Source organism: Neoarius graeffei, chromosome 23 (genome assembly GCF_027579695.1).
Source record: "Neoarius graeffei isolate fNeoGra1 chromosome 23, fNeoGra1.pri, whole genome shotgun sequence".
Classification (NCBI taxonomy): domain Eukaryota; kingdom Metazoa; phylum Chordata; class Actinopteri; order Siluriformes; family Ariidae; genus Neoarius; species Neoarius graeffei.
In genome coordinates, this window is record NC_083591.1 from 55,272,369 (window position 1) to 55,333,316 (window position 60,948).

The 60,948-nt window shown below is 41.6% G+C and overlaps 1 protein-coding gene across 1 annotated transcript; it reads right to left on the reverse strand.

Annotated features, from left to right (window-relative positions):
• Nucleotides 1–15,935: 15,935 nt before the first annotated feature.
• On the reverse strand, nt 15,936–46,695 carry phb2a (prohibitin 2a). Its single transcript, XM_060906455.1, has 10 exons — nt 46,617–46,695; nt 35,621–35,753; nt 35,396–35,480; nt 35,048–35,127; nt 26,460–26,644; nt 26,205–26,334; nt 21,979–22,082; nt 17,347–17,424; nt 17,130–17,206; nt 15,936–16,516 (listed from the first exon to the last, which is right to left on the reverse strand). The coding sequence occupies exons 1-10, from the start codon at nt 46,635–46,637 to the stop codon at nt 16,498–16,500; spliced, it is 912 nt and encodes a 303-aa protein (XP_060762438.1). The 5' UTR covers nt 46,638–46,695; the 3' UTR covers nt 15,936–16,497.
• Nucleotides 46,696–60,948: the final 14,253 nt, after the last annotated feature.

The window sequence follows — 60,948 nt, forward strand, 5'->3', positions numbered from 1 at the left end:
CCAAAGGCTTGTACGAATGACATAGTAAGGACATGTACAATAGATACATTTATACCAATGTACTCACGTTTAGTGACTATATAAAAGGACACTCATGCCTTAATGATGCCTATACACAGTCTGGTTGTTGTAACCTTTATGATATGTAATAAATTTAAATACAACAAAGACAAGAATTCCACCAAAACTTCCACTTCAGCACAGTTGTTATGGTTTTATACTTCATTTAATGTAGCCACCAGAAGCATATAGGCCTTCGCTCAGCTTCATAAAAGTTGCGGGGGACTATTTTGTTGGGCATATGGAAGACATTGTCTTAAGACATAAACGTCGACACATGCTAGGCGTCTGTGGGGTTGCCAGATTGTTTACCTTTCACTGAATTTGCTGTAAACATGCCCCAGGATTGTCACACTACAAACCTGCAGCACCTAAAAACATTTTGTTCAGTGTGGATACTGTGTTAAGAATAAGGAGACATACAGTATGTAATGCAATTCAGCTTCTGTAAATTAATTTAAGAATACTAAATCCTACATATAAACAAAATTTTAGGAGTTTGTTGGTATGTAAGCTGTTTACGAGCAAGCTTGCGAACTCACTGGCCTTAAACAATTGTACCATCTAATCCAGCTGACCGCCTTTTTAAATTAAATAGCTTTCAGCCAGATTAGGTAATATAGTCAGTAGTCCATGGGCTCGAAAAAACCTGTTGGTGCTTCATTTTCTGACATTTACCACTGCCCTCCACTGTTCTCAATCTTGTGCGGTCTCTGTCATCTGGTCAAGGGTCATGTCTATCCATTCTGTGATGTCATCAATCCACGCCCATCTAGGCTACCCCTTTCAGGCCCCTTTCAGGAAGTACAGTATTATTTAAAATCTTATGCTAGCACATGCTAAGAAGTATTTGTGTTTCATCCATTTTGGAACTTCTGTGGTGGATTAGAAAGAAGCATCCCTTCACAGGTCAATGCAGCCAAACAACAGGTGTGCTACTGGCCAATAATACAAATTTCCCATCAACGTTTCTGTGAAAAGTCTACAAAATGAAAACAGTAGCTATTAACAGCAGATTTCATTGAATTCGCTGTTCAATTTCACTGCTGCCATTAAAACTACCAATGAAACATATTACTATTGTAATTTCCCAATATTTTTGGAGTTTCATTATCATCACAGTAATCCGTTAAATTGGATTTAAAAAAAAAAATTTAATATTAAATGTCTCATCTCATCTCATTATCTCTAGCCGCTTTATCCTGTTCTACAGGGTCGCAGGCAAGCTGGAGCCTATCCCAGCTGACTACGGGCGAAAGGCGGGGTACACCCTGGACAAGTCGCCAGGTCATCACAGGGCAATATTAAATGTGTCCCCACATATTTTTCCCACCAATATTCATTGAACTCTAGTTTACTGGGTTTCCCTTCTATGCAATGTGCCACCAAACTGGTCCATTTCCGGAGACATAAGTCATCTGTTTTTATGCTGCTTTCCAATTGGGACAAACTGATACACAGTTAGGAAGAATCCAAATCTTTTTCACAAGCCACCCATCATTAAAGTAGGATTGTCATATGGGACAACATCCAACATCTGGCAACATGGCAGCAGAGACATTTCAGTTAATCGAGCAGCTTCTATCGGTCGCCCACAGAGGCCACGTGCACAGAGGCCTATGTGCAGATGCAGTATTGGCTGGGACACGCCGTCTGTTTCCTCACACACAATGAAAACAGGAAGCACTCACTGCCTCTCTGCATGAACATGATAACCTGAAAAGCTGGGTTCCTTACAGTAAGAGGACATTTGAAATTGAGCCTAGAGGTGGACTGGGGAGAAATCGTACACAGAAATAAATTTCAATAGTGTGACCTAAACTATTATTTCACTAGACAACAGAAATAGGCTAAAATAGGATTTGTTGTTGTGTTAACTTGAGCTTTCTTCATTTTTTAATTACAATGAGGCCTGTTTTGTGTGTCCTTGAACGTATGTTAAAAATAATTTATGGTGAATAATAATTAAACGTCCTTAATGCCCAAGAAAAATGACATATAAACCATGGATATGTTTTTTTGGCAACATCCCAATGTTCTCCTGCAATACCAAATAGCTAGCTGGCTAGTTACATGCTAGTAAACTAGCTTCCCCCCCACAGGCCCTCATGAGTGAGTCCAGCTTTGCATTGCCATATTTTTAGTGAGTTCTTGAACAGCAGACAAAATATAATGTTTCCATGATGACTACGATATTGTTAATAAATAAATTTATCTCTGTTAGCTAGCTAGGAAGCTTAGCATTACTACTGCTACCAGTGCTTAATTTGTGAAGTGGGAGGTCCTGGAACGCAGGAGGTGGGTGGGTCCGGCGACTCAAAAAAAAAAAGGCGGGGGACGGTTTACTATAACTTTACGCACACACGCCTATTGCATGACATGTATTGCAACAGCACCAGTTATCAAATCCTGGACAACAATGGACAACGTTCAGAATGTTCTGCAAACAGGCACTCAAGTTCACTCTCGCTCGCCACACATAAGTTAAGGCAGGGGTCGGGAACCTTTTTGGCTGAGAGAGCCATGAAAGCCACATATTTTCAAATACATTTTCATGAGAGCCATATATAAAAAGTGACGCTGAATACAACTAAAATGCATTTTTACGTATGACCAACAATTTGAGTGTAATATATTCTTTTTCATAATGAAGAGGCTCTTGACATGCCATCTTCCTCCTATCCCACGCTGAATATTTTGACGCAAACGTAGCTTGGCGTGTTCCGAAGTGCCGCTTTATTTCATTGTTTCATCGATGCAATCTTGTCATTGTATAGGCCTACTGGACACAAAGCAGGACCCTCTCACCCCACAAAGGCGAATTCCTCTGTCCATTCCTGTTGAAATATACGGTAGCCTACCAGTCACCTTTTTTCCCTTTCCGCCGTGTTCTTTGTCAAAAGGCTTTGCTTTGCGGACAGCTAACTGACTTTTTCATTAAATGGAGGTGAACTTCTTGATCTCAATGTGAGCTGATTAATCTGCGAGCCAGATGCAGTCACCAAAAGAGCCACATCTGGCTCCCGAGCCATTGCAGACCCCTGCGTTAAGGCAACAACTGGATCAAATCAAACACAGGTTACAATATATTGATGGCCATAATAAAACACAGCAGAGTAAAGACTTAATCTTGCTTGTGTATCTGACTGAGATTATCTCATCTCATCTCATTATCTCTAGCCGCTTTATCCTGTTCTACAGGGTCGCAGGCAAGCTGGAGCCTATCCCAGCTGACTACGGGCGAAAGGCGGGGTTCACCCTGGACAAGTCGCCAGGTCATCACAGGGCTGACACATAGACACAGACAACCATTCACACTTACGGTCAATTTAGAGTCACCAGTTAACCTAACCTGCGTGTCTTTGGACTGTGGGGGAAACCGGAGCACCCGGAGGAAACCCACGCGGACACCATGCAGAATCCACACAGAAAGGCCCTCACCGGCCACGGGGCTCGAACCCGGACCTTCTTGCTGTGAGGCGACAGCGCTAACCACTACACCACCGTGCCGCCCTGACTGAGATTATAAAGAAAGTAAATAAATAAAATGGTCCTGGCACTTGCACCCACAACGCAGCCCCATAGACCGTAGAACGCATTTGAACAATAGACCTACTACGTGTCGACCGACCCGGCAGTGGCCCCGCTTGGCAAAAAAAAATATATATATCAGACATTATGATCTTAGAAAACGCTTTAGTGACGAACAGTTACAGACAGTAATATGTCGTGATATTATCTTATAAAATATTATTTTTTATTAGGCTATATATTAAATTATATATTACATTTATCTTCTAAAATAACAGACTGTACTCATATCACAACCGGTTTATTTCACCATTGGAGATCAGATCACACAAGACATGAGTTAAATGACTCATTTTAAGGATTTAAGTAGGGTATTTAAAAGCATAGCCTAGGAATTCAAGCATATTTCAAGTTTAAAAGCAGTGCCAGCAAACATAAGTGCCAGCAAACATAAGCGCAATCAATTCAAGTAATAGTTAAGAAATAAAGGGTTTACAAAACAAGTTGGAGAACTCATTTTAAGGATTCAAGTAGCAGCCATAAGTGCAATCGATTCAAGTAATGGGTAAGTAATAACGGGTTTTTAAAAAGTGACGTGAACCATTTTTTCTTTTTCAAGTAACACGGTTAATTCTTTTCTTAAGTAATAACGAGTTGACATGTAACTTTTTTTTTTTCAGGGCAGCGATCCGCCTACACCCTTCACATAGTCAAGGATTTGTTATGTAACTGGGATTATTCGCAGGTGCTCGGCAGGTTCAGGATGCACCGGCGCTTTGCCAGCCCATTGTAGCTCTCTCGGGTTGCTCCATCACGGGTGGGATCCTGCGCTGCCTGTGTAAAATGTCTGTAGAGGGCAGGGTAACGTTTAGGATCTGGCTGTCCTGGGACTTTGAAAATTTTTAGTAAGCTTTCTTGTTTTTTTTACCATTTTTTCCACAGCGCAAGCTAACGGCTACAAAAAACCCGGTGTTCTATTGAGCGGAAGTATACACCCCATGTCCCCCCCCCTTCCCCTTTCGCATAGATTTTGTGGATGTCATAGGAGAGAAATCAACAACAGATATCAAAATCAAAACCGAACACTAAACAAATTTTTATTTACTTATTTATTTAATTTATTGTTTGATTTTTTTTCCCTTTGTGATGGTCACGGAGGTGATCTGATCCATTTAAATAGCTGCCGGAACACCGAATGAAATGAAAATAGCTGCCGGATCCGACGACGGAGGTTCCGGATCTTGTTCCGTCATGTTCCGGCTCAAATTAAGCCCTGACTCCTACTAATTATCTCTTACCTTTGAGCACTTTTTTAGTGTTCTAATTCCAAAGACTTTTTGTTTAGGTGTGTAGTGCAACTAAAACGTGATAAATTATGTTACTGTAGATACAGGAGCTTATCACATGGAGCCAGAACTAAGAGTCAGGTTTCAAATTTCCTTGCGAGGTGTGAAGCACTGGCTAAAGTTTACACACACACCACATTCCAGTTAGCATTCCTGTTCTTCCAGATGCAGACAAAGGCGCGAGTGTGCCCCGAGGTAGCTGGAAACAGTGAGAGAAAGCAGAACGCCTGGACAGAAAAAAAAAAGTCAGAGTACTTTCCCATGAATTCAGCCCTGAGCCAGTGTTTCTGTGCAGAGACCCAATTATAGCACACATCTCCAAGGATTTTCTGAAATGCATGACTTTAAACTTTTAGTGTGCACTAAAAGACAGCTAAAAAGCATTCCCCTGGAGGTACATGACCCCCAGTTTGTCTTCTACAGACAAACAGAGATGATTTGAATAACATGGAAAGAAGGAAGGAAAGAAAGAAAAAGGAGCATGGCTAAGCAAACTAGGGCAGGCTATCACAATCCCCATTTGACTATATAATGAGAGTGCCATAAAAAAGAAGCAGGTTAATTAAATCCATTCTGACTGTGTGTTGCACCAGTTTATCAATTCATCTCTAGGGGAGGAACCTCAACCTGGAAAAGCTGGCAGGATGTGCTGCAGGCACTAACTGATCGAGGAGTGGCACTGAAACAATGCAAAATGACAAATCATAACCAACATTTAAAGACACAATGACATGTTGTATGCTTCATGGAGAAATCATATCAAACCTAGTATTCTTACTAAAAAATCAGCCCATGCTTTGTTTATATACAGATCTGGCTTGGTGGTCACAAGTTTCTGAGATCAATTTGTATGGCAAGTACAGAAGCAGATCTGAAGCTGCATTCAATACTCAAAACACATGAAACGACCGTGTAATCAGGGATATATACACTGTCAATTCAATCAAAGTCTCATCTCATCTCATTATCTCTAGCCGCTTTATCCTTCTACAGGGTCGCAGGCAAGCTGGAGCCTATCCCAGCTGACTACGGGCGAAAGGCGGGGTACACCCTGGACAAGTCGCCAGGTCATCACAAGGCTGACACATAGACACAGACAACCATTCACACTCACATTCACACCTACGGTCAATTTAGAGTCACCAGTTAACCTAACATGCATGTCTTTGGACTGTGGGGGAAACCGGAGCACCCGGAGGAAACCCACGCGGACACGGGGAGAACATGCAAACTCCACACAGAAAGGCCCTCGCCGGCCACGGGGCTCGAACCCGGACCTTCTTGCTGTGAGGCGACAGCGCTAACCACTACACCACCGTGCCACCTCGATCAAAGTCACTTTATAAAAAAAGATTTTTGTTTTGAATGGCCTAAAGGCTAAAGAAGCAGCTTTGGGACCAAAAGGTCACTGGTTCGATTCCCTGGACCAACAGGAATGGCTGAAGTGCCTTGATCAAGGCATCTAACCCCTGACTGCTCCCCGGGCTGCTCTGGGTATGTTGGCTGTCGCTCTGGATGAAAGTGTCTGCTAAATGCATGCAATGTAAGTGTCAGTCAAAAAGATTTAAAAGCAGATTACAATCTCTTAAACCACTTCAGGAGCTCTGAGGTGCATTTAAGCCAAATTATTCTCATGTAAATGCATCCGTAACTCCAAGCCACATTCGGCAAACAAAACCCCTCCCAGGAAGTGAAGAAGAAGCAGCCTTTATTTATCACGTGCACACACAAGCACAGTGAAATCCCTCTAACCTATCTGAAGCAGTGAACACACAAGTGAGCAATGAGCGCACACACACACAGCAGTGGGAAGCTATGCTACAGTGTCCAGGGAGCAGTTGGGGGTTAGGTGTCTTGCTCAAGAGCATTTCAGCCATGATATAGAGGAAGGGGAAAGTGCTGTTCATTCACTCAACTCCCCTCACATTTTTCCTGCCAGTCCTGGGAATTGAACCAGCGACCCTTTGGACCTAAGGCTGCTTCTCTAACCTTCAATGATGCATATGCTCCATGAATGCCGCCTTTATGATGACACCATTAAGAACACGCAAGATTAAAAACATCATGTAAAATCAACCATGGTGGCACAGTGGTGTAGTGGTTAGCGCTGTCGCCTCACAGCAAGAAGGTCCGGGTTCGAGCCCCGTGGCCGGCGAGGGCTTTTCTGTGTGGAGTTTGCATGTTCTCCCCGTGTCCACGTGGGTTTCCTCCAGGTGCTCCGGTTTCCCCCACAGTCCAAAGACATGCAGGTTAGGTTAACTGGTGACTCTAAATTGAGCGTAGGTGTGAATGTGAGTGTGAATGGTTGTCTGTGTCTATGTGTCAGCCCTGTGATGACCTGGCGACTTGTCCAGGGTGTACCCCGCCTTTCGCCCGTAGTCAGCTGGGATAGGCTCCAGCTTGCCTGCGACCCTGTAGAACAGGATAAAGCAGCTAGAGATAATGAGATGAGATGAAAATCAACCACTTTGGTGGAGCAGCCATCTTATTCATAAAACTAAAAATATGGAACATCATCAGTGTGCGAATGTAACGAGCCAAATTGTATATTAACATGCAATACAGCCATTGGATTTCATGTAAATGCATATTACATACGTTGGTTAAAATCTTCTCAGAATAAACTCCAGATACAAGATGCATGAAATGTCTGAGTGTAAATAGAGTCGTAGTTCTCTGTAACATACAGATAGAGCTTACTCTTTTCTCATAATTGTTTCTCCAGGGTGGTTTTAGCTGCTGATCACTTGATTCGCTCTCAGTCTACAAGACGGCTGGCTCCTGCATGGTGTCTGAAACATGATTCAAATATCAACTTACTAATCAGGAACTTGGATCTATTTACACACCCTGAAATAACAGGTTCTTTTAATAGCTTGTGAGTGTAACTTGTTGGAATTAACTCTTCGACATTTAGGACACACCCAGTGCAGTTATAGTGTGGCCTACAAAAGTCACCTGAAACAAACCTGTTATGTTGCATAGACATGTTTCTTATTCGTTTCATTTGGAAACAGTTTGACAAAAGAAAGAAAAGTTAAAAAAAAAAAAAACCAGCTCTGAATATTTTATGGTTATGGTTTGGTTTGGTGGCATTCATGTACAGCCTCTTGCTGTTATTTTTTTTTTCCCCCTACACCAGTGGTTCTCAATTTTTTTTTCTAAACTACACTACACCCTTTCAATCATCTTTCAAGCCAAGCCACGGCTGTTAGAGAAAAAAAAACTATAAAACATATAATTTGATGGCATAAACAGAATATTCAAGGCAGCGATTATCCATATCTTGCAGCATTCAGTATAGATCAGCTAGAAAATGTGCATGGTATTCAACACTGAGAGACTGAAATACTTTAATTTAATTCCTATCAAACATATTGTCTTTGTGTTGAAAGTGGTGGCTTTTTTTTAGTAAGCCACTAAAATCTTTCTTTGCTGACATTCTGTATTTTGCTCTTGAATGAGGTGAAAGTAACAGGGTTGAGGATTTTAAGTTTTTCGCAATATAATTACCAAATACACAAATGTAGTTCACTAGAATCCATGCTAATGCTATGAACACATTATGCTAATGATTGACTTTAAATTCTCATTTTTAAAAATAATTACATTCACATACATTACAGGCATTGAGCAGACGCTCTTATCCAGAGCAACGTACGACATACCCAGAGCAGCCCAGGGAGCAGTCAGGGTTAGATGCCTTGCTCAAGGGCACTTCAGCCATTCCTGCCCTTACAGTGAACTGAACCAACAACCTTTTGGTCCCAAAGCTGCTTCTCAAACCATTAGGCCATGGCTTCCCCAAATAATAGTACTCTTTCATTCTATAATTTAATTAACAGCATTTTACCCGTCAGTATCATCTCATCATCTCTAGCTGCTTTATCCTGTTCTACAGGGTCGCAGGCAAGCTGGAGCCTATCCCAGCTGACTACGGGCGAAAGGCGGGGTACACCCTGGACAAGTCGCCAGGTCATCACAGGGCTGACACATAGACACAGACAACCATTCACACTCACATTCACACCTACGGTCAATTTAGAGTCGCCAGTTAACCTAACCTGCATGTCTTTGGACTGTGAGGGAAACCGGAGCACCCGGAGGAAACCCACGCGGACACGGGGAGAACATGCAAACTCCGCACAGAAAGGCCCTCGCCGGCCACGGGGCTCGAACCCGGACCTTCTTGCTGTGAGGCGACAGCGCTAACCACTACACCACCGTGCCGCCCCGTCAGTATCATATTACTGATAATGAAGTAAAATATACATGAAAACGATTTTGTTTTTTCTGTCTGTGTTCATCCAGACATTTAGATGATGCAACTTCTGATCGAACATGTGACTTGTGGAATATTCCAAATGCTTCGTATGGATGAATGTGTCCGGGTAACAAGGTTGAGTGAGTGTGAAATAAAATTTCATTTCATTTTTTTTTTTTAAATGAGAATGGACGACTTGTGGAAAAGGCTGTTTCAGTCATGTGACCTTGTGTTCACAAATTAGTGCAAAAAAAATAGTTTTTAATAAGTATTTTAATGATTATATTTTGAAGTAAAGTGTAGTTAGAGTAAGCATGGAAGCATTGGCAAAATGCTGCTTTGTAAATGCTGTAGATTGTGTAGGTTTTATTCATCTGAAGCATCCATGCAGGTCATTATGAAGGACATATTTCCTGTTTGTTTATTTTACTGAGACACATTTATAATTGTGATTTCAGTGAGACATAAATGGCGTCCTAATTATGGAATCACCGTTTGAAGCCAGGTGACTGCAGTCATGTACGTCCTGCTGAGAGAGCATCATGACTTTGAAGTAGGTCACACACACACACACACTTTTCACTCACACCAGCACAGTTAGCAAATTTTTTTTTTTTTGGAAAACGTTCAACAACCAGAAGCTACTGCTGTCCAAAAATAGAAGCATAAATAACTCCTTTGTGCTACTGTAACCTAACATTGAGTGCTAATCTCTGGGCAAATCTCCATGATCTCCCATCCCACTGTGAGGTCAGCGTATCCATGGCAACGCTGCAGCGGAGAGAGAATTTGGACTGTGCTCCAGTACACATACACATGCCCTGACTGGAACATGGAACAGAACGACGACCTGCAGTGGGCTGTGTTTCAAATGGTACGCTTTACAAAGTATGAAATGTTCTAGAGCATTACAAGGTGTGCTGTTATAGGAAAATAATCAACAGTGGGGTGGTGAGATTTTATTTTGAATCAGTTTGTACTTACTTTGAATGTTGTGAAATGTCCATGAAACAATTGCGTTCCTGTTATCACTAAATGTTAGGCTATAGCAGATATAAGCTGCCATTGGCTCACTTTTTCTCGAGGTTAAGAAGAAAAAACGCTGCAAAATCAACACATTTTGACTGATCAAGGATTCAACATCACTGTGGTACAATGTTAACATCAAAACTAGAATTTTATAGCCTTAAAAAACCACACACACAATGAAATGTATAAAAGGAAAACAAACCTTAATAGTAGACTTTAAGTTAAAAAAAATGGGATGGGGGATTCCTCCCCTGACAAAAATGTCTTACAGACAAACAGATCTAAATAATAATTATTAATAACAGTCAAATATTAAGACTTTTTTGGTGGTGTATGATTATCACACCGTTATTTTGGACATGTTATTCAAGTACTACAGCTAAAATTACTATTATCTGATCATTCTGTTCAACTCTCAGGAAGCCACAGCCTAAAGGTTAGAGAAGCAGCTTTGGGACCAAAAGGTTGCTGGTTTGATTCCCTGGAACCAACAGGAATGGCTGAAGTGCCCTTGAGCAAGACACCTAACCCTCAACTGCTCCCCAGGCTGCTCTGGGTATGTTATTGGATAAGAGCGTCTGCTAAATACCATTTATGTAATATAACTCAATTAAATGTTTAATAAGCTGAATTTCATTGAATTCAAATTGCTTATTACTTTAGATATTCTGAACAAACAAGAATGATAAAAAGGGGTTTTAAGAGGTTTAAGTGCTTTTTTCATATTTGTACTATAATATTTATAGTATATTCACAAACATACATATATTAGAGTGGTGCAAGACATGTATGAGAACAGTGAAACAGCAGTGAGGCGTGCAGTTGGAACGACTGAATAGTTCAAGGTGAAGGTGGGACTTCATCAAGGAGTCCTTTCTTGTTTGCCATAGTGATGGATAGCTTGACGGACAAAGTGAAGCAAGAGTCACCATGGAACATGATGTTTGTGGATGATATTGTGATGTGGTTGAGTTGGGTTTGGAGAGATGAAGGGATGCATTGGAACGAAGAGGAATGAAGGTGAGCAGTAGCAAAACAATACATGTGCATCAGTGAGAATGGGGACGAGAGTGTAGTGAAGATGCAAGGAGCAAACGTAAAGAAAGTTGGTGAATTCAAGTACCTGGGGTCAACTGTGCAGGAAAATGGGGGCTGCGATAGTGAGGTGAGAGAGAGAGTGCAGGCAGGGTGGAGCAGTTGGAGAAGGATTTCGGGAGTCATTTGTGATCAGAAAGTCCCAGCAAAAGTGAAAGGTAAGATGTATAAGACGTGAGCCCAGCTGTGATGTGCGGATTGGAGACCGTACCCTTAACGAAGAGACAGGAGGCAAAGTTGGAGGTGGCGGAGTTGAGGATGTTAAGGTTTGCGATGGGAGGTTGGACAGGATAAGGAACGAGCACATCAGAGGGACAGCACATGTGGAGAGCTTGGGAATTAAGCTCAAAGAGATGAGACTGAGATGGTCTGGGCACATCCTGAGAAGAGGTGCAGAGATTGTTGAGGATGGAGCTGCTTGGCACACAAAAACGAGGAAGGCCAAAGAGGAGATGCATGGATGTGGTGAGAGAGGACATGAAAGTAGCAGGTGTGGTAGAGAAGGATGCGGAAGACAGGGAGCAATGGAGACGAAAGATCCGCTGTGGCGACCCCTAATCGGGAGCAGCCAAAAGAAGAAGAATTATTCACAAACGTACACAATTACTTTTAAGCCAGTATCTCACTGGGCTGCGACAGCTTGCGACAAATTGCGAACGTCATTCGCGAGAGAGTTTCAAAAGTGTCTTGAAACATTGGCGGGGCTTCTCAATTTCCTCGTGTGAGTCGCAAAGTGTCGCTCCTTCGTTGCTGAAATTTTTAACATGTTCAAAAAATTTGTGCGACAAAACTTCTCTCAAAATAGCCGCAAATGCGTCGCTAGTGTCGCAAAGCCGTCATGAACCCTTCTCGAGTCAGTTTCCGTGAGACAGGAAGTGCGAGTGTACCTCACTGGGCTGCGATAGTCTGCGACTAGTTGGAGACACAACAATTGCGATAAAATATACAAATATCAATTCAGTGCGATTCCAAGTGAAAATTGTCGATAATTCGCATATTTTATCACAATTGTTGTGTCTCCAACTAGTCGCAGCCCAGTGGGATACTACCCTTACATTATGCATGTGATTTTTCACTTGCTTATCGATAGAAAAATTTCAAAAATAGTAAAAAAAAAAAAGCTTTTCGGTAATAACTACTTTGTAATTATACCACCATAGTAAAATTACATGAAAATATTAATGTTCTTTTAGGGCCCGTTTACACGAGGACGCTGTCGGGTAAAAACAACTAAATATTTTATCGGAAGTGCCTTTCGTCTACACGGGGACGGCGTTTCCGAGGCTGAAAAACGGAAAAAATTGAAAACGCCTTCCAGAGTGGATAAGTTAAAAACAGCCCCTGTTGCATATCCGTCTAAACTACCCAATACGCGAAACTCTGCTCGGATCTGCTCATGTCGGGTACGCGTTTACGTCATACATGTGTCATATACTGTACATGCCAGCTCGGGAAGTAAGAAAGTAAGTAAAAAAGTAAGAGCATGCTTGATTACATCGATCCAACGGACCTTCAAGCTGCTCTGGCAGCTTTAATAAACGTCCAGGAGTCCTTCGAACATCTATACCGAATCTGCACATATACCGTTAATGAACGGAGGCGGGTATAGTATGCTCTTACTTTTTTACTTACCATAGCCAGAGTAGTCAAAGTTTTCGCGGCGCAGATGTGCAGATCAGACAAGACGGAAGACGTTGCGCATGCGTACAGACATAGCGGAGGTCTTTCACAGCACCACCTAGCCGCCTGGCATGCACATCCAATTGAATTCCACACATTTATGCGTCACCGTATAGACGCAGATTTCCTCCTTGAAAACGGTCGTGTAGACGCGGAAAAAAGCGAGAACGAAAACGGACTTTTGCGTTTTTGTTTCAGACCGTCCCCGTGTAAAGTGGGCCTTAGTGATGTTCCTGCAAAAACATTCACTGAGGAAATTTCCTGCCAGAGATTTGAATACATTCGGGTGAAACAAGTTTACATTCTGGACAAGAAATATAGGAGTTCATATATTTTTTAATCTATATTAGTATGTAATTTAAGAATTTTTTTATAAATATCATTTGAAACAGTACTGAATAACCATGAGCTAAATGTTCATTAATTTATTTTATTTTGAAATTTATAAATCTAAATCAATCCCTGCCAGTCTCCTGTTTCTTTCTCCAGATGGACTTTTGGCCTGCATTCAAAAAATGCAGCAGGATTCCATAGGCTGAACCTAACGGAAGGGGCGTGGCTTATACGACATGCCGCCCCCTCCAGCTACATGAATATTAATGAGCTGAGAAAAGCGCCCAACCCCCTCTGCAGATCTCCCAGTGCAGAGCAAAGCTTTTTATAGAGGTGAGAGTTTTTTTAATAGAACTGAGAGAACCCATTTCTCACAGGATCGTGCTGAGACACGTGCTTAATCAGAGCACACACACACACACACACACACACACACCTCATTCTATTTACAGTATTAAAAAAAAGAAAAAAACATAGCTCTGTAGGATACATTTAACCACATAGCATGGGGATGGACTATTTTAACATACTACTGAAGTACCCTAGTACAGTCCACCCTTTTGGACAATGTCCCTGTTCAGCATGTTCTGATTTTCTGAAGTCCTCTCTTTCCCTCTTGGACAGCTGATTCCTTGAATTAATGTCTGTATTTGGCGCCATCTATCGGACAAAAAGAACTCAACACCTTTACACAATCCAGTCCTGGCTGTAAGAGATTTCTTTTTATTTTGTAATAAATATTTACTACAGTCGAGAAGCACCTCTGTGGTCTAATACGGTTGGAAGGCAGCATAGATAGAATACACCTAGTAGATATTTTACATTTAATAATTTGCTACTGATGATACAGTATCCATATCTGGCTGATACCAGCAAAAAATAGCTGGTGGATCAGATACCAGACCATGTGGCAGCATGTGGTGCAGTGGTTAGCACTGTCACCTCAGAACAAGAAGGTTCTGTGTTCGGACCTCACGGCCGATCAGGGCCTTTCTGTGTGGAGTTTGCATGGGTTTCCTCTGGGTCATCTGGTTTCCTCCTACAGGTCAAAAAGACATGCAGATTAGGTAAAAATACCCAGCCAGTGGGATTATACAAGCCAGTGCATAGTTGGTGTTGGTTTCGAGCCCAGATAAATTGGGGAGGGTTGTGTCAGGAAGGGCATCCGGTGTATTTAAAACAAACAATAAAAAGCCTATGCCGAATTAAATCCGTAGATCATGATAATCCGCTGTGGTGACCCCCAACAGGAGCAGCCCAAAGAAGCAGATATCAGATCATGTAACAAATTGCAAAGATTGGAATATGTAAAACATTCACATATAGACTTTTCCCCCCTTTGTGCTGAACACTTCCACTGTGAAGAAAATATCGAAAGCTTATTTTTAAAGAAAAGAATATCGAACATGTATCAGTACAGACTGATACTCAAAGCTAAACTGGTATCTCATCTCATCTCATTATCTGTAGCCGCTTTATCCTTCTACAGGGTCGCAGGCAAGCTGGAGCCTATCCCAGCTGACTACGGGCGAAAGGCGGGGTACACCCTGGACAAGTCGCCAGGTCATCACAGGGCTGACACATAGACACAGACAACCATTCACACTCACATTCACACCTACGCTCAATTTAGAGTCACCAGTTAACCTAACCTGCATGTCTTTGGACTGTGGGGGAAACCGGAGCACCCGGAGGAAACCCACGCGGACACGGGGAGAACATGCAAACTCCACACAGAAAGGCCCTCGCCGGCCCCGGGGCTCGAACCCAGGACCTTCTTGCTGTGAGGCGACAGCGCTAACCACTACACCACCGTGCCACCCTTAAACTGGTATCGATATCGGAAAAGAAAAGTGGTATCGTGCCATGTCTTGCTCAGGGCTTTGCTTTACAAGTGCTAGGATTTGAACCCAACCTTCCAGTCACGAGCACAGAACCACTAAGCAACTCTGATGTAAACCAGTTGAGCACAACTTGCAAAAACACCCGAGATTTAAAGACAAACATTTCTGAACACTGCAGTAACATTTTGAAATGGGTTCAGAAATGTAAATCCACTAGAATTTGAAAATCTAAGAAATGGATATAAATGAACTGAGACATGTGAACTGAATCAGTAGGTCTTTAAATGCAAAGATTTAGGGATTTAATTAATCTTTTGTTTAGCTTTTAAACTTAATAGCTCGTAGTGAGGAAACAAAGTATGTACAAAAGCATAACATCTTCATAGATAGATAGATAGATAGATGCACCTACACTTTCCCCACTCATTAACTTGTAGTTTTTTCATTCACTGAAACTCAATTTGTTACGACAGTATTAGTATGCAAATTAAAACATCCCTAACGCTATAAACACTGCTGTTACATGACTTACATTTGCATACTGGAACATGATTGGCTTTATATTTTATTATGTAATGTAATAACACTTGCCTGTAAGCACTGCCCTGGCAAATCATCACTCTTGAACCCGTCTACGTATTCAAGTACCTGAACCTTTCCCATACGATGACTCAAAATCCAGTCTAGCATCTGTCTTTGTTCCTGTAGCATTTTGAATGATTTTAGGTCCATCAAAGGAACACAAATATCAAATTAGTCAGAAAAATCAAAAGATTTAATGAAATGTCCTTTAAGTGTTTTGTCAGATTACACATTGCAGAGGAACCTGCTGGTCCATGAGCACAGGAAAAACAGCAGGGACAAACGCAAACTAAAGATCAAATGTGTAAACAGTAACTAACAACTGAGTGTCTCTTATAAACAGTGTCAGATTAAAGAATACGTAGGCGTGTATTCATAATACTACGTCTCAAACATTACTTATCTCAATGCTTTGATTTGGTACAGAAACTATACGAATTCTTCATTAGAGAATATAAATCCACAAATTATGATGAGACTCTTCTGTAACCTTCGACTCTTTTAATAGACAGGTTGTGTCTAAACCATGTGTATTAAGTCTTCCTATATATATATATATATATATATATATATATATATATATATATATATAAAATGTGTGTGTGTGTTTTATAGGGGATCCAAGCCCTTGCTGCACTCAGACGCAGGCACTGCTGAGAGGTCGGTTTGGAGAAGACGTAAAATACAGCAGACACTCAACACATGGAATGCACACCCTCTGGGACGGGGCTTCTCATTTCCCCAGCGACAATCTGCAAAACAGGAAACACACCATCACTACATCAGTTATTACTTATTACAATCTAAATCACAAAGAAATTAATTCATTTTTTTTGCAAAAATAATCAACATTGATCATTATCGTGATAAGCGTCTGCGATTAGCAGAAACATCTCAAGCATCATCTGATCTGTTTTTCTTTCCTTTGCAAAACGTACATCACTACTTTTTTTTTTTTTTTTCAGGGCAGAGTAACCCAGACTAAAGGTGCATCATGCTTTTGTGGCGTAACGGAGTATTGCTAATCATTCTGTTCGTGATGCCAAGCTGAAGCTGAGTGTGTATTAAAAGAAAGGGCTCGAAGGTGTCAGATTCACCCATCAGGCCAAGCTAATCTTCTGAACCAATTAGAGCACGACACGCACACGATGCAGTGCTCTTCACGCTTACATAACTACTAAACCCTGAGAGAGAGAGAGAGAGAGAGAGAGAAAGAGAAGTCAGCTTTGACTTGAGTTTATATCCTTTAAAAAAAGCTACAGTTCCACTGAAAATCAAACGCTCTTTCACCGGGGGCAAGTTTGCCATCATGGGGTTTTCTTTGTGGTGTTCAGAAGTGTGTGAGCAGGAAGAAGAGGGCCTTACTTGTCGAAGGAGTCGTCCTGCAGGTTCAGCACTAGACTGTCTGCATTCAGGTAGACTCTATTCTGCGAGGCCGCCACCTGCAAAACACACGCAAAATTGTTTCACCTGAATACATCCAGATTTATCTCCAAGTCACGCTCACACTATACAATCCTCAATCTGGCATGGCGATACATTAAATCATAAACGTCAACGATGTCATGAGTTTGAATCTCACCGTTTTGGCGATGTTCTGGGCGGCTCGGATGCGTCTCAGTTTAAGGTAGCCAGGATTCTTCGTTACGGCTTCACCCAGCTGGAATATACAAAACACACACAACACAATAAAGACCTCATCCTCCATTTCTGTCCCCGTCAGCAGAGAACAAACTGCTCTGTGGCATGCAGCGTTGTGTCACATCAGGGGGGAAAAAAAAAAAAACCCACAAAGGAGGAGGACAAAAGCTGCAATATAAACGACTGCTTAACTCCTGCAAACAACAACCTTGAAAAAAATGCTGACTGTGTATTCACAACCTGTACAATACTGCTGAGCGCTTTTATATATGCACCTGCAGGAGGGCATTAAAAAAAAAAATCATATATACAGAACAAAGGAATAATTTCAATAGTGTCCGCATCAACACTCTACGACGTGTTCACATCTCTAATGCACTGGACTGCTACGCATAGTGTACATTAAATTTATTCTTAAATATAAACAAATCAGGTTATCAGACCAGAACGTCATCTGGCCGGCCATCAAAACAACCCTGACGACCAAAACATCAAACAGAACTGAGAGAGGAGATACAATTCTAGTCAGAAGAAAACGTGTGTTAAGTTGACCTAATTACTAATTTGTTAGCAAAAAATTGACTGAGTTTTGTACAGAAGGTCGAGTTCTTTCAAATAAAACAAACAATCAGAACTGAAATCCATTAAGAAATGAGGGAGGAGATATGATTTAACTGAAAATAAAGTTGTAAACAAATTGTTTACAAGAGGAAAAACCAACAAACAAACGACCAAGTTTTGTTCCTCGAGGAAAGATCGACCCAAAATATCGATCAGAAATGAAATTGGATGAGAAATCAGAGAGGAGATACAATTCTAAGGCCAAGTTTACATTAGACCGTATCTGTCTCGTTTTCTTCGCGGATGCACTGTCCGTTTACATTAAACCGCCTGGAAACGCCGGGAAACGGGAATCCGCCAGGGTCCACGTATTCAATCCAGATCGTGTCTGATCCGGTGCTGTGTAAACATTGAGAATACGCGGATACGCTGTGTTGAGCTCTAGCTGGCGTCGTCATTGGACAACGTCACTGTGACATCCACCTTCCTGATTCGCTGGCGTTGGTCATGTGACGCGACTGCTGAAAAACGGCGCAGACTTCCGCCTTGTATCACCTTTCATTAAAGAGTATAAAAGTATGAAAATACTGCAAATACTGATGCAAATACTGCCCATTGTGTACTTATGATTGTCTTTAAGCTTGCCATCCTTCCACTTGCAAGTGGTAAGTGATATGCGCTGGGATCACACACACAGCGGCTCAGTCCCGAATCACTGCTTGTGCACTACACTCGCGCGCTCTGTGAGCTGCGCAGGGCCGGAGTGCGCACCCTCCAGAGGGCACTCGCTGTTCAGGGCGGAGTGATTTGGAGCGCAGGATGCCTGCGGAGCCGAGCGTATCCGTGTATTGGTGTTGCTGTGTGCACGCGAATCGTGTATTGGTGTTGCTGTGTGCACACTAATCGTTTTAAAACCGTTAATCTGATGATCTGCTGATACGGTCTAATGTAAACATGGGCTAATGAGAAGCCTGAAAAATTTGGACTAATTAGTAACTCGTTAGCAAAAAATTTGACAAAACAACGACCAAGTTTCATGCGGAGTGATGAGTTCTTTCAAACAAACAAACAAAACAATCGGAACGGGAATCCATGGAGAACTGATGGAGGAGATACGATTTAACTGAATTGTGGATGACGGATGCCACGCGATGACAACAGCCCATCGACCATATGAGCGAAAGAAGACATCTGTTATCTAGAGTGACCTTTAAGCACAGTGACAGTGAACCAGCCATTCTGTCTACCAATTACAGTGGTGGGCAAAAGTTTACATACCCCAACAGAATGTTTTGTTTCTTGGCTATTTCTAAGAGAAATTGAATGATAATACACAAAAACCTTTATTTCACTTGTGGTTAATGGTTGGCTGAAGCCATTTATTGTCAAGAAAATGTCAACTCTTTTTAAACCATTATGAAAACAAAAAAAAAAAACTACACAAATGACCCTGATCAAAAAAGTTTACATACCCCAATTCTTAATACTGTGTATTTCCCCCTTTAACATCAATAACAGCTTGAAGTCTTTTGTGATAGTTGTCAAGGAGTCTCTTTATCTTTTCAGACAGTAAAGCTGCCCATTCTTCTTGGCAAAAAGCCTCCAGTTCCTGTAAAGTCTGGGGCTGTCTTGCATGGACTGCACGTTTGAGATATCCCCAGAGTGGCTCAATAATGTTGAGGTCAGGAGACTGAGATGGCCACTCTAAGACCTTCACTTTATGCTGTTGTAGCCACTGACAAGTTGATTTGGCCTTGTGTTTTGGATCATTCAGTGCGTTTACATGCACATAGAGAGAATCGAATTTCTGCCGTTGCTCGACTGAAATCGAAGTTCAAAATGCCATGTATACATCTTAATTCGGCTGAAATTGAACCGAACTTGATTTCTCGGAATCGAGCTACACGACCTAGATTATGCGATTTCTGCCGAGCTACTTAGTGCATGTAAACCCTATTGAGCTACGTATTCGAGCTACTTACTTCAGCACTGCCCCTTCCAGAAGTGACGAGTGACGAGACCACAAGGGAAACACAACAGCCTCGGTCGGCATGACAACGGCATGAATCTTTTCTTTTTGTGGCATTGTTTGCACTGTTAAAATTTAGCTCACTTACTGTATCACCAAATACATCTGTACAGCTGTTGCATAGCTGTGAATTGTGTACATAAACAAGTCATTGTATGTGTATATATGTCCAACATCTGAAGAATGTCAATAAAAACAAAACAATTGAACTTTGTGTGTGTTTATTAAGACATAAGTTAAATTGTAAGCAAAAAAAAAAATTTTTTTTGTAAGCAAAAGATGGACTTTAGAAAAATATTATTGTGCAAAATAAGTTGTCTTACAAAACAGTGGTCTGCGCCGGACAGTTTGTAGCCATACAGTCTGTTAGAGCAAGCCTAACAGCTTGAACACGGAACTGCCAGTGTTGCCAGATTGGGGGTTTTAAGTGCATTTTAATGGATTTGAACATGTTTTGGGCTGGAATACATCAGCAGTATCTGGCAACACTATAGCTCTTCTTCATGACGACAACCGGAAGTGTACCAACACGATGGGGCGTGTAGCGCCACGTATGGCTCGGGTGCACAATGCACCTTGCACAATAGCCGGATTTCACTTGTGCATGTAGGATTGGATTTCTCTGGCACCCCTGCTGGGACCCTTTGCTCGATTACCGACAGCAGCTCGATTTGGACGTGCATGTAAACGTACTGACTGTCGTGCTGGAATGTCCAAGTTCGTCCTATGCACAGCTTCCGGGCTGAGGCGTGTAGATTTTCCTCCAGTATTTTTTGATAAGTGACTGCATTCATCCTGCCATCAACTCTTACCAAATATCCAGTGCCTTTGTAGTTCACACATCCCCAAAACATCAGAGATCCACCACCATGTTTCACTGTGGGAATGGTGTACTTTTCATCATAGGCCTTGTTGATTCCTCGCCAGATGTAGCGTTTAGTGTTGTGCCCAAAAAGTTCAATTTTGGTCTCATCACTCCACACAACTTTTTGCCAGAAGGTTTGGGGTGTGTCTCTGTGCAGTCTGGCATATCGTAGACGGGCTTCTTTGTGGCATTTGCGTAGAAGGGGCTTTCTTCTGGCAACTCTCCCATGCAGCCCATTTCTTCTCAAGAGTCTCCTAATTGTACTCTTTGAAACATCCACATCAACTTGTTTCAGAGAATCTCGAAGTTCACCAGATGTTATTTGGGGCTTCTTCTTTACATCACGCACAATTCTTCTAGCAGTGGTGGGTGAAATTTTTCTTGGTCTACCTGAACGGGCTTCGGTGTCTACAGAGCCCCTGACTTTCCACTTCTTGATGATTGTTTGAACAGTGCTAACTGACATTTTTAATTGCTTTGATATTTTCTTATATCCCTTCCCTGATTTACAAAAGTTCAACTACCTTTTCACGCAGGTCCTTTGACAATTCCTTTGATTTTCCCATGGCTCAATCTCAAAGATGACGCGCAGCACTGGATGAGGGATAAAAGGGTCTCTCAAAAGTCCAGCAATTTACTGACTTTTATTTTCACCCACTAATTAGAAGAAAACAGATCACAGGTGAAGGTAGTTGCCTTTAATTGGCATTCAGTCCTGTTCATGTTAAATTGTGTACAGGTTTTCAGGCCAATTCACAGGGGTATGTAAACTTTTGATCAGGGTCATTTAGGTAGTTTTTGTTGTTTTCATGGTTTTCAAAGAGTAAACGCAGTAATGAATGCAATAAATAGCTTCAGCCAACCATTAACCACAAGTGAAATAAAGGTTTTTGTGTATTATCATTCAATTTCTCTTAGAAATAGGCAAGAAACGAAACATTCTGTTGGGGTATGCAAACTTTTGCCCACCACTGTAAGACCTCTAAACACTGACCGAACATATTGCACGACCAGAGTGGTTATAAAATATATTACGCATAATCATGTGATATTTCAAGGCTACTTGTATCTAAGTAAATTTAAAAAAAAAAAAAAAAAAGGTGAAAAGTAGACTGTACCATTTTAGCAGCCTCAGCCTCTCCTTCAGCCTGGATGATCTTCTGCTTCTGGTCCTGCTTGGCCTTCTCCACGTAGAACTGAGCTCTCTGGGCTTCCTGCTGAGCTGAAAATTAGCAAAGGACAAATCGTCTGCGAGATTATTCATGAAATCTGAAGATAAATAACAGACTGGACAGTCTGAAAGTGTTCTAGCAGTCTTCACTGGTCTGTGCTACATGGAAATGTGACAATGGTGCCCTCGAGTGGGTGACTGGTGCCAGAACACAGGACTACACACTTCTGCATAAAATACTTCGTAAAAGCAGTAAAGTGTCATTTATGTATAACAAATATAAATACATAAACAAGTTCCTAAACCCTATATAGCCGGTAACGCAATCAGGGGCGCCGCCAGAAATTTTGGGCCCCATGAAAGATTAGAATTTTGGGCCCCCCAACTTTGCCCACCCTCGTCACAATTGCACTATTGTCATTATTTGACTTTTGATAGCCCATGGACCTCGAGTTTGTGACTTTATTACATTTTATGTATTAACCTACCAGGGACTAGATGAAAACTGGTCAGTGACCAATTCTGGTGCATTTACAATCACAAATGAAAATTCAAGATTTTGCCACATGCCTTCTTGTGCTAGGACAACTGGGAGTGAAATGTGTGATGTGACTGCCAATAAATCATAGAAAAAGTTTTCTACCCAGCATCAAAATACCTATGGATTGTTGTGTGTTAGGTAGAAGGCTGTGTGTACTGTTCTGCAAAAAGGGAATATGTTCAAAGCAAAGTGTGTCTAGACAGAAAGATAGAAAGAAATGTAGCTCTCTTGGAGAGACTATGCATATTTAGGGCACCCCATTAGTTATGAAACTGGTTATTAGCACCAGCATAACATCTTAATATTTCATCTTATCACACAAGTCAGTTCAGTTATTAAAATGGAAAAAATGTCACTGTACAAACTGTAAAAGTGTTCTCTTGATAGGCTAATCCAACCACGTTCATACTGTTCATTTACCATTCGCTAATATTTTGAACACACGTGAGTGATAGCTACCTTGCTTTGGGAAAAACTGAGTGACCAGTTGCCTGCCTCTCCGGTCCCTCTCAGCTTTCAGCTGCCTTTCTTTACGTTTTTGACAACCACTCTTCATATTTAGCGATCATAGACTGTACGCACTCCACTGCTGGCTGGCTGCTGCACCGCAACACAGCAGCAAGTAGCGTTGCACTGATCAGCACACAGATTTAACGCATCGCGCTTCTACCAGAACTGGACCGTACCGTTTCGCAAAAGGGGGAGGGTTAAATGACAATATGTTGAAGAACTCAAGAAATAGACAACCTTGTTCAATTAGCTCATTTTACCAGATGGAATATTGCATTGTTGTTATTTCAAAAGTCTTATTAAAATAATTAAAAGCATATTACATGGATTAAAGCAAAAAAAAAAATTGACTGAAAATTTACGGGGGGTTATGGGTGGATTTCGATGAAATTCTGAGAATGATTAACTTAGAACTGATAACTTTATTATCAATTAATTAATGGATTAATATATTCAATTTATTGCACTCTCTTTCCATTGCTTCCGTATATTATTTTTTTGTGGCAAAGCACGCAAATGCAAGCGCCTGGAATGTTTAGTTTTTTGCACCATGAACTAAATGGCTTTCCGTTTTCACCTATTTCGTACAGCCAAGCCCACCTCCACTTGTTTTTTTACACCTTTATCGATGGCAGACACATCAGTGCCTTCTTTCATGTAAAGCGCATCCATGCTGCCGAAACCGAAAGCAGAATGACATGCTCCTCTGTGCTCGACGTCAATATAGAAAAAAGTTTGGATCTTCGCTTAAATTAAAATTGGGGTTTGACCTTACTTTGTGTTGAATACGACTTCAAAAACAATTCAAGATTTTATTAAGAGAAATATTGTGGCCAACACGAATGTTAAGTTACCTAAAAGATCGCGTGAAGTTGGCTGCTATCTACTTTGCGTTCGTTCTCATTTTCCTCCATCATTTCATAGGCCAGAAACAGATGTTTTGACGTAATTTAACTTAGTAGGCTATGATTATTATTTAACCGTAGTCTTCTAGACATTTTGACTGTTTGGGGCATTGAACGCTGGTGTATGATTTTCAGGAAATAAAGTTTAGCGCATGTTGGAACATCATTGCACTCGCAGCCTCCAACTCCTCAAACGTCCTTTAAATTGTGATATAACCCAGGCTATAAGGCACAGTTCTAACATACCTTACACATTGGCCTAACAAAAATAATTGTTGGGGCGTCTGCTGATTTGTTAGCTATAAATTTAGGTCTAATTACTTCTGACAGTCTGCAAGCATTGCACCGTCGGGTCTTCAAGTCTGGCTGAAGCAGAGGAGCGGGCTTTCCGGGGTTTATTTTTTCGTTTTTTTTTTTAACATGCTCTATTTCTATATGTCCAAGTTTGAACTAAGTCATTTTGGCAAGATTTAATTTAATACAAAACAGAAATGGTCAGACAAGCACGCCAAGCACATGGGAATGTATTTTGCCAATTTTGACAACGCATGTTTTTTTAATGCCGCACCGTAGACAGCGAACGTTTAAACATGATCAAACATAGGAAATGAACGACACAAAGCATGGCTCAAAAACAAAAAAGTTAAATAAACCCTGCTGATAGTTGATGGTGTTGCAACACATCAGTGTTATAACCCAATCTCTACCCAACCACCCGTCATTTTAATTCTCCTCGGATCAGCACCGACCTCACATTTGGCCTTGGGAGAGTTCAGCTGACGGAAATCCGTCACACGACAGAAAACTTTAATCCATGATATAATCAGCCCCTTAAAGGGCCCCATGGCAGTGCTGGGCCCCTAGAATTGTTCTAACCTTTCCCCCCCTGGCGGCACCCATGAACACAATGTTGTCTTATAAAGAATACTTTTTAAAGACGATTTGTACACACAACTCTAGAGATAAGAGAGCAGTAAAAATGCTGCATTAAAGGAGAACTGAAGGCAATTTTTTATCATCAAAATTCTATTTCTCTTATTTTATTAAATATCGGAATGCATTTTTGATTGCTATTTTGTCACTGCCATAGCAAGTTATGAGTATTTGAAATATGCTCTGTAATATATCAGTCCATCAAAGCAATGGCCGTAAACGAGATTCGTTGAGACCTGTGCGAGACATCGTTGGACGGAAGTAAAACCAACCCTGTGTCTGAAATCACTCACTTGTTCACTACTCCCTATATAGGGAATTACTACATTAGAGGACTATATAGTGAGCTCATTGGTAAAATGGGAAAAAAAACGCTTTCGGACACTACTCCGTCGCGCTGGTATTTACGTCATTACTGTCGCACGATTAAAACGTGCCAGATCAGTCGGCTGGTGGGTTTCAAAATAATAACTACATGTATGTGTTTTTGTGATAAATCCATATTATACTGAGCACATTTCACACAATCAATACAAAGTACCTGCAGATTTCAGTTCTTTTTAAATCAAGGCTGAATACTTTCTTCTTTGCCGCTGCCTTTTATTAAATCAAATTTGAGACTTTTAATTTGATTTCTTTCAGTGCAACCGCAATGCATGATGGGATATATTGCTTTGGTTAGTGACCATCATTGTACGCTACTTTTCGTGATGCATTGTGGGATACTTTGAGTGCACTATATAGGGTGTAAATAATCCTCACTAAGGTTTCGGACAACATTACAAAATGGCGTTCTCGCTATATAGTGTCCTATATAGTAAGTAGGGAGCGATTTCGGACACAGGGCAACATCTGCCAACGCGCTCTCTTTCGAATGCTGATGTAATCAAGCCAGAAGTTTTGTTTGTTTTGATAGCAATCAGGAAAGTTTGAAAAAAAGTAAGCAGTCATCGCCATTTAAACTCATTTTTGTGCAATATTTCTTTTAGAAAACAGTTTTCAAAATGGCGGTGCTGACACCTGGCTGACACTTCATGTTTCGAAGTCTCGCACAAGTCTCATGAAGATCGCGCGGATAAGCGACGCCTGCTGTGGACCAAATGAACTAAATTCAACATGGCTAAAAACCGAATAGGCTGATAAGTATAATATTTAATTGCAATTAGTTGCCAATACAAGTCACTATATAAGGTTACTAAAACTGAAAACGTAATTGAATAACACATTAATTAAGAAATAAAGCAAGTTTAAAAATGACTTCAGTTCCCCTTTAAGGTTCCTTACCAACTTGCTTGGCCTCTACAGCAGCTGTATACTCCTTGCTGAAGCTGAGTTCCGTAATGGCCACGTCGTCCAAAATGATGTTAAAGTCTTTAGCTCTTTCTATCAGCTCCCTCCTGATCAGCAGAGACACCTAGATACCATGTTAAAACAATAAAAGACGACACAGATGGGTACATTTCTGAACTAAAATAAATCCGTCATCCTTGCACAAAGAATTTCGAGATGTGCATTGGGGAGTGTGGGCTGCCAGAGTACCTGAGCTCTCTGTGTGATGAGCTGTGAGGCATTGAACTTGGCTACGACGCTTTTCAGGACCTCGTTGACGATGGAAGGCAGCACACGCTCATCGTAGTCCTGGCCCAGGTGCTGGTAGAGGGCCGGCAGGTTGGAGGCCACAGGCCGAGACAGCACACGTAGAGCGATGCTCACCATCTGAAGATCTGCGAGTTGACAGACACCTCAGTCACTGATGATGACCATAAAACACGATTGGTCAATGAAAACTGGTTTAATACAACCCCAATTCCAAAAAAGTTGGGATGCTGTGTAAAATATAAAATAAAAACAGAATGTGAGGATTTGGAAAAATCATAGAAACCCTATATTTCATTGAAAATAGTACAAAGGCAACATATCAAATGTTGAAATGGAGAAATAAAAAAAAAATTGCTTATTTTGAATTTGATGTCAGCAAAACGTTTCAGAAAAGTTGGGATGGGGCAACAAAAGACAGAAAAAGTTGTGTATTGAAAAAAAAAAAAATTTGGTTAATTGGCAGCAGGTCAGGAACATGACTGGGTATAAAAAGAGCATCCCAGAGAGGCGGAGTCTCTCAGAAGTAAAGATGGGGAGGGGTTCACCGCTCTGTGAAAGACTACATGGGCAAACATTGCAACAATTAACGAATAAATGTTCCTCAATGTAAAATTGCAAAGCATTTGTGGATCACATCATCTATGGTTCATAATATCATTAAAAGATTCAGAGAATCTGGAGAAATCTCTGTATGCAAGAGACAAGGCTGAAAACTGACATTGGATGCCTGTGATCTTCAGGCCCTCAGGAGACACTGCATTAAAAGCAGACACGTGTCTGTAGTGGAAATCACCGTATGGGCTCAGGAACACTTCAGAAAACAATCATCTGTGAAAACACTTCATTACTGCATCTGTGATGGTATGAAGGTGCATTAGTGCACATGACATGGGTAGCTTGAACATCTGGGAAGGCATAATTAATGCTGAATGATATATACACGTTTCAGAGCAATACACTGCCATCCAGACAAAATCTTTTTCAGGGAAGGCCTTCCTTCTTTCAGCAAGACAAACCGCTTTCTGCACATATTACTACTGCACGGCTCCGTAGTAAGTGTGTCCGGGTGCTAAACTGGCCTGCCTGCAGTCCAGACCTGTCTCCCATTTAAAACATTTGGTGCATTATGAAGCACAAAATACGACAAAGGAGACCCCGAACTGTTGAGCAGCTGAAATTGTATATCAGGCAAGAATGGGACAACATTTCACTTTCAAAACTCCAGCAATTGGTCTCCGCAGTTCCCAAACGTTTACAGTGTTGTTAAAAGTAGAGGTGATGGGACAGTGGTAATCATAGCCCCTGTCCAAACTTTTTTGAAACGTGGTGCTGACATCAAATTCAAAATGAGCATATATTTTTCATACAAGAATAAAATTTCTCAGTTTCAACATTTGATATGTTGTCTTTGTACTATTTTCAGCGAAACATAGGGTTTCCATGATTTGGAAATTATACAGCAGAAAATCACTAATGTGAGCCATTTCATGTTTGACAAAATGTTATGAACACATTTCAGAATTATAGAAACAGAATAACTGTAGTGTTTTCAGATAAAGTACCGCAAGGACCGTCAGATGTCAAAAACTGCACATTGATATCCGCAATAATAAAAATTTGACGGCAATGAACGTGGGTCAAAATTGCTACAATTTCATGGATTTTTTTCGCCTCATTTTTCAATGAGGAAAGTTGTACATCTATGTTGTAATATAATATAAATCCAACTTATTGGATGCACTGTTTGTGCTAGTGTATCATATTTCTTCATCTTTCAGGCTGAAGTACACCATTTTGTTGCAAAATATACATCTTGTTGGACCACGCATGAAATGTCTGCAGTGTGACAGATCTACTATTGAGATATTTTCTGTCAAATTTATCAAGCTCATGATGTCAAATTTGCATTTAATATCTAGTTTATAATGAATTTCTTATCTACAAAGTATTCAGATAGGAAAAACAACAACAACAAACATGTTCACAATATAACTTCCTACTACTACATGGATTAAAGCAAAAAAAAAAAAAAATCATCTGACTGAAAAAAAAAAAAAAAAAAGCTCCATGTCGTTGGCCCCTACCACGTCAGCGATGCGTCAAATTTTAAATGCCATGTTGTCCATTATTCCCTTGGCCCCTACTTATAGTACATTTACATAATTTTAACAATGACTAAAGCTAAGACAAGACTTGACCATTGTCATTACTGGCTATAAATGATGAACCATCAAGTTTTCAGCACAAAGTGCAAATTTATTTCAACAATACTTTAGTAACGCACAACAGTGGTTAAGAGAAAAGTGCAAGTGCAGTTGAACTTGAACCATGCTTTCAAAAGAGTGGAACAGAAAGAAAAATAAGAAAATCTGTTGAAATAAAGCCAGGAAACAAGAAAAGTAAAGTAAAAGTTCACTTTTTCTGCTCCTTCACAGTGAAGCCAAAGGCATCTAGTTTGGCAACACCTGATGCCTGTTTTTGTTTCTTTTTCCTTGGCACAGCAGCAGGAGCTTGCCATTATCGCCCATTTCATTTCGCCAAGCCCATCTCCACTTATTCTTTACCGTTTTGTCAATGTCTGACACATCTGTGCCTTCATTTAAAAGAAGCGCGTCCATGCTGGCAAAACCGAAAGTAATTTGATGCACTCTAGTGATGGAAATCGAAGGGCCTATATCCGGTGAAATATGGCCTTATACGCAGTACTCGAGTTGAGGGGGGATGTGGGGGGAGGCATCCCCCTTCTGAAATAAAAATCTCAAATCATCCCCCTTATAAAACGGCCATCCCTCCATCACATCCCTTGGGCCATTTTACCAATTAATGTGGAAATTAGCCTACTATTATTTTAACAAATATTACTACCATTTCAACATTAGAGGCTTTGCGCAGTGATAGCTTACATGTAGCCGGATAAAAAAGACGCATATTTATTTATTCGGTTGCACCTCTCATTCACACCTATATGGAGGTTTCAGTCACTGAAAACAGCTACTTTCGCAAACTCAGGGCAGAGTGGAGATTTCTGAAAACTCCATCTTCAGACACGCGTGTAAATCGGGAAAACGAAGCAGCAGTGGGCGAGAGGGCGCGCGCGAATATAATGAGTCATAGGTGTGAATCTTTCACCGAATGCCAATTGTCCCGGTTCTTCATGAAATCGCACGCGCACGCACAAATTCATTCGGTTAACTTTCAAATAACTGTTCTTGTGCACTTGCGACACCGGAGCCACTTTCCTGAATTTTGAGCTTCGGAGTATTCACTTCTTTATCTATTTAATCAATGAATTTATTTGTCACATACATTAAATTACTAATGTAAAACATTAGTAGCCTATTTAAGCAATAATAGCTGTTTTCTCCACTGTTTTCTGACCTTTTGTGCTTAGTGAATGAGACACTTAATTACACTCCACTGACTGACTTCCAATTCCGGACTTTTTTGAAAATGTAAAATATACTGTAGGTCTACAAGATGTTTTTTTGGGACTTAATTCGCGTTGGTCCTTCACTATTAATTTTTGAGACTGACGAGGCACTAAATACTGTGGAATTATTTTCTCCTTACTATAAAGTTTGGCATCTTAAACAAGTGTCGGGAAATCTTGCAGCCCAACTCTGCAGCCTCCAATGCAGGCCCGGCGCCAGGAACAGTTTACTAAGGGGGCAATTAGAAACCGCAAGGGGGCAAATATTTTTCATATAGTGTGTAGTAGTGATGGCGGTCTGACAACGTGTTTCAAACAATTAACTGCACCAACCACAAAACCACGGCCCCGAAGGTTGCTTTAGTCCGGGAAAATCATGCGACATATTACCAGGGCAGTTGCGCTTTATCAACTCCCGTGCCCACCTGTTAACCCTCCCCTCCAATTTTCTCACAGACACGCGTTACAACCGGAAAGATGCCAAACATAAAACAACACACACAAACCTACAGGCAAGTCCTTTAAATTTAAAATACATACAAATAGCTCCGCGGCATGAAAACAAAACGTCAATGCAAGTCTAAGGTACTTGGCTCGGCGGCCAAAATCATAATTTAAAAAAAAATCAACAGACCCCGCGGCTGCACCAGTAATAGCCTTCCTGACTCGCACCGAGTCAACGCTAACCACTTAATCCGCGATCCCAGTTTAGGCGTGTAGGGGACTAAACACTCTGAAGTGATGAATTTTCACCCCCGCTGCATGGGGGGTGACGTCAACGACACATATTCTTACGCTATTTGCGCACAAAGCGGACCATATATGAACACACACACCAACATAAACGGAGATAAACTTAGCCTACAAAGAAAATGGATTCACAATATTGTGATCGAATTCGTTTAATTCGGTGGGGGAAAGACTACTCCCGTAAACTGACTGCATATTACAGGATATTGCAGAGACAGTGCACTTGTAAGTGTACATGTAAAACCCCCGCCCGCACGACCCCTCCCCTTGTCCTTAACACAGGTCTGTGTGTGCGCGGCTGTGTCAGCATTTCACACATACACCCACAATAACTAGTAGTCCCCAGTAGTGAGGATTGATACATGTCTATAACAACCAATCAGATTTGTTCTACCGTGCCAGTTTTAGTAGTGATTTATGTGAAATGTATTTTTGTGCAATGCGCAACCACTTAATATTTCGTATTTGAAAATGCAAATTATTAATACGTCTATAATACATATTTTCATAAGAAAACAAGTGATCCAAGTCTCTGTTGAGGGGGCGGGGCTGTAGCCACGTGGGGGCGACGCCCCCTTTCGCCTCCCCCCCCCACGGCGCCGGGTCCGCTCCAATGTTTAAGCGAAATGCTGAAACCATAATGTTTAAAGATTAAATCGTAGGCTAATCAAACCAAAGAAAAAAACAGCCTTCCCAGAACGCTGTCTGCCGAAGCCTGTTTAACCTACAAAAGGCTTATAGCATAGATCTTGCTGCAGCTTCAAAAGGGCTGTTTGATTTTTCACCTGATCGCCTTTCAATAGGCAAATATTATTATTATTATTATTATTATTACTACTACTACTACAACAATAGGCCTAGTATTAGTAGTAGGCAAGTAGTTGCCTAGTAGTAGGACAGCCAGATTGTTTCATCAGTGGAGCCGCCGTTAAAAGGAAACTGACGGGGGCGTCGTGGCTCAGGTGGATAAGGCGCCATACCATAAATCTGGGGACCCGGGTTCGATTCCAGCCCGAGGTCATTTCCCGATCCCTCCCCGTCTCTCTCTCCCGCTCATTTCCTGTCTCTACACTGTCCTATCCAATAAAGGTACCCCAAAAAAAAAAGGAAACTGATGCGGAGCGCCACGGCTCGCCTCGGGGTGAATCGCGTCCCGAGGCGCAGGGCTGGCCCGCCCTGGCAGCGCTGGTTCGTTGGGGAGAGGGCAGAGGTCGCTGGCTGCCAAGTTTGGAGAGGCTGGGACCTCCCCTGGACGAGTTACGAGCGTGCAAAGTCGGGCTGGAGCCACCAATAGAAATGAAACTCAAGCCGAGCACCGCGGCTCGCTGCCTACGCCAAGCCTCCCCGGGACTAGACAGTAACGGAGGCTGTATTTATTTATTTAGGCCTATCTAGCACAACAACTTATTCCTTTACATATACTCAAACATAGCACAAGAAAGGGTTCAACAACAGGCAATCACAGCAGCTTGGTGAAGTTCTAAATCACATCGGTGTCAGACCTATGGGCCACCCCCCCTTTTTTCCTTCGGATCTGCATCAATCTCATTATTGACCTTTAGCGCTCCCAGTTGACGGAAATCCATCGTAGCGACGGAAAACTTTAATCCATGCTACTACCGAGGTATGATTCAAAACGGTATGTCAGAATGACACAAATCTCCGTAGTGTCCGTAGATCCCCCTGTACACAATGAGCTCAGTACAATAATTATGAAGGGTCTTTGGTAACAACACAATATGTCTATATGGTACTTGGAATGTCTTGCTGAATTACAAAATGCAGGACAATTAACTCACCTGTAGTGTCCGTAGGCCCCATGTTATCTCACACAGAGTCAATTACATAAAAAGCTATAGGCAACTTATTGAAGTAATCAGGAAAAATAATTCATTTTCTCTGTATGTGACACAGAAACAAACACAAGGAACTTTTTTCATGATATTTGGAAGATTTAATTGCAGTTCAAAACACCACAAGCCGAGAATTCTGATCTTGCTAGAGTTAAAAAAAATTATTTTTTTCGCGGTCTGGTTTCCATCAAATCCTGCGCTCTGATTGGCTGGCGAGCGGGTTCGTATCCCACGATACGGACCTCTGGCGACTCGCCCATTCACAACAAACAACATAGTAGAATTTTTTGCCAACATTTTTTTTTAATAAGATTTATTTATAAGATTATCAAAAATCTTATACTTTTTTTGCCAGCATTTCTCAGGAGAATAGCATTAATTTTACAGCATGGATAGTGATAACGACAGTGTTCACAGAGAAAGTGAGTTTTACCACCCTGAGGAAGAAGAAATAAAACATTTCAGGAGAAAGCTAAAAACCTGTAACTGTTGCTAACGCCGAGCAAAAACATGGCTGAATCCTGAATGACTCCTATTTGTATAAATAGGGGACTACATAGGCTGCAAAATGTAGTTTTTTTCCCTGCCATGGAAGTGCACTTGTATACCGAGGAGGAAGCCATTTGCATTACAGCCATGAATGAGGATTCAAAAAGGCGGCTCGCCTCGGTTCGGTTTTTCCTTTCGGGCGCTCTCGTTTTCTGTTAGAATTTGGTAAAAAAAAAAATTCTAAATAATTATTTACCAGCTTAAGATCCGTCCGTATGGTGAAATACCGTGACCTTGGTCAGTACTTTCAAGACCACGGTCACAGTATTTCACGATACGGACCTCCCAGCTGGTAAATAACATATGTATTGCTTTTAAAAATTGTCGATCTGAATATTGTTAATCAATCAGAACATGAAAAGCATCCTTGAATAAAAAGCAATGTCTTTTCACATTCATTTATTGTTAGAGTATGAACGGCCTACAGACACTACATATACTAGTGGAGAGCAGTCTTTTCAGTAATGGGGAAGATGTTGTTGTTCTCCGCTCTTAATATGACTGATTTTACATACAAAATAAATTTCTGTCAATAATTTTGTCCTTACAAGTATATTTATAGCATTTCTTTATCACAAAGTTCATGTTGAAAAGTTTCATCTATGCAGCTGATTTGGTAATCATAAGTGCTTTTTTTTTTTTTTTACATTTGTACTGCATAAAAAGCTTGCTTACCCAAGCTTTCAACTCTATCCAGAGTCTTTGTCAGGGGGAAATGACCTCACTTCGAGCATGCATTACGCATGCCCGAAAGAATGTTATCACTTCAGTGTATCGTAAGGAAACCCATACAGACCAGTATCTAACCTTCTCTTCAAATAATTTGCTCGACCAGAAACTAGGGGTGGTTAGAACCCTGTACCACAGGGCTAATGCTATGGTTTCTGACCCAGAGGATAGGCCTAAAGAACTGCACCACATCAATCAGGCCCTTAATAGATGTGGTGACCCGACATGGGCACTAAAACAGTCTGGTAGGAAGCCCAAACCAATAGTAGAAACACAGGAGGGTGTGAAAACCAAATCCAGAACTGTTTCTCATGTTACACTGCCGTATGTCAAAAACTCATCAGAGGAGCTAAGATGGGCGTTTCGGGAGTAAGGGGTACAACTGTATTTCAATCCCTCCAGCACTTTACAACAGTTGCTGGTGAGACCCAAGGACCCTACTCCTGCTAGTGAACGATGTGCACCTGTGTACCTCATTCAATGTGAGGGGAGTGACAAGGAGAACCGAACAATCTCTTCGAAACAGATACATGGAGCATAGACGTCCAAGTTCGATATCATCGGAGGCATCGCAACATATTCACAAAACACCACAAGGGACACAGGATACAGCTAGACAATGTGAAAATTCTAGACCAGGAGCTGGACTGGTTTAAATGAGGTGTACGAGAAGCCATCTACATCAGAACCCTTAAGCCGTCCCTGACCCGAGACTGGGGCTGGTACCAGCTTCCAGATATTTGAGATAACATTCTTTCGGGCATGCGCAAGGCATGCTTGAAGTGACGTCATTTCTCCCTGACGAAAACTCTGGATAGAGTTGAAAGCTTGGGTAAGCAAGCTTTTTATGCAGTACACAGTAATAAATAAATAAATAAATAAATAAATAAATTTTAAAAAAGGCAAAAATGTAGTGTCCGTGGGCCCGATAGTACCGTAACCGGAAGGTATGTAACTTTTTTGCTGTTGAAGATTACTGAGAAAATTTTTTACAGGCATATATGGACAGGGTCAATTTCTGGCCCTCAGTGAGACACATTTGGTACACATTAGTGATTTTCTGCTGATAGCATTCTGTTTTTATTTACAGTTTACACAGCATCCTGACTTTTTTGGAATTGGGGTTGTAGAATAGTCAGATTAAAAAAAAAAAAGGGCAAATGTGCATTCACTTGCATGAAGGGTGCCAATAATTCTTTTTCACATCACAAATGTACCTTTGCTTCCTGTGAGGGATGAAATCTTGCGAGGTCTGGCTCGGATGTCATATATGATTGGATACTGGAACCATGGTATCCTGGTAATAATAATAATAATAAAAGAATTATCACCAGGTTACATCATTAATTTCTATTTCTTGTATTCTCATAGCACATGCATGAGTGACTCTCCCCACCCAGATATTAAACAATTCCTGAATTGTGAAATGAAAAACGGATGCTTAGAAGAAGCACTCGACCATACATGGGGCTGGTGAAACCTATATAATAATAATAATAATAATAAATTCTAAAATGAACCTGCAGCCCAGTGTCTGAATATAAAAGCGAGTGATAATACGAAACCTGAAATGCAGCCCCTCCGCCAGCACCGTGTCCATCTGCATGCCTCCAATTCTGTTGAAAATGATGGCTCTCTGTCCACCTTCCACTGTGAGAACAATCACACAGGTGTCAGTCGACAGACAAACCAACGCCATGCACACAAGTTCTTTATTCTGCTGTATTAGTAGTGCAAAGTCCAATATTTTAACAAAAAGGAGATGGATCTCTGTTGTGTTGCTGCGATACCTGTGTATGTAGCTTCTTTGACACCGTAAGCCAGCGCTCCAGCACCGATGAGCAGTTTGATGCCAAGGCCAGCGCCTCTCGGGCTGCCAGAGGACATCCGGCCTGCGATCTGCCTCAGCTGCTGCATAAAACCCTGAGAGAGAGAGAGAGAGAGAGAGAGAGAGAGAGAGAGAGAGAGAGAGAGAGAGAGAGCACAAGCACAATGAGAGGAAAGCATAGGTTTTAGCCCTTTTGAAAAGAAAAGGACAAGATGTGATATGATAAAGAGAAATATGCCACCATTATCTTGTGCTCCTTTCTATTTGTTCTTGTGCACCTCTGGATCTATAAATATTTTGTATACGTGCTTATAATGTTGCATCATGTTTGCACTCCATCTTTTTTAGTTGCACTAATTCTGCTTTGGGTCACTTCTAGTGTCCGAATCCTAAGGGTGCTTTCAAACCTGAAGCGTTCAATCACTTTCAGACGTGAACCAAAACAACTGGATTGAGTGAAGTGAGTGCCACCGGTCGGAAGTCATTCAGCTCTCTGGGCCGGTTCTTCTTAGGAACTGGAACGATGCATGATGTCTTCCAGAGGGTGGGCACTCTCCCCAGCTGCAGGCTGAGGTTGAAGATACAGTGGGGCAAAAAAGTATTTAGTCAGTCACCAATTGTGCAAGTTCTCCCACTTAAAAAGATGAGAGAGGCCTGTAATTTTCATCATAGGTACACTTCAACTATGAGAGACAGAATGAGAAAAAAAATCCAGAAAATCACATTGTCTGATTTTTAAAGAATTTATTTGCAAATTATGGTGGAAAATAAGTATTTGGTCAATAACAAAAGTTCATCTCAATACTTTGTTATATACCCTTTGTTGGCAATGACAGAGGTCAAACATTTTCTGCAAGTCTTCACAAGGTTTTTACACACTGTTGCTGGTATTTTGGCCCATTCCTCCATGCAGATCTCCTCTAGAGCAGTGATGTTTTGGGGCTGTCGCTGGGCAACACGGACTTTCAACTCCCTCCAAAGATTTTCTATGGGGTTGAGATCTGGAGACTGGCTAGGCCACTCCAGGACCTTGAAATGCTTCTTACGAAGCCACTCCTTCATTGCCCGAGCGGTGTGTTTGGGATCATTGTCATGCTGAAAGACCCAGCCACGTTTCATCTTCAATGCCCTTGCTGATGGAAGGAGGTTTTCACTCAAAATCTCACGATACATGGCCCCATTCATTCTTTCCTTTACACGGATCAGTCGTCCTGGTCCCTTTGCAGAAAAACAGCCCCAAAGCATGATGTTTCCACCCCCATGCTTCACAGTAGGTATGGGGTTCTTTGGATGCAACTCAGCATTCTTTCTCCTCCAAACACAAGTTGAGTTTTTACCAAAAAGTTCTATTTTGGTTTCATCTGACCATATGACATTCTCCCAATCCTCTTCTGGATCATCCAAATGCTCTCTAGCAAACTTCAGATGGGCCTGGACATGTACTGGCTTAAGCAGGGGGACACGTCTGGCACTGCAGGATTTGAGTCCCTGGCGGCGTAGTGTGTTACTGATGGTAGCCTTTGTTACTTTGGTCCCAGCTCTCTGCAGGTCATTCACTAGGTCCCCCCGTGTGGTTCTGGGATTTTTGCTCACCGTTCTTGTGATCATTTTGACCCCACGGGGTGAGATCTTGCGTGGAGCCCCAGATCGAGGGAGATTATCAGTGGTCTTGTATGTCTTCCATTTTCTAATAATTGCTCCCACAGTTGATTTCTTCACACCAAGCTGCTTACCTATTGCAGATTCAGTCTTCCCAGCCTGGTGCAGGTCTACAATTTTGTTTCTGGTGTCCTTTGACAGCTCTTTGGTCTTGGCCATAGTGGTGTTTGGAGTGTGACTGTTTGTGTCTTTTATACTGATAACAAGTTCAAACAGGTGCCATTAATACAGGTAACGAGTGGAGGACAGAGAAGCCTCAAAGAAGTTGTTACAGGTCTGTGAGAGCCAGAAATCTTGCTTGTTTGTAGGTGACCAAATACTTATTTTACAGAGGAATTTACCAATTAATTCATTAAAAATCCTACAATGTGATTTCCTGGATTCTTTCCCCCCATTCTGTCTCTCATAGTTGAAGGGTACCTATGATGAAAATTACAGGCCTCTCTCATCATTTAAGTGGGAGAACTTGCACAACTGGTGGCTGACTAAATACTTTTTTGCCCCACTGTACGTTGGATAATCTGTGTGGTGTAAGAAACTTTTGCATCGCAATTAACTCTGGAGTGCCAGAAAATGCAATCGCCATGCTCAAGTGATTTCTGTAACTTGTACACGCACTTGCCAAAAGTTTGTTCCCAGTTTCTTGTTGCCATATTTCTAGCCAACATCTCCAGAACATTTTCAGTCCAACACAATGCAGCCAAATTTTATTTTGCTTTTTGGTCTGTTTATTTATCTGCAGTGTGAAACCAAACTAAACCCACCAAGCTAAATCAAAAACAGAATTTTCTTTCTTAGATTCATGGCCCTTTTCCACTACCCTTTTTCAGCTCACTTCAGCTCACTTCAGCCCGACACGGCTCGCGTTTCGACTACCAAAAAACAGCACGACTCGGCTCGCTTCAGCCCTGCTTAGCCCCTAAAACTCGCACCGTTTTGGAGTGGGGCTGAAGCGAGCCAAACCGAGCCGAGTGAGGCTGGGGGCGTGAGCAGACACTCCCCTGTGCACTGATTGGTGAGGAGGCGTGTCCTCACATGCCCACACACGCCCCGCGAGCACGCTGGGATCTGTAAACCCGGAAGAAGAAGAATTACGAGAATTTCTGAAGCCTTATGCGCCTCGCCTCATCTATACGCTCTTGCCAGTATCTGTTGGCGTTGTCGGTGACAGCAAGCCACAGAACCAAGACCAGCAACACTAACGACTCCATGTCCATGTTTATTGTTTACTATCCGGGTCGTGAGACTACCGCTTAAAAGCTCACTGATGTCACTGTTTGCGCTGCTTAACGACATCACGTGACGTCCACCCACTTTCGCTAACTCCACCCAATGTGTCCACCCACTTCCAGCCAGCACGGTTCAGCGCGGTTGTAGTCGAAATGCAACTCCAACAGCCCCGCTCAGCTCGACTCAGCACGGCACGGCTCAGCCCGACTCAGCCGCGTTTGTAGTGGAAAAGCGGCATCAGACTCAACAAATGGACAAATCACGGTTTACAAAATACAGACGAGTCACGGAATACGGATTCACGGAAGAAAAAATAATAATAATACAAAGTATGGATCTTTTATTCACGGATGTATGATATTTTCTGTGAAATATTAATTGTAAATTAATAAACAAATGTAGGCAAGATATTTTAATCATGAATTTCAGCAGTCCAAACATTTAATTGTTTTCGACTTCTTAATTTGTTTTAAGAAGTCGAAGACTTTGGTTTAATTAATTCGACGTGTCTTCCACACCTAATATTACAATAAGATCCAGAAAAGTTGCAATGCATACAGTGAAACAAATCTTTTGTCTTCGTATGCAATTGCTTGCAAATTTATTAGGGCATCTTTAGTCGGCCTTTCTTCCCTTTTGTTTTTCTCTTTGAGGTAATGGATTTGACAGATATTCCGTGGCATGTCGGTGATTTCTGCATTCTTTTCTGTGGCTACGGACTCTCTGTATAATTTATGGGCGCTTCGGTCGGTCCGTGTTGCTTTTTACCGTCTCCTCTATCTTTTTAATGACAGAAGGCTTTGGTCTTACGGATATATTTTTGTTTGCTTTCTATAATTTCCGTGTGCCTTCAGTTTAGATCTAGATTCATCACCAATGTGATGCAACACTGTGATGTTCTTCAAGTTTGGTGACAATGGGATGTAAAATTCTTTTCTACATCAGTCTTTGGGTGAAATATGTAAACTTCACCCCCTTTTGGCAAAAAATGGCATTTCAGAGTTGTGTTCTCTGTATATTTAATAGTTATTCCATGAAGTCAAGTCGCACATGAGCTGATAACCCTATAATCCATGTACAATGAGATTGAGTGCAATAACAGTTTTATTCTATCCACATTCACTGGATTTTGAGAAAGAGCTTTTTTTTTTTTTGCAAATTCAATAGCTAAAAACTTTATACAAAATATCCGACAAAATTTGTGCTTAGAATGTAAACAAACCGACGAAATGACAGGAGCAAATTGTGAAAAATGTGATAATTCTTGAAAAAAAAAAAGTTCTTACCATGAAATACTTTCATTCCATATTTTGTTGCTTTTTTTTATTTTTTGGGATTTTATTTTTGAGTAGAGTTTTTATTTCGTCCTCATTTAGTTCAGCAACACGCTCCGCCATTTTATTTTTCTCTACTCACGGTATATGAGCTGATAGCCTAGTAGTAGAGTAGCCAATCAGAGCACACGATTGCTCATATCCAGAGAATAATATCAGATGTTCCACATCTCTTATCAAAAAGACTCGTCTGCTGATTAGTGAGTATTGGCTCGACTTTATCTGGTGTTTCTACCTCCATCGTATAGCTACCATCGGCAAATAACATCACCGTGGAGACAATCTTTGTGACGTCTGGGTCATTTTTCCATAGACTCGTGACAACGTCTGTAAAATAAAATTAACCACCTGTGATAGACAGACATTTCAATTACATGAAACCTACGACAGATAACGTCGTAGGCGTCAAAATTGAGGTCAAGCGCCCAAAATATGCTACCAAAAGTAAAAAAAATATTGATTAAATAAACGTGACTGCATAAAACCCAATGTCTTGACTTTCTTCTTTAAAAACACCGAAATTAGCAAGAATTAGCATGTATTTCTCGTAATTGACGCGAAATCCGCACCATTCCCATGTTGTTCTGGGTTCGTTGAACTAGCTGTAAGCCTCACGCAGAGCATGAATTCTCCATCAATGGCAATCGGCATGCCATGATTTCATGGAGGAGCAAGACTTGCGTACTAATGACCAGAGCGGGATTTCCACATTAGGCCATCCTTAAAAAAAAAATCCATTTCCTGTCCACCGGGTGAGCAAAAAAATTCAGTCGGGAGGGAGGGATTTTTTTTTTTTATATGGATGGATAAGAAATCGCAATGCTGTGTTTGCTTTTTCTTTCAGTCCTTTTTTATTACAAAAGCAGACACATTTAATAAAATATGATGGTTTAATCAACTGAATCTTGTACAAAAACTTTAAGTTAGCATTTTAAATGCTGACTGCAACATTTGCAAAACTTTTACAAAGGTACTTAAAATGTCCGACACACGGACTTTTTGTCGTTCTAAATCGACCGTTAGGCCGAGTTCGGATGAAATTACACTATTAAAATGATCACTGAATGATTTGTTTTTCTGAATCTTTACTATTTTGTTGTTCGCTAGAATACCATTTTGCGATTTCACACTTAAGCAAATGTTTGAAAACTCCGGATCTCCTTCCTTCATGGTGGCTGCCATTTTTTTGTGCCGCACGGAGCATGCGCAGAGCTGATTCAATTCTATATTCTGCAAGGAATGCAGGGCTTTCCACAAGCGCCGGCTGCCGGCCATACAGCCCACTACACAATTAAGTCCAGCCGGCTACTGACTATTATTTTTGTAGCCCACAGGCTCTAAATATTAATTTTCGATTTTAATAAAATTAAATGCTTATCTAACGGACTGACAATAATGTCAAACTGAACCGCACTCATTTAAGTTGTGATTCGCGCTGTTTGTACCGATAATAACCACAAATTCCCCGCCGACTTCGTTGATCAAGGGAGAGTAACTCATCCGTGGCCCCGACATGCAGTGTGCGCGCGCACTCGGCGGACGCAGTAGTGTGTCAGGGCTGTCGGAGGGAACAGAAGCAAAGATAACGCTTATTTTGTCTCCGGTAAACCAGTCTTCTCTCGTTCAATTATGTGCTGGCATCAAAAGACATCGTTGGTTGTAAATGAAACCAAACTGAGTGGTTGGAGTGTATTTTCATACACAAACGGAGAAATGTTCGCCGAGTGTGTAATTGTGTAGCCCCACTGCAGACCGTTGTCGTTGTTAATTCATAGCATGCTCAGTTGCATGAATGTGTCATGCACTGAAAATAAGAGATTTACAAGCCAGGAACGCCTCATGATGCAATACGCAAGAAAAGAAAGAAGATTTACTGCCATTTTACTTTGTATTTGAGTAAAGTGAATAAATAAATGGTCTGTGGAAAATACATTTAATCCTGGGAACTGCGTGCACAGGAGTTTATTTTGTGTTTACTCCCCCCCCCGGCTGGCAACTTATTTGTCATGGCTGGTTAGTATGAGCCTTAGTGGAAAGCCCTGGGAATGCGTAAATGTCAAGTTCGATTTTAGATTTACGAACCCGAAAAAAATGTCGAAAAACCGGCGTTAAAAAAAAAAAAATTTCAACCGCACAAACGGCACTCACCCGGCCGGTGGACCGGAAACGGAAAATTTTTTAATAATGGCCTTGGGTGAAACATCTTTTATATTGTTTTATGGTGGTTGGCAAACAGCTTTTAGGTGCATTACCGCCACCTTCTGGACTGGAGTGCGAACCAGAATGTTTACTACCCTATTGTGCTAAATTTTCCTAATAATTCCTGTATCATTTAAAAACCTAAAAATAGCCCGATATCCCATATTATATGACCTCAACTGCAATATCTCTCTGATACCTAGTGTCATATGATTTAAGTCAGGTAAAAGACTGAATAAGAGAGAGCTATTCAGGACACAGCTGTGACGGATATTCCACACAGCTTGCATCTTAAATACACACAGTTGTGTAAGTGTGGGTGGAATCAGTGACTTGGAGTTTAGTCCTCTTGTTGATGATGGTCTTAGACACTGGCCTTTCATTTAAACTAAGATCTTTTACCTGACGACATACTGTGAATTGCGCTGCCAGTTCTGGTGATGTGACTGACAAACCTTGTGTGTCGCAGGTCTGCTACAGGTTTGTCTCTTTGATAGCAACAGTGCAGAACTTGGTTTTTCATTTACAGGCTCCTTTCCTCCAGGTTCTCCTCGGGCCCCAACACATCTTTTAAATACTAACTAACTGTATTCTAATTATTTTTGTCATGTACATCAAGAGGGATTAATGCTGTAGACATTTTGCAATAAAGGTAAAAATAACATTCATAGATTTCTTTATTTATTCATAATTTTGTAGCTAAAAAGCAGCAGCAGGTTTAAAACACAGAGCGCTGGGAAAACAGCACTTTGCGCGTGCAGAAAAGCCCAAATTATACTGTATCACGACGGAAAAAGCCCAAATTCAGAAATACAGGGTGTAGCCCAAATTATGTAACTGAAAGACCTGATAGATCGTCTGTATGAAATCTGTAAATTACTAGCATCTGTGATGCATCCATATTAAAATCCGCAATCACGAAAGGTATGTTATAACCTTTTTTTTTTAAAAATCATATTTCCCTAGTCCGTGACCGATCGGACAAATAGGTGTGAAGGGTCCGAAAGCTTCTCAGTACACTTCCTTGTTCAATCAAGTACCAGGAGGCACCTTACAGCTCCTGATTATATGGGTTTCCTCAGGGTCCTCCAGTTTCCTCCAAAAACTTTGCCGGGTTCAACCATACAGTGGTGCTTGAAAAAAAAGTGTGTGAACCCTTTAGAATTTTACATATGTCTGCATAAATATGACCTAAAACATCATCGGATTTTCACACAAGTCCTAAAAGTAGATAAAGAGAACCCAGTTAAACAAATAAGACAAAAATATTATACTTGGTCATTTATTTATTGAGGAAAATGATCCTATATTACATATCTGTGAGTGGCAAAAGTATGTGAACCTCTAGGATTAGCAGCTAATTTGAAGGTGAAATTAGAGTCAGGTGTTTTCAGTCAATGGGATGACAATCAGGTGTGAATGGGCACCCTGTTTTATTTAGAGAACAGGGATCTATCAAAGGCTGATCTTCACAACACATGCTTGGGAAGTGTATCATGGCACGAACAAAGGAGCTTTCTGAGGACCTCAGAAAAAGTGCTGTTGATGCTCATCAGGCTGGAAAAGGTTACAAAACCATCTCTAAAGAGTTTGGACTCCACCAATCCACAGTCAGACAGATTGTGTACAAATGGAGGAAATTCAAGACCATTGTTACCCTCCCCAGGAGTGGTTGACCAACAAAGATCACTCCAAGAGCAAGGCGTGTAATAGTCGGTGAGGTCCCAAAGGACTCCAGGGTAACTTCTGAGCAACTGAAGGCCTCTCTCACATTGGCTAATGTTCATGAGTCCACCATCAGGAAAACACTGAAGAACTAGAAAAGCACTCGGAGAGCGCAGACCTCCGCCAAGAATCCTTTAAAAAATTCCAGGATCCAGAAGGTGATCCGGATCGCCGCCAAAATTTAATGGATTGTTACTTGTACCCAGTCACACCTCTGGAAAAAACTTCAGAGCAATCCTTTCATAACTTTTTCTGTAATGTTGCTAACAGACAGACCAACCAACAAACAAACAAAGCAACGCTACCAAAAACATAACCTCCTTGGCGGAGGTAACAATGGTGTGCATGACAGGGTTGCAAGGAGAAAGCCACTGCTCTCCAAAATGAACATTGCTGCTTGTCTGCAGTTTGACAAGCCAAAAGGCTATTGGAAAAATGTTTTGTGGACGGATGAGACCAAAATAGAACTTTTTGGTTTAAATGAGAAGCGTTATGTTTGGAGAAAGGCAAACACTGCATTCCAGCATAAGAACCTTATCCCATCTGTGAAACATGGTGGTGGTAGTATCATGGTTTGGGCCTGTTTTGCTGCATCTGGGCCAGGACGGCTTGCCATCATTGATGGAGCAATGAATTCTGAATTATACCAGTGAATTCTAAACTAGCGAATTCTAAGTGCCCTGTCACACTACGACGTTCTCACCAGCGTTCGAGTAACGTGTTGCGAAACGCAGAGGAACGTCGAGAACGTTAGAAAAAAGTTACAAGAAAGTTAGACGAGCGTCGGCAAACGTTGGGGAACGTCGAGGGACGTCGGCGAACGTTGAGGGTGAAAAATAGTTTTGGGTGTGCACAAAAATTCAGGACGTTCTATCAAAACGCTACTTACACGTTAGAGGAACGTTACACGAAAGTTTGCGGGCGTTACTCGAAAGTCAGGACGTTCCCTGGATGCTAGGCGGACGCCGGCCCATCAGGGTCGAGTGTCCAGCGCGTGCCTAGCGCTTGGGTAACGCTTGCCTAACGCCTGTGTAACGTCCATCGAACGTCTGTCCAGCGTGTCGCCAACGTTTTTCAGCGTTCGTCGAGCGTTCTTAACGCTCATGTAACGCTCTTTCAACATCTTTCTAACGTCTGTCAGCGTTCTGAATTTTTCCAGCGTCTGTGTAACGTCCATGTAGCATCCTTGTAACGCGCCTGTAACCTACTGGTAGCGTTCAGGAGCATTTGGCAGGCACTGGCCAGAAATATATTTAAAGGGGCTTGCAGAGGCCACCGACAGTCCTGTTGGAACTTTCACAGAGTGAAGACTTCAGAACAATGACCGACCAAGAGAAACACCAGTATGCTGTTGCTGCTCTCATGCATCACAACAACCTGGTTGAAATGGTGGTTGAAATGGAAGTGATGCACTTTGGCCAAAAGCCTCCCCTTTTATACTGCGCGTCCAGCCGCAGGTTGGCGAAACGTAACAGGAACGTCACACAAATGCTCCACGCGTTACTCGAACGCTACAGGAATGCTAGGCAGACGCTGTGGAAACGTCGAGAAGGTCAGCTAGACGCTGGACAAACGTCGAGAACGTTACCTGGACGCAAGGCAGACGCTACCAAAACGCTATGATAACGCTATCAAAGCGCTGTGGACGCTATGAGAACGCTAGGTTTTGCTGCTATTTTCGACCACAAACGTCGCCTGACACTGAGGGAACGTTGGCTGAGCGTTACCCAAGCGTTACAAGAACGTTACAACATCGTTGACCTAGAAACTTAATTTGAAGAACGTCGACGTTCCCCGGCGTTTCTCAAATTTTTAAAAACGCAACCAAACGTCGAACAAAACGCTATAGTGTGACAGGGCCATAAAGGAAAATGTCAGGACATCTGTCCATGAACTGAATCTCAAGAGAAGGTGGGTCATGCAGCAAGACAACGACCCTAAGCACACAAGTCGTTCTACCAAAGAATGGTTAAAGAAGAATAAAGTGAATGTTTTGGAATGGCCAAGTCAAAGTCCTGACCTTAATCCAATGGAAATGTTGTGGAAGGACCTGAAGCGAGCAGTTCATGTGAGAAAACCCACCAACATCCCAGAGTTGAAGCTGTTCTGTACGGAGGAATGGGCTAAAATTCCTCCAAGCCGGTGTGCAGGACTGATCAACACTTACTGGAAACATTTAGTTGCAGTTATTGCTGCACAAGGGGGTCACACCAGATACTGAAAGCAAAGGTTCACATACTTTTGCCACTCACAGATATGTAATATTGGATCATTTTCCTCAATAAATAAATGACCAAGTATAATATTTTTGTCTCATTTGTTTAACTGGGTTCTCTTTATCTACTTTTAGGACTTGTGTGAAAATTTGATGATGTTTTAGGTCATATTTATGCAGAAATATAGAACATTCTAAAGGGTTCACAAACTTTCAAGCACCACTGTATGGGTTGAACCCGGCACTTTGTGCTCACGCGCTCGGAGGTTAATTAACCCTCTGCTCTTATTAGCATAACTAGCTAATGTCCCCGGATACGCCGTTATCCTGATGTGTAACTCACTTTTACATGAACATCAAGCGTCCATTCCGTTTTGAGGTGAATTACACACATGTCTAAGAATTTATATTAAAATATCTTTATATACACACGCAATATCCCAGCTAAGCTAAGTCCCAGCTAGCTAATATCTCACAGGACACATTCGGCCGGAAATGATAAACAAATTAAACAACACTTCTACATTTACAAATACATTTAAACATTGCATACAATTATAAACATGTGTATAAATCACATTTCGAACTGAACTTACTCCAGGTTCTTTCCCAGCCATGCTGCCTCTTCTATTACTCTCAGCCTGACACTCCAAGGTCACGAGAAATCACTTCCGGTTCAACCGAGGTGCATGACGGGAACTGAAGTAGCACCAAAAGACATGAGTTCAGAAGGGATCACCCCAGTGGATAGGGACAAATCTAGAATATATGTGAGACTGTGTACTGTGTCTCCGAGATAGTTAATCAGTCTACACTGAAGCCATAAATAATTTTTTTAAAGTAACATACAGTAAATAATACATGGATAAGTTTAGTCTTAATACGTAGAGATACTATATTGTAATGTACTCAGTAGGTAATAGAGTTACCAGAATGACTGTTGACACTCACCTGCGACTTTATCATCATTTTTATGGACCTGCTCTCAGTGTAGCCTCAGATTCTCATTCTTTTCTGACAGGATGTAGCTCGACACCAAGTTTCAGGCATGAGATCTTAGCTTTTCTGCTCACCACGGTTGTAAAGAGTGGTTATTTGAGTTACCATAGACTTCTTTGAGGGCTGTCATGAATATTTCCTGGATGGACAAAGTTACCAACTTAGCAATCCTGCATTGTGCTGGACTAGCATCTATGGAAGACATCTTAAAGTGCCATTCCACCACTGGATGTATTCTTTGGCATAAAATACAATATATTTTATGACAACATGACTAGACAGAGAAATCTTTTGGCTTCAAAATGATATATCAAACATAATTTTTTGACGACGACAAGTATATTAATTTTGCGACCAAAGTCACCTACCCTTTTAATTTCCGCGCGGTAGTGAAACCTGATGTCATCGGCAGGTTCCCCTTCTTGTGTACCACGTGTCGGTCTATTTTTAGACCAGGAAACCCCCAAAGTGAGAGAGTCATTTCTCCTCGTATATGGGGGCCAAAAAAATTGCGAAAAATTTTGAGTTAATCTTTCAGTTAGCTAGATTTATTGGTATTAGCTAGATTTATTGGTATTATTTTTATCGCGTTCTATCCGCCATTGCTGATAATATGTGCCACGTCACACGTCACGTGGTACACAAGAAGGGGAACCTGCCGATGCCATCACGCGCGGAAATTAAAAGGGTAGGTGACTTTGGTCGCAAAATTAATATACTTGTCGTTGTCAAAAAATTATGTTTGATATATCATTTTGAAGCTAAAAGATTTCTCTATCTAGTGATACCATTTATATATCTCATCTCATTATCTCTAGCCGCTTTATCCTTCTACAGGGTTGCAGGCAAGCTGGAGCCAATCCCAGCTGACTATGGGCGAAAGGCGGGGTACACCTTGGACAAGTCGCCAGGTCATCACAGGGCTGACACATAGACACAGACAACCATTCACACCTACGGTCAATTTAGAGTCACCAGTTAACCTAACCTGCATGTCTTTGGACTGTGGGGGAAACCGGAGCACCCGGAGGAAACCCACGCGGACACGGGGAGAACATGCAAACTCCACACAGAAAGGCCCTCGCCGGCCCCGGGGCTCGAACCCAGGACCTTCTTGCTGTGAGGCGACAGCGCTAACCACTACACCACCGTGCCACCCCATTTATATATGTTGTCAAAATATATTGTATTTTATGCCAAAGAATACATCCAATGGTGGAATGGCACTTTAATTAAGAAGGGCCTCAGATGGCTAGGCCATGTACACAGAATGGAAAATGAAAGCCTTCCAAGACAACTGTTGTATTCTCAGCTCTGTGAAGGCAAACGAAACCAAGGGAGACCTAATCTTAGGTACAAGGATGTGGCAAAAAGAAACATGAAATCACGAGGAATAGATATTAAGAGTTGGCACCAAACAGCGATAAACAGGGCTGCATGGAGAAGTATCATTAAACCCAAGTCTATATCATAGCACAGTCCTTGTCGTTTTTGACCGACTGCAAGAGAGAGAGAGAGAGACAGACTTCCTGTCAACTCAAACCAGCCTGGCCATTCTCCCTCGACCTTTCTCATCAACAAAGTGTTGATCATCTACCTCCAGAAGATCTCATCTCATCTCATTATCTCTAGCTGCTTTATCCTTCTACAGGGTCGCAGGCAAGCTGGAGCCTATCCCAGCTGACTACGGGCGAAAGGCAGGGTACACCCTGGACAAGTCGCCAGGTCATCACAGGGCTGACACATAGACACAGACAACCATTCACACTCACATTCACACCTACGCTCAATTTAGAGTGACCAGTTAACCTAACCTGCATGTCTTTGGACTGTGGGGGAAACCGGAGCACCCGGAGGAAACATGCAAACACGGGGAGAACATGCAAACTCTGCACAGAAAGGCCCTCGCCGGCCATGGGGCTCGAACCCAGGACCTTCTTGCTGTGAGGCGACAGCGCTAACCACTACACCACCGTGCCGCCCCTCCAGAAGATGTGTTTTGTTTTTTGCACTACTGTATGTAAACTCTACAGAATATTTTATGACTTTATTTTCAGAAGGTTAATAACCAGTTTAGCTCACGCTAATCTCACATTGGGCCTTTAAATGTGACTTATGTTTTATACCGGATGCCCTTCCTGACGCAACCCTCCCCAACCTCTCCAGACTCGGGACGGGCACTATGTATGTACTTAGCACCCGGAGGAAGCCCACACAGACACAGGGAGAACATGCAAACTCCACACAGAAAAGCCCCCGTCGGCCGTGAGGTTTGAACCCAGAACCTTCTTGCCGTGAGGCGACAGTGCTAACCACAAGGACTACACCAAGGACACACAAGGACTACACCACCGTGCTGCCCAAACATTGTACACAAACATCCCAGGTTAACAGTTTACTAAACAGTTTCTGAAACACCCATCTGGCACCAACAACCACAACACAGTCAAAGTCACTGAAATCACATTTTTCCCCTTTTCTGCTGTTTGTTTGATTTGAACATTAGCTGAAACTCTTGACCTGTATCATTCTGCATGATTTCATGCATTGCACTGCTCCTGTATGACTGGCTGACTGGATTATTGAATGAATGAACAGGTTTACAGGTCGGGTGTTCCTAATAAAGTGGCCAGTGATATACTGGCTGTATATCATTAAGAAAAAAGAGAAATACAGTACAGCTAAATGTTTAGTAAGAACTAAACAGACATCGTGCCTATGATCCATATAGTCACACAAACCTAAAATGATGAAGTTATATACAGTGGTGCTTGAAAGTTTGTGAACCCTTTAGAATTTTCTATATGTCTGCATAAATATGACCTAAAACATCATCGGATTTTCACACAAGTCCTGAAAGTAGATAAAGAGAACCCAGTTAAACAAATGAGACAAAAATATTATACTCGGTCATTTATTTATTGAGGAAAATGATCCAATATTACATATCTGTGAGTGGCAAAAGTATGTGAACCTTTGCTTTCAGTATCTGGTGTGACCCCCTTGTACAGCAATAACTGCAACTAAACGTTTCCAGTAAGTGTTGATCAGTCCTGCACACCGGCTTGGAGGAATTTTAGCCTGTTCCTCTGTACAGAACAGCTTCAACTCTGGGATGTTGGTGGGTTTCCTCACATGAACTGCTTGCTTCAGGTCCTTCCACAACATTTCGATTGGATTAAGGTCAGGACTTTGACTCGGCCATTCCAAAACATTCACTTTATTCTTCTTTAACCATTCTTTGGTAGAACAATGTGTGTGCTTCGGGTCATTGTCTTGCTGCATGACCCACCTTCTCTTGAGATTCAGTTCATGGACAGATGTCCTGATATTTTCCTTTAGAATTCACTGGTATAATTCAGAATTCATTGTTCCATCGATGATGGCAAGCCGTCCTGGCCCAGATGCAGCAAAACAGGCCCAAACCATGATACTACCACCACCATGTTTCACAGATGGGATAAGGTTCTTATGCTGGAATACAGTGTTTTCCTTTCTCCAAACATAACGCTTCTCATTTAAACCAAAAAGTTCTATTTTGGTCTCATCCGTCCACAAAACATTTTTCCAATAGCCTTTTGGCTTGTCCACGTGATCTTTAGCAAACTGCAGAGAGCAGCAATGGTTTTTTTGGAGAGCAGTGGCTTTCTCCTTGCAAACCTGCCATGCACACCATTGTTGTTCAGTGTTCTCCTGATGGTGGACTCATGAACATTAACATTAGCCAATGTGAGACAGGCCTTCAGTTGCTTAGAAGTTACCCTGGGGTCCTTTGTGACCTCGCCCACTATTACACGCCTTGCTCTTGGAGTGATCTTTGTTGGTCAACCACTCCTGGGGAGGGTAACAATGGTCTTGAATTTCCTCCATTTGTACACAATCTGTCAGACTGTGGATTGGTGGAGTCCAAACTCTTTACAGATGGTTTTGTAATCTTTTCCAGCCTGATGAGCATCAAGAACGCTTTTTCTGAGGTCCTCAGGAATCTCCTTTGTTCATGCCATGATACACTTCCACAAACATGTGTTGTGAAGATCAGACTTTGATAGATCCCTGTTCTTTAAATAAAACAGGGTGCCCACTCACACCTGATTGTCATCCCATTGACTGAAAACACCTGACTCTAATTTCACCTTAAAATTAACTGCTAATCCTAGAGGTTCCAATCATGGTTTTGCCACTCACAGATATGTAATATTGGATTATTTTCCTCAATAAATAAATGACCGAGTATAATATTTTTGTCTCATTTGTTTAACTGGGTTCTCTTTATCTACTTTTAGGACTTGTGTGAAAATCTGATGATGTTTTAGGTCATATTTATGCAGAAATATAGAAAATTCTAAAGGGTTCACAAACTTTCAAGCACCACTGTATGAATATTCTAAATTACTTTATACAATATATTTTAAAATAAACACATTTAACATTTAACATTAATCATTCTGTAATGGTAAATATTGTTCTTCTTTGAAAGAATTAATAATTTTCGAAGGCATTTATACAAGGACATCAAAAGACATGCTTTTTTGTTTGCATCCAACAGAGGGCAGTATAACCTAGCTGCTTTGTTTAAAGTATTACTGTATGTGCAAGTGAGGTTTGTAATTCCTTCGTTTACACCATGCACACATTCACACACTCATCCCTACTTTAAAATTTAGATTCACTAATTCACCTCCTCTCATGGTTATGGGTGGTGACATTATAGTTAACATTATTTTTGGATTCTTCTCTCCTGCATCCTGTATGTTTGCAGTACTACTATCATTTAAGCAGCTCGACTGACTGTGTTAGCATATTTATCCTGTTACACAACAAACTCCAACCTTTTAATAACCTTTAACAACATTTTAATAACCTCATCACCTCCCTGTTTGCACTGAATCAGTCCCAGATGGACAGATGGCCTTGAGATTGATATATATATTTGCCTGTAGCGCCGTGTCTGACACCATGTCTGACATTTTGACCACTACATCTGCCAGCCATGTCAGTCCAATCCTTCACTGTTCACAGCTCACAACCCTCCATAGATAGTCCAAGCTTTGTGAGATCACATGGAGGTTACCCGGTACACACTCTTACACACAAATCCCACATTGTGGCATCTGCCAGCTTGGGTGATTAAAGCCTTATCTGATTTCTCAGAAAATCCACCAGCTTGTAAAACATTAAGCTTAATGACAACACTTTTCACATTTTTTTTCCTTGTGCACTTTGATGAAATTTCGAGCCTTGAAATAAACAAATCGCCCAACCATGTGCACTGGCATATCATTTTGTCGCAAAGAGGTGTAATATTTCAAGTTTATTTGTATAGCGCTTTTAACAATAGACATTGTCCCAAAGCAGCTTTACAGAATCTGAATGACCCAAGACATGAGCCAATTTTATCCCTAATCTATCCCCAATGAGCAAGCCCGTGGCAACGGTGGCAAAGAAAAACTCCCCCAGAAGACACGAGGAAGAAACCTCGAGAGGAACCAGACTCAAAAGGGAACCCATCCTCACCTGGACAACAACAGACAACATGACGATAACATCTCATCTCATCTCATTATCTCTAGCCTCTTTATCCTTCTACAGGGTCGCAGGCAAGCTGGAGCCTATCCCAGCTGACTACGGGCAAAAGGCGGGGTACACCCTGGACAAGTCGCCAGGTCATCACAGGGCTGACACATAGACACAGACAACCATTCACACTCACATTCACACCTACGGTCAATTTAGAGTCACCAGTTAACCTAACCTGCATGTCTTTGGACTGTGGGGGAAACCGGAGCACCCGGAGGAAACCCACGCGGACACGGGGAGAACATGCAAACTCCGCACAGAAAGGCCCTCGCCGGCCACGGGGATCGAACCCGGACCTTCTTGCTGTGAGGCGACAGCGCTAACCACTACACCACCGTGCTGAAATTTTATCGATTTCAAAACAAAGGATTTTATGTGAGTGACACAAGTCTGCACCGCATTTATTACACTTGCATGATGCTTTTGAAGTTTGAAATAAATTATTTTTTAATACGATTTTTTTTAAACCTAATCACCTGTGTATTTATACTAAAACAATTATCCACCACAGGCTTGGTGAATATCAATGAATAATAAGCTCGACTTCGTCTCAGTTATTATTTAAATAATATTATCTGGCGTTGAGTGGTCTATCAGATATATTCCATTCAGTTAGCATGATATTGACCGAGTCTAAGATGAGTAGCTGAATGGAATATATCTGATAGACCACAAAAAAAGCCAGCCAATATTATTATTATTATACATACACATTCCTTTCAGGTGTTCAACGTGTCTTTCTCTTTCAAAATTCTCTCAAAATCTTCTGTATTTAACAAAGCAAACCTGGCGGCCATGTTTGTTTACAAATTGTCCCAGTCGCTCGCTAGCGCGGAAGTTTTACATCTCCGATGAGTCACGTCATGTTGTCTTGACAACCGTGCAATATCGTAAACCATATTCAACGCTCATTCTTCACTGGGTAGAGTGACGTAATACACGTCGGATAAGCGATATGCTAACAATATTGCATGCTGTCAAACCAAATGAACGAAACCCGCTAGAAAGGAATCGAACGCATGTTTTTATTCCATTGAAATGATACAATACAGCATGCATAGCCAATCTACTAAACTAACACAGAATAGGTGAACACAGTCAGATAACAAACCACTGACAGACAAGCGCGAAGACAGGACTAGAATAGAAACCAACCTCCAAGTCATGTGCATTACGACGCAAAAGATCGAATCCTACATCGAAATCCTACATCCTAGAACTACCAGAAAAAGTGTCCTGTATGTATAATAATCACTGATATTCAGTTCACCTTCAGCGAATAATTGTTCAGTAACAGCAGCTGACCATACTGCAGCTGCAAGTCACAGGTTTATATTAATACAAAGTCCTTCCCACGTCATGTGGCGGCATCAATCTCAGTTTCCGTAGCCCTCAGGCTCTTGCCTATTACATAGCTAGGGTTACAGTGGGGGGGTGGGTCTTCTGGTAACCGTGAGAGTTTGACTCCCCACTCACATCTCTATTGCAGCGTGCCTTGCCAGACGGCAGTAGGTACCATTTTTAGGATGGTCTTTGATATGACCCGACCATGAGTAGAACTCACAATCTCCTGATCGAGAGGCGGACACGCTAACCACTAGGCCAACTTGCAGGCTTATATCAATACACTCATCCTAATTCTTTATCATTAATATCATTATCATTTCTGACAACGTCTCTAAGGAGACCTTTATGTAGGCTTGTATTTATGGAAGGAGTCTCCAGTATCAGAAGTTTGTAACAGTACAGAATTTGTATAGAAAACTACCCACTGTGTTCAAAAAGACTGAAGACTGTTGTCTCTTCCAACACAGGCTCCTTTATGTCCATAAAATACAAAGTGTTATTTTTTCTTTGTTATATTTGTTTTGGGAAGCAGCTTTGGGACCAAAAGGTTGTCAGTTTGATTCCCTAGACCAGCAGGAATGGCTGAAGTGCCCTTGAGCAAGGCACCTATCCCCAACCTTCTCCCCAGGCTGCTCTGGGTGTGTTGTACATCACTCTGAATAAGAGCATCTGCTAAATGCTTGCAATATAATTTATTTCTTTAACATCTCTGTGCTTAGACAGTGTTACTTCCTCGTTTTTTTTTTTTTTAATAAAAGTGTCTGTCAAATGAGTACATGTAAACAGAAATATTACATTAATTAAAAGGGTTTTAAAGAGTCTATATTTGTTTTAGGACAGAGAACATTCTCATTATTATGAGTCGATGAAGCATAAAAGATTCATGAGGATTTTGCAGCATCACTCATTTTGTGTTTGGATTGGATTCTGCCTCACTTGGATCTAAACATTAGCCAAATGAAAAAAGTGAAGTATTAAGGGATTTTTTTTCAGCACACAGATCAATAGTGTAAATGAAACACCAGCGATTGTTACTAAGTGGTGCTTGACCTCACTTTCCCCTTCATCCACACTGCTGCTGTATCCTTAGGGAATGTGAACGGCACAACTGGGACCCAAATCCCACATTGTCACGTTGTGGGGGTGTTACATCACAAAGCTTCCATCAGAAAAAGACAGAAACAAGAAGAAAGGGTAAACGTACTGAATATCTATCTGATTTTATGTAATACAGAATAAAGGAAACCTTTTGGGACTTTTACTTTTCCAGGTTTCCAAGATAAAAGTAGTTGGGTTTTTTTGCTCAGGGGGACGAGCCAAATGTGCCCATATGTGCCCATGGTCTTCTATTCCTATCATTGTAGGGATATTTGGTCCCTACAAAGAGATAAAAACACATTTTCTCTTTTTCTTTCTCAGACACACAAACCTCACCATTTTGCGCCCAACCAGTCAGCCTTACGCACATTTTCCTGTCTCCCAGTGGCACGTGGCAGACTTGTGAATGCCGTGCTAAGCCGAGACGATGGTGTGAATGTCTGTACGCTGCTCGCTGTGTTGTCATTGCACGACCTCGGAGCAGTTTGATACCAACCCATCTGGAGCCTCCCAGACTGAGCAGTAAAATTGGCATTCATTTCCATACAGTTTTATGCTGAAGGCTTTTTGACCTCATGTCAGAACACTCAGAATAAATACAACCACAAATACCAACAGTGTCAAAACACTACTGTTTATTAATATAAAGAGACCAGCTCACTATTCCCAGAATCCTCTGCGCTAAGTAGCGAGTCTCCATTTTGAGTGCTAGCGATATTCCATAAACAATCCCCAACATTTCCTAGGTCACAGAGCTTATGTGTAACTGTAACGTCAAATTGAAGATATTTTGTCAAAGGATTTATATTTATACTACTAAAGGAAGGCTGTATGTGTCTCTGTCTGTCTCTCTGTTCACCTGTGTAAATCGACATGGCTGGACGCAAATACTCCATACTTTGCACATGGACTGGTGACACCCCAGAAGGCCCCAAGACAACATTTTAGATTTTCCAAAACATGGGATTCATGCTAATTCAACACCCTATTCATTTCCTATAGGCTACATGCTCGCGCTAATACACTGCGCGCAGCCTTGGCGGGGAATCCCCTCCCCAACATTCTACGCATCTAGGATTAGCCAAGATTGACTGAGCCATCTTCAAAGTTGTTTAATCCAACACACTATTCATTTTCAAAACATAGGATTAGTTCTAATCCAACACACTATTCATTTTCCATTGGCTACATGCTTGGGCTAACACACTGCGCATAGCCTTGGCAGGGAATCCCCTCCCTGACATTCTACGCATCTAGGATTAGCTAAGATTGACTGAGCCATCTTCAAAGTGGCTTTAATCCAACACACTATTCATTTTCAAATATGGGATTAGTTCTAATCCAACACACTATTCATTTCCCATAGGCTACATGCTCGGGCTAAAACACTGCGCACAGCCTTGGCGGGGAATCCCCTCCCCCACTCACCTAAGAGTTTCGATTATGCAGGACCTCGCAATCAACGTTCCTCTCCAGAGACTTCTGCTACGACTGAGTCTATGTCACTGGGGAGACGCGGCAAGCAATTTTCGTCATTTTGACAGAACACAGTGAAAACATACAGTATGCATCACATGTGTCCACTCAATTCTCCACTGGGCCTTCTAGACCTGTGTTATACAAAGGTACCATTCAGAGGAAATCAGGTTCACGGGCAATAAATATTAGTTTTAAATTGTTTCAAGCAATCCATTCTGATTTTGTACAACCCCGATTCCAAAAAAGTTGGGACAAAGTACAAATTGTAAATAAAAATGGAATGCAATAATTTACAAATCTCAAAAATTGATATTGTATTCACAATAGAACATAGACAACATATCAAATGTCAAAAGTGAGACATTTTGAAATTTCATGCCAAATATTGGTTCATTTGAAATTTCATGACAGCAACACATCTCAAAAAAGTTGGGACAGGGGCAATAAGAGGCTGGAAAAGTTAAAGGTACAAAAAAGGAACAGCTGGAGGACCAAATTGCAACTCATTAGGTCAACTGGCAATAGGTCATTAACATGACTGGGTATAAAAAGAGCATCTTGGAGTGGCAGCGGCTCTCAGAAGTAAAGATGGGAAGAGGATCACCAATCCCCCTAATTCTGCACCGACAAATAGTGGAGAGATATCAGAAAGGAGTTCGACAATGTAAAATTGCAAAGAGTTTGAACATATCATCTACAGTGCATAATATCATCAAAAGATTCAGAGAATCTGGAAGAATCTCTGTGCGTAAGGGTCAAGGCCGGAAAACCATACTGGGTGCCCGTGATCTTCGGGCCCTTAGACGGCACTGCATCACATACAGGCATGCTTCTGTATTGGAAATCACAAAATGGGCTCAGGAATATTTCCAGAGAACATTATCTGTGAACACAATTCACCGTGCCATCCGCCGTTGCCAGCTAAAACTCTATAGTTCAAAGAAGAAGCCGTATTGAAACATGATCCAGAAGCGCAGACATCTTCTCTGGGCCAAGGCTCATTTAAAATGGACTGTGGCAAAGTGGAAAATTGTTCTGTGGTCAGACGAATCAAAATTTGAAGTTCTTTATGGAAATCAGGGACGCCGTGTCAATCGGACTAAAGAGGAGAAGGACGACCCAAGTTGTTATCAGCGCTCAGTTCAGAAGCCTGCATCTCTGATGGTATGGGGTTGCATTAGTGCGTGTGGCATGGGCAGCTTACACATCTGGAAAGACACTATCAATGCTGAAAGGTATATCCAGGTTCTAGAGCAACATATGCTCCCATCCAGACGACGTCTCTTTCAGGGAAGACCTTGCATTTTCCAACATGACAATGCCAAACCACATACTGCATCAATTACAGCATCATGGCTGCATAGAAGAAGGGTCCGGGTACTGAACTGGCCAGCCTGCAGTCCAGATCTTTCACCCAGAGAAAACATTTGGCACATCATAAAATGGAAGATACGACAAAAAAGACCCAAGACAGTTGAGCAACTAGAATCCTACATTAGACAAGAATGGGTTAACATTCCTATCCCTAAACTTGAGCAACTTGTCTCCTCAGTCCCCAGACATTTACAGACTGTTGTAAAGAGAAAAGGGGATGTCTCACAGTGGGAAACATGGCCTTGTCCCAACTTTTTTGAGATGTGTTGTTGTCATGAAATTTAAAATCACCTAATTTTTCTCTTTAAATGATACATTTTCTCAGTTTAAACATTTGATATGTCATCTATGTTCTATTTTGAATAAAATATGGAATTTTGAAACTTCCACATCATTGCATTCCGTTTTTATTTACAATTTGTACTTTGTCCCAACTTTTTTGGAATCGGGGTTGTACTTTTATAGCTTTGTAATGGATCAGAACCGGCCTTGGCTGTCTTACAAGAGGCCACGAAGGAAAGAAAAGATAAGGTATATTGTTTTGAAAGATTCCACGTATGACACATAGATGAATAAAAAGTTTGAGATATCACTAACAGAGGGATCACGAACAGTGAATTTGTGGAGATTTTGCTGCACAGAGAGCTAACAGCTCCCCCCACAAACACTGGGGAGAACACACACAGAAACTAAGAGCAGGTAAGAGCTCAGGAGTCTGACTGAGTTATGGTACGAGTCAGATGGGAGACAGTTGACGTAGCACGCTCGCCCTTTTTTTCAAGATAAATCTTCAAAAAAGTAATGATAGGAATGTTACGTTGCTGCACGCTGACTGTCCCAAAGGGACTGAGCACACCAATAAATAAAATCCCACTTGTGTTCTTACCCTGAGCCTGCTGTGTTTTCTGAGCTCTTACACACATGATCTGTATTTATAGAAACAACACTCAGTTATTACTGATCTATGTAAATAATTAAAGTTTTAATGGTGTTTGGTCGAACTGCAAGTCCATTTTTTTGAGGTGGAATTTTATAACTGATTATTTAACCAGATTTAGAGCATAGAACCTTTCCTGCTGCTGCTGTGTGAGTCGTTTACATCAACATTTATTAACTATGATAAAGAGCCAGACATTTGTGTAGCATTTTTAAAATGGTTTATTCATTCATTTTTATATGTTGGTTCGGGGGGCGGTACGGTGGTGTAGTGGTTAGCACTGTCGCCTCACAGCAAAAAGGTCCTGGGTTCGAGCCCAGCGGCCGGTGAGGGCCTTTCTGTGTGGAGTTTGCATGTTCTCCCCGTGTCTGCGTGGGTTTCCTCCGGGTGCTCCGGTTTCCCCCAAAGGCATGCAGGTTAGGCTAATTGGTGGCTCTGAATTGACCGTAGGTGTGAATGTGAGTGTGAATGGTTGTTTGTCTCTGTGTCAGCCCTGCGATGACCTGGCGACTTGTCCAGGGTGTACCCCGCCTTTCGCCCGTAGTCAGCTGGGATAGGCTCCAGCTTGCCTGAGGCCCTGTAGGACAGGATAAGCAGATGGATAGATGAATGTTGGTTCGGTGTGACGGAAGGAAGACCAGGACCCTCTGTGTGCTCTTCCACTGACTCTGTAGGCTGGGTGATACCTTTTTGGTACCACTCAGCACAAAATTAAATGTTACAGAAAAATGTTTGGGTGGCACGGTGGTGTAGTGGTTAGCACTGTCGCCTCACAGCAAGAAGGGTCTGGGTTCGAGCCCCGTGGCCGGCGAGGGCCTTTCTGTGTGGAGTTTGCATGTTCTCCCCGTGTCCGCGTGGGTTTCCTCCGGGTGCTCCGGTTTCCCCCACAGTCCAAAGACATGCAGGTTAGGTTAACTGGTGACTCTAAATTGACCGTAGGTGTGAATGTGAGTGTGAATGGTTGTCTCTGTCTATGTGTCAGCCCTGTGATGACCTGGCGACTTGTCCAGGGTGTACCCCGCCTTTCGCCCGTAGTCAGCTGGGATAGGCTCCAGCTTGCCTGCGACCCTGTAGGACAGGATAAAGCGGCTAGAGATAATGAGATGAGATGAGATGAGATGAGATGAGATGAGAAAAATGTTTGTATGTTAGTAAAGCAGCATATTACGTCAGAGACACTTTTCAGACACAGAAACATCATGAATGCTTCTGCTGCAAAAATAAGAAGCAAGTGTGACAAAGTGTCCAGAAGAACCGTGGCTGCTTCTGCAAGATACTCAGTAAAATGTGTCTTTACTACAAGTGAACCTGATTTCTATTTAACTACATCCAATTACAAACCACTTCTTCAGCTCAAACAGACCTTCTGATGACGTCGAATGAACCAGTGCGAGTCAACAAAGCAAAATGTGAAATGTACCAATTACATTTCACTTCGTAATGGAGTTTTATTTAAAGAGCTTCTCATTAGTTCTCTACTGAAGTGTAATTATTGCCTCTGGAGTAAGAGGAAAGCTTCAATTCTTTCATTTCAAGTCTGAGCCTTGATTCAGTTTTCACACTGAGGATAAACAGCGCTGCATCTGTGCCAAGTGGCACCCGAGAGCATCGATGAGTTTGTTTTGACTCTCATAAAAACTCTCGTGAAAATGAAGAGGGTCTCGGAGGTGCAGAGGAAGTGAAGCTTTTTAAATTTGTCTGAATTAACAAGGATAAAAGTTCAAAATCCATTAACATCCATTTGACATGTATTCATGTAGACATGGCATCATGAAAGACTTTTTGGCTCATTTGGCAATAACCTGTGGCATTTCTTTTCTTTCTTTTTTTGTAGTAGCTTGATTTTTTGTCATAAAGTCTACAACAAGGTGCTTAACAAATTTAAAGAGTCATGTAGGGATAAAGCAATGTGGGTCCTTTCACTTTTTTTTTTGGACAGGACATGTTCAATGCTGATATGAAAAAAACCAACAACAACCAAACAGTGAATGAAAGCCACTGTGACCAGAAAAATTCAGACAGGGATACTTATAAAAGGAGGAGGTCACTTTTAAAAGATTACGTGTAAAATCTGTCCTGCCAATTGAGAAAAAATATGGGGAAAAAAGGTCAAAGCA

Bases quoted from the DNA above. Each gene is read 5' to 3' on its own strand.
- phb2a (XM_060906455.1), bottom strand. From the start codon at position 46,637: ATGGCTGGGAAAGAACCTGGA. The intron at 35,754-46,616 runs GTAAGTTCAGTT...TCTCTCTCTCAG, and splicing joins TGGCTGGGAAAGAACCTGGA to GGTTTTATGCAGCAGCTGAG. The intron at 17,207-17,346 runs GTGAGATTCAAA...TGTGTTTTGCAG, and splicing joins CCCAGAACATCGCCAAAACG to GTGGCGGCCTCGCAGAATAG.